This window comes from Macrobrachium rosenbergii, chromosome 13 (genome assembly GCF_040412425.1).
Source record: "Macrobrachium rosenbergii isolate ZJJX-2024 chromosome 13, ASM4041242v1, whole genome shotgun sequence".
Taxonomy (NCBI): domain Eukaryota; kingdom Metazoa; phylum Arthropoda; class Malacostraca; order Decapoda; family Palaemonidae; genus Macrobrachium; species Macrobrachium rosenbergii.
In genome coordinates this window covers 43,395,342-43,467,430 of record NC_089753.1, presented here as the reverse complement: position 1 = coordinate 43,467,430, position 72,089 = coordinate 43,395,342, and the positions used below count along the sequence as shown (strand labels likewise).

Here is a 72,089-nt window from a genome sequence, read left to right as displayed (position 1 = left end):
CATCAAGGTTAAGAGAAAATTAAGGAGTCAGTGACAGGGAGTGATAAATTTTAGGCATGGATAATGGCAGATTGGAAGCCAAAGTCTTCTTTGCCGAAACAGTGTTGTTATTGCAGTGGAATGAAAGTAAACGAGAAAGGTGAAAACTGTTGAGGTGCTTTGTAAGGACGGTCAAAACGATGAAGAACTGAGCGGAATGTTCTGAGGTGGTTTAGTTCAGTGGTGAAATAAGTAAAGAGAGAAAAGAGGAAGATTCTTGCTACTCGGTCTTGCGATGAAAAGGAGAGGCAAAATTCAAGTGTGAGGGTTCCTCATTGACTCGTCATATAATATGTCCATAGCGTTATCTCTGTTATTTTAATGGTCCCATCTGAGAGTAAAATGGTCGACTGAACAATAGCAATAATAATAATTAATAAGACATTTAGTATTTAAAATCATTTTAAAAATACTTATGCAATATCCAACTAAAAAACTGAATCCCCTCAAACCCTTCAGTCCGCAACTTTCCCCTCTGGTAATCTCAGAACAGAGTTCCATCAGCCTCTACGGCAAAGTTACCCATCACTTTCACGAGGCCAGTTCGCCATCTCATTATAAAGAAAATTCCGCCCTCTTTTACTTAACGACTCAGTGAAAGGCATCCGCACCGTTTGCATCACTCAGAGTTTCCTCTTTCCCGGGAACAAAATTCTCCAGGGGACCCATAAAGGCGGCAAAATTGCCCAAAAAGTTTAAACAGTTTTGTGGCGTGGCTTACCTACATCGCGGAAGTCGGCACGTGTAGAAATATACGAGAATTGTTGTGCGCTTCCATACGATTTTTGTTGTGCCAGGGATGCACGATAATTTCAAATCCTGTGCACTGCCATCTGTGAGGATTGTAGCTAGAAGAATGTTCATATTCTTAAATTACTTTTGTTGCAAAGGTTTCTTATACAGAGAAAATAAAGATAACATGCGGAAATCAACCTGAGATAGTTGAAGACGCGCGCCCCGTTACACCATGACAAATAGCACTTGACACTTCTAATCTACCAGAAATACAACAATTGTTTATTATTCTGAGTTACACTAACAGGATATATAATAATTTCCCATCAAATTCAAAAGCACAGTTAACAAATCTACCTTCTGGGTCATAATACGAGAATTATAAATTTAGCTACGGTAGTTATATAAAGGAATGCACGATAAAATAACATCGTGGTAAATAACAATGACAACAAACTTATCTTCCCTGAAACAAGAAACTCCGCCAAAACACGATATCTTAAAAATGTTCTGCTACGACTTAACATATAACCTTGCCAAAAATAAAAATAAAAATAGTCTTGACTCCCTGATTCCACGTATTCCTGAAGCACAATTGTAAAAAGACCCGGCGCATATAAAAACATAAAAGGTATTTTCTTCGTTATATCTGAGCTACATTTGTTAAGAGAGTTTTCGTTTTTTATCTTAAAGGATGGAATTCTTTTCCCCAAAAGAACTGTGGTCTTATCTGCCGAACTTCCCAGAAAACCATTTTGCTATTGTCTATTTTCACTCGAAAAGTATTTCTCAATTTTGCACATTATATATATACAGTATATATATATATATATATATATATATATATATATATATATATATATATATATATATATATATATATATATATAAATTATATAAATTAGATAACTGTACATATAAATATACTGTATAAATGTCAGTGTATGTAGTGCACTGATTGCTGGAAATGGAGCCTACCAAGAATCTTCTGTCTGACACACGACAGGAATTTTGAGTCTGAGGGAATATTTTATAAAACAAATAAATCAAAGAAAAACTTGAATTTTCCTTTTTCTTCCAGTTCAGTCTGTCACCAAGGAAGGTAAATTTACCCTTCAAGAAAGTTTATGCAAAAAAATATCGCACATGGCAAATTGCCCCTCCAAAGTATATTTTCCTTACGCAACCATAAAGAAAAGAATGTGAAACATTTTAAAATCTCTTTATTTCAAACTACTACCTCTTTCATTTTCTTCTTTCTTTTTGACCTGCAGATAAGATAATTGCATAAATTAACATGCAGCCAACTTTGAAATTCTCTATTGTTACTTTTGTTCGTATCAAATACAAATTATTATTATTATTTTTTTTTTACAGTTTAGGTCAACAGGGACCTCTTGGGTTTTAAATGAACGGAACATGGCCCTATCACCAGTGAGGTAAACCTATTAATTAATAATATAATTATCGAAGGAATAATATCTTCCTGAACTCCCAAATTACTGAAGACTGTTCAAGCTGCTTCAGTTGTGATTAATTTTTGGTCAGTCTATAACTAGACCGAAATAACTGAGGGAAGGAACCCCTACAAAAAAGGGGGAAGGGGGTCACACACACACACACACACACATACACACACACACACACGGGCACAAACTAATCAAGACTTAACCAGTTTTAATCTTATGGATATTCAAAGCAGTTGTGAAACTCCTTACAACGCCTTTAAAAAAATTCTGAGAGGTTTAAAGTTAATCTCACAGGAGAAAAAAAAAAAGGCGGCATCAATTCAACCTTTTAAAAAACTTACGATGAGTGAATTTAATCTGAGAGGAATTCTAATGAAAGTCTAGCGAAAGGCGTAGGAAATCAAAGGCTGCGTCCGAAGACGGCGAGTATTTGTTATTTGTTATTCTTTATATTCATAATGCTTCGTCAGCAACGGCGGTGAAAGTTCCCTTCTCTCTCTCTCTCTCTCTCTCTCTCTCTCTCTCTCTCTCTCTCTCTCTCTCTCTCTCCATTTTCCTTTCTCCTCAATGTCAGTTAATTAGTCCAATTATATTCTCAAAAAGATTTTTTTTAAATAATCATCATTATTAATTCTTTAATCATGATAACTATATAATTAGCCTTCAAATCGTTTTTCAGGATTCTCAGGATGTATAAGTTACCATTCTGTTAACGTTATCGTTAATTATAATTTCCGTGAACCTTTTCAGAAATAACAAATTTTAGCTATAATACTTTCACCATTGTTATCCTTAACAATGCTACCAATACTTATTCCTTTCCATTTTCTTTTTTCTTAATTCGTTATCATCATCATTATCACATACCCATTTTTACCATTTCATTTTCTTCATTACTCTTCAAAAACGATAATTACTTTTTGCTTCCATTTCTGGTAATATAATAATTTTCATTGTCATAATTATAATTACTGTTATCATTAATCTTCCCTCCATTTAGTCCTATCTACACTCCACAGTTTTCTTCGTTAGTCTTATAATTATGTTTTTATATGTGCACTGCATTACTTTTTCATAAATAATAATAATAATAATAATAATAATAATAATAATAATAATAATAATAATAATAATAATAACCTCATATTCACATGAGTCACTAAATTGGTGAAAAAATCCACAATGGTATTAGTGTAAATTATATATATATATATATATATATATATATATATATATATATATATATATATATATATATATATATATATATATATATAAATATAATATATATTATATACATACATATATATATATATATATACTGTATATATACATATATATATTATATATGTATATATATATATGTATATATCTCTTCAACAATAATAATAATAACAACAACAACAACAAAAACAAACCATATTACAATGCAATAAAAGGCTACGGCGATTTAAAAAAAAAATAGACGAATGTCATTCGACGCGTATTTCAGAGACCATTCATGCCTACGGTAAGGTTACTAATGGAAGAACCGACGGGTAATAAACTTGTAGGTGGCGCTACAGGAGAAGGACTGGAAAACTGCCTTTGAAGAACGGGGTCGCCAGATTATTATTATTATTATTATTATTATTACTATTATTCAGAAGATGAACCCTATTCATAAGAAACAAGCCCACGGGGGCCATCGACTTGAAAATTCAAACTTCCAAAGAATTTGGTGTTCATCCATGAAGAGACACATTAATACTGAATTCACTTTGCCTTGGATTAACTTACAACGAAAGGGAATTATTCATGAGTGAGTCTACCCAGATCAGGATTCGAACTTACGCCTTTGCGGAGTATTACATAGGTGACAGTGACATTGTCCATTCTGCCATCAAATGGCTTAATGGCATAGGGACAGGTTCGAATCCCGGTCAGGGTGGATGCATTTATTAACAATTCACTTTAGATGCAAGTTAATCCTCCTGTAAAGTGAATTCAATTGTTATGTGATATTTTTGGGTTAATATTTGGAAGTTTGAAAATTTATTTTGTAAAATTGTCATTATATATATATATATATATATATACATATATATATATATGTGTGTGTGTGCGTGTGTGCGTGTGTTACGGCCAAAGCCCGAAATTGGACAAAGTGGGGAGTGGACGAGGTGGTGTGGCCAAGTCCGATTACTTGAAATTAATAGTGTATAATGTGTTTCGCCGTGTTTAGTACTAGCACCTCGGGATCAAATGTCCTTAAGTGCATTTGCTCCCGGGGGCGGGGGGGCTAGTATTAAACACGGCAAAACAAAGTTGATCCCCGAGGGGCTAGTACTAAACACGGCGAAAGTGTAGATGAATCACTGTTTAGCCGTGTTTAGTACTAACCCCTCGGGGATCAAATGTCCCTAAGCAAGGCCTAGACCTTGTTCCTAAGTGAATTGGTGATTTCACGAATTCTCTAAAAATTTCAGGGATTTCGTGAAAGCCCTGGTTTCACAGTCTTACCGTGACATATATACATATATATATATATATATATATATATATATATATATATATATATATATATATATATATATATATATATATACTCATATACATAAATAATTTCGAGTAATAGGACCTTGGCCACACCACCGCGGCCATTTCCTAATTGGCCGGCCACTTCCCACTTTGGCTGATTTCAGGTTTTGGCCGTAACATGTTTATATATATATATATATATATATATATATATATATATATATATATATATATATATATATATATATATATATATATATATATATAGCTACTCATAAATATGCACGCACACACGGAATTGGAAAACCGTGTTTTTCCCAACAAAAGTACACAGACATGTCCACGTAAACGTATTCAGACCCTACGCTGTTTTTCACAAAATATTTGACATAACAACATGTCACATATGCACGAAACAACCTCAAGCAAAAATCGTTCTAAAAGTTGTTCGGCAAAAACAACTTTTGCCTGAATCTCAGGACAGCTCAGGAACCTCCTTTATTTCCTCTCTCGCTCTCCCTCTCTTGTTGACATGTTTGTGATAGCAGGAGTTTTTTTTCTCATTATAGTGAAGTTACCCCTCAAGATCAGGGCTTCAAAAGAAAACGGGATCATATTCTGCAAGATGCAATAATTCTAGCCGTTGATTTCTTCAGAAGAGAGCGAGAGAGAGAGAGAGAGAGAGAGAGAGAGAGAGAGAGAGAGAGAGAGAGAGAGAGAGAGAGAGGTGGCAATCATACATAAAAACATTTATTTATGATATCAAATGTTGCAATTATTGTTAAACTAAGGCTTCTGTAGAATCAAATTATTCTGTTAATATTACCTCCGTAATAATAATAATAATAATAAAAATAATAAAAATAATAATAATAATAATAATAATAATAATAATAATAATAATAATAATAATACATAAAACGCAATGCGTATCCGGCTTCTCCTACCTGTATCCCTGAGCGAATGTACAGATTAAAAGTACGGTACGTACCGCCCCTTGGGACGGGACTTGCCGTCTCGATCCTCAATTATATCACCGTCTTTATGGCAGTATGGGATTACTAATAATAGTAAGGTAGACCAGAACAGCGTTAGTGATAATATAATATATCTGGACACTGTTTTCCATAGCCATGTCAACAGCCTCTGATAATTTTACAGTCTCAGAGGTCAATGAATGCCAGTTTATGGGTTGTGGACCCCTTGGGTGTGGACATAATCACTACAAGATGACAGGAATCGAATTGAATTCAATATTGAACTTAGGTCAAAGGCCAAGCGCTGGGACCTATAAGGTCAATCAGCTGAAACGGAAGTGGACAGTAAAAAGGTTTGAAAGGTGTATCAGGAGTAAAACCTCGCAGTTGCAATATGAATCAACTGTTATGAGAAGGTGGAAAATAAGACAGAAGAAAGAGAATATGAACGGAGGTACAGTCAAAGGAATGAAAGGGGTTGCAGCTAGGGACCGAAGGGGCGCTGCAAAGAACCTTAAGTAATGCCTACAGTGCACCGCATGAGGTGTACCGACGGTACTAACCCCCTACGGGAAACAGGAATCGAGCGAATAGAGTTCTCTTCCCTCTGAGTTAAGTGTAATGTATAAGTGTCAAAGAAGACTTCTGGGAAGTGAATATTTTTTTCCTTAATCATATATTTAAAAATGTCGAAATCGAATCACATAATTTTTTAAATTGTCCAATGAAGAAATTTAAGCCTTGACAATGATTTTCTAGCTGTTTAGCATCTCATAACTGTTCTTACATCATTCGCAAAGGATTTTTTTATAAGCCAATAAACTATAAACGGCATAACTCTCGCCGTCGATGAAGTCATCGAGAGGCCTATAAACGCTCGGGAACTTATATTTATGACGCAATAGCGGATTTGGGGAGAATGAAAACGTCACTTTGGGGATCGTAAAAGTCATTATCTTTCACGTTTTTAGAAAATATAAAGAGCAAGTAAAATCTCTCTCTCTCTCTCTCTCTCTCTCTCTCTCTCTCTCTCCAACAAATTCTTTCAGTTCAAAATCGTTTTCAAAAGTATGTTCTACGTATATAAAAATACATTTGTATTAGTGCATACAAATAAATATTCTATCTGATATAACACACACACACACACATATATATATATACACATCTCTCTCTCTCTCTCTCTCTCTCTCTCTCTCTCTCTCTCTCTCTCTCTCTCTCTCTCTATATATATATATATATATATATATATATATATATATATATATATATATATATATATATATATATATATGTGTGTGTGTGTGTGTGTGTGTGTGTGTGTGTGTGTGTTTGTGTATATATATAAATGCATATATACACTTATAATCTCAACTATTAATGTTAAATGCCTATACCTTTAGTAGAATATTTATTCACAGCTTCCAATATAAACTACATCCCTTCATCGTCGGTTACGTCACCGAGAGGCCTATAAATACAGCGATGGGGGAAACATTATTATATATGACGTACTAGAAGAAAAACGGGAAACCATAATATGATTTATCCCTGCAAGTCACTCTGGAACGACACTGAAAACGCTTACGTAATCCTGTTATAAATTCCGAATATTTTATTAGTTTGTCTGAACTGAACTGAATATAAATTCTAGGCCAAAGGCTAAGCACTGGGACCTATGAGGTCATTCAGCGCTGAAACGGAAATTGAGAGTAAGAGGTCTGAAAGGCGTAACAGGAGGAAAACCTCGCAGTTGCACTATGAATCAATTGTTATGAGATGGTGGAACGTTAGACGGAAGAAAGAGAATATGAAAGGAAGTACAGTGAAAGGAACGAAAGGGGTTGCAGCTAGGGGCCGAAGGCACGCTGCCAAGAACCTTAAGTAATGCCTACAGTGCACCGCATGAGGTGCACTGACGGCACTACACCCCCACGGGATATTCGTTTGTCGAATCAGTGAGAGAGGACTGAACAGGAGACATTTGATTCATCTCACATAAATAAAGACTTTTAACAACTGGCGTCTTTTTAGATGGTCAGAATCGACCATGTGACAAACACATTGTGATAAAAGTCGTGGGAATTTCACTGTGAAATACCTACTAGCATTTAAATTTAAATTTTAAAAAATATATTCATGAACTGAGTGACGTGAAAGACCAAATAAATGTTTAAAATTTTTTGGCCTTGAACAGATATTTCAAGATTAGAAGATAAGAATTTCTATATTAAAAGAAAATATTATCAATACAAAACAAGGCGTATAAAAAATTATTTCACTTAATAAAATTTCATTTAATTTCTAAGACAAGGAACGTACCAAAAACTGCAAGCAAAAATCCAAATAATGAACCAGAAATAAGGTGTACGACCAGACGAATAAACTTCTCTACTTAGAAAAACAAAACCTAAGCCTATGATAACAAAAACTAACCGTATGAATAAATTCAAATATATTTCAACGTATGAAACAAAAGACATCTGAATATAGTCACCCGTCCGTGTTACTGGCAAAGCAATACATGTTCCCTACCAACCCCGAACGTGCAATCTCTGTATCTTCAAATCTGTGCATGATGGTTGTCGGGAGACTGAAATCCCTTAAACGTGGCAGCTATTTCAGTCTAAAGGTCACATGAGGGGTCAGCAATCTTCATGTCATCCCTAGTTCTTCATTGGATGGGTTGGTAGAGCTCTCGGCTAGCACGCTGTTGGCCCAGCGTTCGACTCTCCGACCGGCCAATGAAGAGTTAGAGGAATTTATTTCTGATGATAGAAATTCATTTCTCGTCATAATGTGGTTCGGATTCCACAATCAGCTGTAGGTCCCGTTGCTAGGTAACCAGTTGGTTCTTAGCCACGTAAAATAAATCTAATCCTTCGGGCCAGCCCTAGGAGAGCTGTTAATCAGCTCGGTGGTCTGGTTAAACTAAGATATACTTTTTCATGTCATCCGAAAAGGCTTTCTGTGAGGAGTATGCAAGCAAAATGTCAAGTCTCTCTCTCTATTATAGTTCAAAAGTTAGAGCCATGGCTTCTGTTGTAGTTTGACCGATTCTTCAAAGATTCAGAAGTTGCAGTGTCAAGGTAAAAGTGATAGACAGTGATACACAGACGATCATTCAGTCTGCCTCCGGGGTTGTCAGGGGACATGTGCTGCTTTGCCGGTAACACGGACGAGTGACTATATTCTGATGTCTTTTTGTTTCATACGTTGAAATGTTTTTGAATTGATCATAGGCTTAGGTTCTGTTTTTCTTACGTAGGGAAGTTTATTCGTCTGTTCGGGCAGCTTATTTCTGGTTTATGATGTGGATTTATACTTGCAGTTTTTGGTACGTTCATTGTCTTAAAAATTAACTGATATTTTATTAAGTGAAATGATTTTTTTATACGCATTGTTTTCCGTTGATAATATTTTCTTTTAATATGGAAATTCTTATCTTCTAATCTTGAAATATCTGTTTAAGGCCAAAAGATTTTAAACATTTATTTGGTCTTTCGCGTCAATGAATGTATTTTCTGAAATTTAAGTTCAAATTCTAGTAAGTATTACGCGGTGAAATTCCTACCACTTTTGTCACAATGAGTTTGTGTGTAAAGTTTGATCGAAATCTCTTAAAAAATGAAGGGAGAGTTCAAGTGACAGTGTAAGTACGACAGCCACAGAAATACAGAGACACAGACGATCTTATCCATGCATTTCAATGTCAGTCGGTCTATCCCTGTCCCAACACTGATGAATTCCATTTATGCACATCCACACATGACGGTCAACCTCTGTACCAAGTTTGACTGAAAACCCTTCAACAGTGCAGGAGTTTCGATGACAAGGTAAGCATGACAAACGCATTTACCGACAGACAAACAGACAGACCAACAATCTTTCTGCATTAACAAGGAGTCCTTGCAAGCATACAGAAGTAGGTGCGATGACAAGGCAAGCCTGACAGACACTATGAAGAACAGACAGAAAAACGGACACACTTTATCAACAAACAAAAGGAAAAGTATGAATAAATCTGGATAAATTTACCATATAAGAAACAAAATCTGAAACAGATATAAAAGGAAATTCTACATTCCAAAGGGAAGGGAAGGGAAGGGAAGGGAAGGGGAGGGGAGGGACAAAATTGTCTTTGAATATGGAGTGCAAGATCCCAGGGATGAAAATATCCTACAGGATACGGGCCGACATTCGAGCAAAAGCTACGAGGATAAAAGGACTCCGCTTTGTTTGTTTACAGTTTGCTGTCCTACATAACTCTCGCTTCCTCTCTCTCTCTCTCTCTCTCTCTCTCTCTCTCTCTCTCTCACTCTCTGGATTTCCGATAAGATTCCAATATGTTTCTCGATTTGTATATCTTTTATCTCTCCCTCTTTCTCAAACTGAATGATCAGTAAACCTACACTTCTCTCTCTCTCTCTCTCTCTCTCTCTCTCTCTCTCTCTCTCTCTCTCTCTCTCTCTCTCTCTCTCTCTCTTTCACTTTGTGTCCTTTGTCTGACTTTCTTTAAATTTGATTTTGTAACAAGCTTATACATTCTTTTTGTTTTATAAAGTTTGCCTCACCCTTCCCCTCCCCTCTCTCTCTCTCTCTCTCTCTTCCATGTCCTTCTCTCTCAATCTCCGTAGGATACATATACATACATACACACACACACACACACACATATATATATATATATATATATATATATATATATATATATATATATATATACTGTATATATATATATACAGTATATATATATATATATATATATATATATATATATATATACACACATTTATTCCAACACAGTTACAAACGGAGATAAGGGTCAGCTTGCCGGCGAAAGGGGTTGATTGATTTCCTTTCCAACAAACTGAGAAAGAAGGGCATGGAAGAGAGAGAGAGAGAGAGAGAGAGAGAGAGAGAGAGAGAGAGAGAGAGAGAGAGAGAGAGAGAGAGAGAGAGAGAGAGTGGAGAGGGGGAGAGCGAGGCAAACTTTATAAAACAAAAAGAATGTATAAGCTTATTACAAAATCAAATTACAAGAAAGTTAGACAAAAGACACAAAGTGAGAGAGAGAGAGAGAGAGAGAGAGAGAGAGAGGACTGTAGGTTTACTGATCACTTATATATGTGTGCGTATATATGTATGTACGTGTATATACATATGTATTTTACATATGTATTTTATATATACATATATATATATATATATATATATATATATATAAAACAACCGAATTTATAATAGGAAGGAAATTTCCTTACCTAAGAACAGGATGATTTACATTATCCTTCAGAAGGATATTCTAACGCATGCTAGCGTCCCATTAAGGAATATTAAAGATATAATTAGAATCCTCCAGAGAGTATTAGGAACCGTCTCATTATCAAGTAACATTACATTTGAGACGAGAAGCCTTATCAAGACAGTATTAACCTGGAGAGAGAGAGAGAGAGAGAGAGAGAGAGAGAGAGAGAGAGAGAGAGAGAGAGAGAGAGAGAGTATTATGCTATATGCATACATCTTCATACACACGTGTGTATTCTGTATGAAGCACAGATTAAAACGAAAACGGAGCAAACAGAATAGCATGTTGTAGGTGAGACTAAACTAAATTATTTAAAAATATAACACGCCCATTTTAAAAGGGTGCTTGTTCACCACTTACAAACAGAGCAGGCTATAGAGGCAGTCTGGCAGAGACAGATTTAAATTAGACACACATGCCAGGCTCAGTTCCATCCCCACAAAAAATATATAGGAAGTCTGTCATGGTCTCAACCCTAGGCCTATTGATTCATAATCACTGTTTCCCAACCTGGAAAACCCGGTTTCGTTTAAACCCCATAAAACTACAGTATATACACGAAATCTGCCATCACCTTCATCCCTAGGCCTACTTATTCGCAACCTGTAGAACCCGACTCCTTTCCAGCCCCACAAAAAATAGATAGAAATTATGTCATGATCGTAACCCTATTCCTAATTATTCATAATTCACGTTTCCCAACCTGTAAAACCCGGCTACTTTCCATCCCCACAAAAATACATGGGAGGTCTGTTATGATTCTCATTCCCAGCCCTAATGATTTATATTCACTCTTTCCTAACCTGCAAAACCTGGCTTCGTTCCATCCTCACAAAAATACATAAGAAGCCTGTCACGATCTCATCCCTGGGGCTATTGATTCATGGTTTCCCAACCTGTTACGAAGCCATCCCTAGGCCCAATGATTCACATTCACTGTTTTCTTAACCTGTAAAAACTGGCTCCATTTCATTCCCCTGCCCCCAAAAAGGTCTGTCATGATCCCATCCCTAGGCTTAATGATTCATATTCCTTGTTTCCCAACCTGTAAAACCCGGCTCCGTTCCATCCCCACAAAAAGTATGCAGGTAATTCGTCACGATCTCATCCCTAAGACCACTGATTCGAATTCATTGCAAAACCTGTAAAATCCGGCTCCTTTCCATCCTCACAAAAATATATGAGAGGTTTATGATTCACATCCCTAGGCCTAATGATTCAAATTTATTGTATCCCATCCTGTAAAACCCGGCTCCGTTCCATCCCAACAAAAGTATATATATAATATATATATATATACATATATATATATAATATATATATACATACACACACACATATATATATATATATATATATATATATATATATATATATATATATATATATATATATATATATATATATGAAGTTTGTCACGGTCTCAACCCCAGACCTACTGATTCATAATCACTGTTTCCCAACCTGCCATGATCCCATCCCTAGGCCTGCTGATTCATATTTATTTTTTTTCCCAACCTGTAAAACCTGGCTCCTTTCCTTCACCACAAAATATATGTAGGAAGGCTGTCATGATCTCAACCCTAGGCCTACTGATTCATTTTCAGTTTTCTAACCTGTAAAACCCGCCTCCTTTCCATCCCCACAGAAAAATATGAGAGGTTTGTTATGATTCCCATCCCTAGCTCTTTTTTGTGGGGGTATTTTTTGTATTTTTTATGGGAGTGAAACGGAGCCGGGTTTTACAGGTTTGGAAGCAGTGAATAAGAATCACTGCTTCCAAACCTGTAAAACCCGGCTCCGTTTCACCCCCACAAAAAATACATAGGAAGTACGTCACAATACCACCCGTAGGCCTACTGATTCATATTCAGTTTCCCTATCTGTCATGATCCCATCCTTAGGCCTATTGATTCATATTCGGTTTCCCAATCTGCCATGATCCCACCCTTAGGCCTACTGATTCATATTCACTGTTTCCCAACCTGTAAAACCCGGCTCCATTCCATTCATAGAATATAAATATATACAGCAGGTTTATCACGATCCCATCCCTAAGCCTATTGCTTCTTAATCCTTGTTTCCCAACCCGTAAAAACTGCAAACCTTGCATTCTCGGACAACGATAGCGAGTGACAGCAATTTAACATCGTTATCTTGACAATCCGCCGCGAACTTTCTCAAACTCTCGCACGTTAATGGCTCGTTTAGACAATTATCTGGAGAATTTCTGCAGTGATCTACGAAAATGAGCGAACTGTGACGAACTGTTAATGCAGAGAGAGAGAGAGAGAGGGAGAGAGAGAGAGAGAGAGAGAGAGAGAGAGAGAGAGAGAGATAAATGAAGGAACATAAATTTGATCCTGGTATAAAAATAAGTGCGGGTTATGGGGAAAAGATGAGGCCATTTTAACGAAAGTAATGATATAATATATCTGTTACAGAGAGATTTCATTGCCCCAAATACAAAATAAATTAAAAGAAGAGTTGTTCAGTTCCGGGCAAAACAAATATACGTGCATATAAAAATATATATACGTAAAAACATCAGTATATAAAAAAAGGAAAGAAAACATGCCTAAACGTATCCTAAACAGCACCATGATATCTTCTGCAACAAGACGCAAGAGGCGAACAGCTGCCCACCCGGCTTCGGCAAGTGGCTGCATTGTCATTTAAATGCTTGCCAATCCTGCATCCTGCATCCTAAGAACGTGCTGGTTAAGTAGTCATTTTCGTGATGCAGTATTTGCAAGCATTTAAATGACAATACAGCCATTTCTTTAAGTCAGGATCATGTCAAGGGTAAATACTGTAAGGAGGGACGAATACAAGGTTGTGAAGAAAACAAGATATCACGTGACCCTTGATAGAAGATTAAGGACCTAGGTCTATGGAATACCTTGGCCGAGGGCAACGGTTTGAGTTCGACAAGAAGACAGAGGACCAGATGGCGTGATGGGGAGGGAGGAGGAGGAGGAGGAGGAGGAGGAGGAGGAGGAGGAGGAGGAGGAGGAGGAGGAGGAGGGAGGGGTAAAGGAAGAGGGTTGACAATGTAGGTTGCTGACAAGTAGGGGAAGATGTTCTTCAAGGTGGTTTTAACCCATAAGAAACTAAATGAATAAATAAATAAATTATTAAATAAATAAATAGACACATTAATAAATAAATACATAAATTGAAAGAATTAAACCTGCCTTAGATGTTAAAAAAAATCTAAACTAGTTAGCTGAATAAAACCTGCCTTAGATGTTAAAGAAATCTAAACTAGATAGTTGAAAAAGAGAAAAGTTAAACTCTGCTTTCGTCTACAGAAGGCAGAAAATGCGGTGGAGGAATTGAGTGAGGAATGAGCCAGGAATTACTGGTTGATGGTCGAGGGATTGAGGACTGAGGCTATAAAATTACGTACGAAGATTTAGAAGGATGCTTATCAAGGGCAACAGACCCATAAAATCAGGATAAAGTGCAGGAGAAGTGTGTCAGAAGTATGACTTAGTTTTTACCTTCAGTTTGGACACCAAATGTCTGTCTTCGGGTTGAGAGTGACGATGCTTCTTTGGAGCTATAAATCGATAGTCTCAATAAGAATAGTCCCTGTATAGTTTTAAAACCAGCACCTCCGAAGAACCCATTGAGATACGTCTTAGTTTTCCTGATCTTAAGAAGTAAAACTGAGAGGACGATTCTCTCTCTCTCTCTCTTTCTCTCTCTCTCTCTAGATATATATACATATATATATATATATATATATATATATATATATATATATATATATATATATATTTACATATATAATATATATACATATAAGTGGATATATATATATATATATATATATATATATATATATATATATATATACATATAAGTGGATATATATATATATATATATATATATATATATGTATAGTATATACTGTATATACATATATATGTGTATATATATATAAATATATATATATATATATATATATATATATATATATATATATAGTATTACTGTATATACATATATGTGTATATATATAATATATATATATATATATATATATATATATATATATATATATATATATATATATATATATATATAATGGAAGACGACAGAAAACAAAAGCCGTTTCAAACTCGATCGGAAAAAATACCCTTTGTATTTATTTTTGTTAGCGATTCCCCTCCGTGGCACGACTCCCAAAAATTGATTTAAAAATAGACAGATAGTCCAACTAGGCAAGGTTTATTTAGCCATGAAGGGAAAGCAGTATTTTGTGCTTTCGTATAACTAAAAAAAAAATAAAGCTTAAATGAAAGGGTGTTTTTCTTTCTGGATGAACGCCACAATCCGTTCGCTTCAAACCAGATTCTGAACGTGCACCAAATGAACGCGCGGTTAGGAATTTGGTTGAAAAGAACTTGTCCACCAGTGCGACAGAAAACAACACTCTATAAATTGGCGCAGAAATGCATCGTATTGTTTCAAATGAACTTGATTTTCATTTTCGAACGTTGGGCATTATTTTGAATGCGATGTTCTACAAAGTATAAAATGTATTTTGAAATCAGGCTGTCATGAAACGGAAGATTTGCAATTGCGGTAAGGAATAAAACTGGTAAGATATAACTTGTGAATAATAACATAAAACACAATTACACAATTCACGTACTAAATGCAACTGATCATACACAATAATAGCTTTATATCTACATTTACTATGTGATTTTTATAACTTTTATATTATCATTCACTATTATAGTTACATCCTGCCAATATTATTCCATGCTACATTTGTATAACTTCCGCTTCATAACAGCGTGATTTCAAAATACATTTAAGCATGAAGTTTTTGTACAGACAGACAATAACCGCTTACCTTGAACTGAATTGAACTGAATATAGAATTTAGGTCAAAGGCCAAGCACTGGGACCAATGAGGTCATTCAGCGCTGTAACTGAAATTGACAGTAAAAGTTTGGAAGGTGTAAAAGGAGGAAAACCTCGCAGCTGCACTATGAATCAATTGTTAGGAGAGGGTGGAATGTAGGATGAAAGAGACTATGAAAGGAGGTACAGTAAAATGAACGAAAGTGGTTGCAGTTAGGGGCTGAAGGCACGCTGCAAAGAACCTTCACTAATGCCTACAGTGCACCGCACGAGGTGCACTGACGGCACTACTCCCCTACGGGACCGCTTACCTTGAGCGGCTGTAATTCTAGTCCCATGAAAGGTGTTCCGGAGAAATGAGAGTGAAATTTCAAGAAGGCGAAAAGAGAGAGAGAGAGAGAGAGAGAGAGAGAGAGAGAGAGAGAGAGAGAGAGAGAGAGAGAGAATGTGCACAACATTTCATGCATTTTCTGACGTTATAATGATGAAAAATAGTTACCAATAATACTGGCTACCAAATCCAGTAACATCTGACTAAGAATACCATTCAAAAATTAATACTGAAGGACCTTCCATATATTTCAGCTTCTCTTAATATAAACTGGGATACTGACATCAATATACCTGGACAGTAAGACCTAATAGTACGAAGACCCATTAAAATAAGAAGCACGATGGATAAACCACACAGTAATCATTCTAATAGTCGTCTATACAGCCAGTAATCGTTGATTATCTTAATGATCGCAAGTAATCTTAACAAACAAAAATCACAAAAGCAATCACTGGTAATCCCACTAACCGCTAATCATTCCTTTTATAGCTGGTCATTCCAAAACCCGCTGGCAATGCAAGTTTAATCGCTGGTGATCTCAAGGAGTTAAACCTCCTTGGGTAATCTCAGTTAACGTTGGTGGCAAGGCGGGTCAGAGAAAATTATTATTGCAAGCACGTAACAAAAGTAATTCAGCATTTGTGAAGCGAATTAAATCAAATAACTATAAAAATTAAGACTTACCTTTCTGAACATGAGATCGACTTCTGGGCAGAAGAGGCGTGACGGGGAACCGCCATCTTGAAAGGTGAGATGTTATCTGAAAGAAAATAACAATTATTATGAGATAAACATCATTAATGACAACGTCTGCCTTTATTGCTTTTAACATGTGTTATTACTATGTTTCTGTATTTTATCTTTATTTAGTAGTTGCTAAAAATTAAAATCTGTCGCTGGACGTGTCGGTAGAGCACTCTGCTAGGCCCGAGTTCGAGTCTCCGGCCGGCCAATGAAGAATTAGAGGAATTTATTTCTGGTGATAGAAATTAATTTCTCGCTATAATGTGGTTCGGATTCCACAATAAGCTGTAGGTCCCGTTGCTAGGTAACCAATTGGTTCTTAGCCACGTAAAATAAGTCTAATCCTTCGGGCCAGCCCTAGGAGAGCTGTTAATCAGCTCAGTGGTCTGGTTAAACTAAGGTATACTTAACTTTCTTCAGAGATCGTCCACACTAATTATTTGGAATAGTTCTTGATCCAACAACATTGTAATATAGTACCAGTATGTATTAAAAAACAATAAGAAGAAGGTCAAGCGTAATAATGAAACAAAAAACATTATAATACACTACCAGTATATACTAAAAAATAATAATACACTGTCAAACAAAATAATAAATCATCTATATAAATATGTTGGTAGAAACTAACCCACTATCACTTTGTAAACACACCGGTTCAAAAATATTGTCCCACGAATGTAACACCTCCAGTCTTTGACAATTAAATCACCACGTAATGTTTCATTCTCAAAAATGTCCATGTCACACTGCAACGAAGACGTTGCCTCATTATCGAACTCACAACAACAATGAAGTCAAGGTTGATATAAGGCCCTTGAGTGAAGTCAGCACGAGCAATTTCAGTGAGAATCTGCTTTCAGATTCCGAGTATGTAAACAACAGTTTCATCGTTACTTGGGCAGTTGTTGGGCTCTGGAACAACAAACATTGGTAATGGGCTCCTGTAAATGGTGCTACTTTCATAGTTTCTTCATTTCTCGTTCAAACAACTTAAGCAGTATGCGAGTACCATCATTAACAAACAAGAGAGCTGATTAATTACGAATGATCCGATGTCATAACAACCGGTAGCAGGTCGCTTAGTACTATTATAATATATTCTTCCTCTTGAAAATAATGTTTGAAAGAATATTTTTTATCTAAATAATGTTACTTACGAGGCAGCGAAAACTGCGTAACACGTTTAAAGTTATACTTTGAACACACACACACACACAAACATTCTTCACATATAACGAAAGGGGATCATCATTAATGGAGACCGTTCGAGCCTGCTCAAGATAAATTACCCTACCCTCCTCCCCAGTCCCCACCCCAACCCCCGGCAGCTACTATCCTTCGTCCCAAATCAGTGAAACGTACATTTACAACCTATTTGCAAATGAGGCCTTCACAAGGAGGGCTAGGTAAAACTGAACACCATTACCGCGGCCTGGTTCCTGCCAGTCGCCGACCGGAATATTTACGGTCTTTTGTTTATGATTTTGGTTTTTAATGTCTTATGTTTACATTTACGATATTTAACATCCTTTGTTTATGTTTTTACGTTCATTCGCAAGGAGCTGGTGCTAAACACGGAGCAAAAGTTGCACGTAAACTGGTAGTTAGCGACGAACTAGAGGGCGCGGTAGCAGTCTTCAGTTTTAACGAGAGCTACAAGGCCTCATGCCAAACCGGGAATTTTCCATTTTCCTGAAACCACTCTTATTGTCAACAAATCCAAGACAGCGGCAGTCAAGGACCCATACATTTATCAGGGGTTCCCAGCGGCTGGATGGATGAACGCACGTCTAGCTTTGGGACCTTGGCCAGACGCACGGTCTAGCTATCCAGGATTCTAGACCGTGGGTGGACTCACGGTCTAGCTCAATGTTGCCACATTTCCGCACCACTGACTTCCACGCTTGCCTAAATTTTAAATTCATTCAACCATATATAAAATCTAAAGTATATAAAACAATATATGCTTTCTTTCACAGTCTAAAGATGATTTCTACCTTTCTAACCGTTGGACGGACGCTCGGTCTACCTTTCTAGACCGTAGGCGGACTCACGGTCTAGGTTTCTAAACCGTGGACGGACGAAGCTGTCAGACACAACTCGAGGTGCTAATCTGATTTCCCTAAAAGCATTGCGGATAGGATTTAATATCCGGAGGGTTCTCACAGAGGCTGACCTGAGTTTATCGCCAATTCTGTCAATCTCGGGCTTTCTGGTAAAATCGGTTAGTTGAATTTTCGTTCCAATAAGTCTGATTTACTTGCTTTGTGACTTTCGTTTTCTGCCGCGAATTTTTTTCTGCTCTCTGTTCTGTTTCATGCAGAAAACAAATTTACAATATTCTTTTTATGGATACAATAGGATAGTCGCTGAAGTAATAAATATCATTCAGCTCTCTCTCTCTCTCTCTCTCTCTCTCTCTCTCTCTCTCTCTCTCTCTCTCTCTCTCTCTGATTTTTTTTATTCTATGCAGAGAAAAATTTACTAATATTCCTTTCATGGATAGAATAGGATATTCTCTCTCTGATTTTTATATTTCATGCAAAGTAAAAATTTAAGAATATTCTCTTCATGGATAAGATAGGAAAGTCGTTGAAGGAATATCATATCCTCTCTCTCTCTCTCTCTCTCTCTCTCTCTCTCTCTCTCTCTCTCTCATTTTTGTAGTACAAAGAAAAGTTTACGAGTACTCTTTTCATGGATATAATAGAAAAGTAGCTGAACTAATATCATTTCTCTGTCTCTCTCTCTCTCTCCATTCTTATATATATATATATATATATATATATATATATATATATATATATATATATATATATATATATATATTTATATATATATATATATGTGTGTGTGTGTGTGTGTGTGAATAATAACCTTGGCAAATCTGACAGATACCGTTTTGTAACAGTCATCGCCTGCAAATATCTATGTTTATCGGATGTGGAAAAATTCCGATTATCTTTCAGCCTACGTAAATTCCTGAAGAAATTCAGTGACAAGGAATTTCTGTGAAACTGAAGTCAACAGAAAAGGGGAACGATAATAAATATATAAAAGATTAAAGGGAAAATTCATGAGGGCTGACACGATATCAATAACATTGCTCTCAGCTTGAGGAAGTGTTCAAGCAAGTGAATATTCGGAACAGATTTCATAAAAAGTGATACTGATTTTCCTTTCTCTCTCTCTCTCTCTCTAGCACCCTTTTTGTTCTCTCTACCTATTCTTTTACCATTTCCCTTTTACCGTCTCTGGGATTTTATCTCTCTCTCGATCGGCAATTATGAACTGAACCATAGGACATACTTTACTGATTATGATCACTATTTCACGATAAATAAATATTTCACAGTATATTGTAACGTGTAGAAAACTGACCGGCATCAAATAATCATTTAAAAAATACTGATATTAATAAAATTATTTTTTCTCCAACTACATAATTAATTTCTAGGACAACTTAGATGTCATTACTTCTCGACTTTCGCTACATTTATCCACAAAGATTACCTTTGAATTTCCTTCACAATTTTCGCTAAATTTTCACGTAATTTCAATAACTTCATCAAATTGCTTTACGCCTTGGTGAGGTAGTGCCGTCAGTGCACCTCATGCGATGCACTGTAGGCATTGCTGAAGGTTCTTTGCAGCATGCATTCGGCCCTAGCTGCAACAATTTTCGTTCCTTTTACTGTGTCTCCTTTCATATTCTCTTTCTTCGTCTGACTTTCCAGCCTCTCCTAACAATTGATTCATAGTGCAACTGCCAGGTTTTCCTCCTGTTACACCTTTCTAACCTTTCACTGTTAATTTTCGTTTCAGCGCTGAATGACCTCATAGGTCCCGGTACTTGGCCTTTGGCCTAAATTCTATATTCAATTCAATTCGGTTTAATCAAACTGCTTATTCCTTTACCCGCAAATCTTACCCATCCCTTTATTTTTTTGCTTCTGTGTGTAACAATGATAGTCTATGGGTTTACTTTGACACTCTCTCACCACTGGCGCCTGTGTAACGTTTAGGACTTGATGAATCGACCCTCTCTTATAATACCGTCGTTACTGACAGTATGCGTTCGCTAATGATATCATTACGAGGGAGACGATGCAGGGAAATGCTTTCGGAAAAAACGGTAAAACTTTCTTTGTAAAAGTTAAAAAAAAACTTTATAACAATTTTTGTCTAAAAATCACTTAAGTAGCTTTCTAAAAAGACAGCCATTAAAACAGAACAACCTAAAAAAATAGCTTTAAAAAGTCTGAAAAAAACTATTAAAAAGAAGATAATGATAGAAGGTACTTGAGTTAAAAAGGGTAAAACAGGCTTATTATTCATGAAGAAAAAATATGTCTGAAAGATCCCATTTGCATAGAGTTATCTAAACACCGGCTTCGTCTTTGCCAGCCTAAAAGACCCCACGGCTACTATGCTAGAGAGAGAGAGAGAGAGAGAGAGAGAGAGAGAGAGAGAGAGAGAGAGAGAGAGAGAGAGAGAGAGAGAGAGAGGTGGGGTGGGGTTTAGGTCTTGACCTAACAATGGTAAATGTATTCTATAGTAAATTTTATGACTGTTGTTTGCAAGAACGAAGGATATTTCAGAATTTTCTGAAATAATACGTATACTAAGGTGCACTATATATCAAGTACCGTTGTACCCATATAATTATTACACCCGCCCGTCTCTCTCTCTCTCTCTCTTTTCTCTGCAAAATATAACAATTATTTGTATATCAGGTCCACAATAATATTCAGTGGTGAATTATGTTGATTTTATAAAAATGTTACAAAAGCTTTCGATTCGAACCCTGTCCTGGGTTCATCTTCAGTTTAACTAAAACCTGTCCCAGGTTCATCTTCAGTCTAACTAAAACCTGTCCTGGGTTCATCTTCAGTCTAACTAAAACCTGTCCTGGGTTCATCTTCAGTCTAACTAAAACCTGTCCTGGGTTCATCTTCAGTCTAACTAAAACCTGTCCTGGGTTCATCTTCAGTCTAACTAAAACCTGTCCTGGGTTCATCTTCAGTCTAACTAAAACCTATCCTGGGTTCATCTTCAGTCTAACTAAAACCTATCCTGGGTTCATCTTCAGTCTAACTAAAACCTGTCCAGGGTTCATCTTCAGTCTAACTAAAACCTATCCCGGGTTCATCTTCAGTCTAACTAAACCTTGTCCCGGGTTCATCTTCAGTCTATCTAAAACCTGTCCCGAGTTCATCTTCACTCTAACTAAAACCTGTCCTGGGTTCATCTTCAGTCTAACTAAAATTTTATTTAGACCGAAGATGAACCCAGGACAGGGTTCGAAAGCTTTTGTAACGTTTTTATAAAATGAACATAATTCACCACTGAATATTATTGTGGACCTGATATAGAGCATATCCCGTTCTCGGTCTAGAGAAAGACCTGCAATTATTCCTCTCTGCCTATTCCCACGGAACCTTTACATCACTGAGGCAAGAAGTGAGGCTTGCAATCTTATCCTAGAAGGTTTGCTTTTCCCATCTAAAGGAAAAAGACACTCATCTACCAACCCACTCACGCACACACACACACACTTACGCGCGCACATATACACACTACTCGTGTTAGGCTTCAATAAGACGGGATGACTTAGATTCCAGATTCTTTAATTAAATAATCTGGAAGCTAATCCATTCCTTCTTGTTGAAGCCTAACACGATTAATGATATATGTGTGTGTGTGTATACACATACATACAGTAAATTCGTATGGTTATTTGGTTACACACACACAATATATATATATATATATATATATATATATATATATATATATATATATATATATATATATATATATATATATATATATATATATCACGGTTTTAATTATCATTATTTTTTTTATCGGTACACTATCATCGCTAGGAGTGCATGACAGCTACTGCTGGATTCAGCTTTTAAAACCCGAACTATAAACAATAATTATAAATAGTAACCCACCTGAAAAATCTGCCATCTGAAGACCAACGTTCTTTAAACGGGTTTTAAATAATAATAATAATAATAATAATAATAATAATAATAATAATAATAATATAATAATAATAATAATAATAATAATAATAATAATAATAATAATGGTGTTGGTCATCTTATGCTCCATTTTAATATACTCCTTCCATCCATTACAGAAATGACGCAGTACTTCGGAAAACCACAGAATTAAGACCCCGAGCCTACGCGACGCCCTTTGGCGCAAAGGAGGGGAAGTACTGAAAGGCGTGGGCGTGATTTTGTGTCTATGTGAGTGGGCGTACCAAGAGCCATCGCCATGATGCCATCCGGGACTTATCTGCGTCTCCCTCTCCCTTGTTTATTTTCGGTTCTTCTTCTCTGCTCGTTCTTCCATGAAGGTAAGTTCACTTGGAACTGATATTTGAATACTGTCTAAAATTTAGGCCGAAGGCCAAGCGCTGGGATCTACGAGGTCATTCAGAGATGAAAGGGAAATTGACAGTAAAGATGTTTGAAAGGTGTGACAGGAGGAAAACCTTGTAGCTGCATTGTGAAAAAACTGCTAGGAGAGGTGGAAAGTAAGATGGAAGAAAGAATATGAACTGGGGTACAGTAAAAGGAATGAAAGGGGCTGCAGCTAGGGGCCGATGGGACGCTGAAAAGATTCTCCAGTAATGCTTACAGCGCACCAAGTGAGGTGCACTGAAGGCACTAGCCCCCTAAGGGGATAATTATAATATATACGCATATTACTACAGAACGTAGCAATTTGTTTTCCCGTGTTTTGATTATGAGGAAATGTGTATGTTAAAAAGTAATTATATACATATATATACATTAAACCTAACACACATGTAGGAGTTTTGCTTGCTTTGTAGAAAAGCCCAGCCCAAAGGAAAGTTTAAATATGGTTTAAGTGTCAAAACTAATTTCAAAGAGAGCAACGCGTTGTTGATCTGGCAGAGCTAGGAGCAAGAGAATAATGGAAGACGAAAGCACAGACAGAATTCCAAAGCCTCCCAATGGTTAGGTGGATATCCTTGTAGATTCTGGTGCCAGAGGACCCCAGTTCGATCTTGGAAGCTTGCTTTCACAGTGTGGGACGGAAAGAGAGGGTGTCAGACCCTCGTGTCAAGCACAAACCTGAATAGAAAACCAAAAATGCAACCAACCCTTTCTGAAACTTGCAATAAACATTTGTGTCTGATTTGAATGGCACTGTTTTATAATGAGGCCCAAAGGAGCCAAAGGAGTAAGCGAAAGAGAGAGTGAATTCCGAAGCTCAGTTATAGAAAGGAGAAACAACCATTAAACTAAAATGTTCCAAGACGAACGCCCTCAAAAGAGCAGTGACAGAAATACGAGTAGTCTGACTGAAGTAGAGAAATAAATATTGATTGTATATGCTGCCTTTGAATCAACTTCATCTTTCAGGTAAATTTTCTGAAAAACGGCAATTAACAACCTGAGGGGATATTCAGCTATATGGATAAAGAAAGGGCTTTTCCTTCAAGAAGTCTTGGTATGCAGAGCTTCGATGTGATTTTTGACTGAAAAAACTAATAAACTGAAATGAGAAGCAAAGTACCCGCCACCCCCCTTCCAACCATAACATATTTGATATTAAAAACGATAGAGTGGCACTTTTCTGTCTGTCATCTACACTGTCTCCTCAGTCCCCAATACATTGTTTTCACTTTCTTCACTCATACATTTTCTGATATATTTATACAATATCCTTTTCCTCCCTCCACTGCCATTAGATCATAAATAAAAGTCTCCTTTCCGCCTACATCAGAATCATTCGTATTCCCAAAGTGCTCTGTGGCCACAGACACATCCTATACCTCGTCCCAGATGGCAAACTTTTCCTAAGTTTCCCCTTCCCAACGAGGTCCCATTCTTCTTCTCTCTGGAAACCGATTCTTCGATACTTTATGGTTAGGATTCCGTGTTCAAGGGACGCTGATTTCATCGGAAATTCTATTCACTCTACGTCTCTATCTTCTACACTGGATACCTATTGTAAGCTGATCTCTGTACAGAACAGACAGATATATACACATATTAGCATATATTTTAACCGGTGTTAAACACTTTTCAGTAACAAGGGGTGTCTTCCAAGAAGACGGAAATTCTCGCTCTCTCTGCCATATTGGACACCAACTTTAGCAGATCTCTGTGCAGAAGACACAGACATACAAAAATTCACGTATATTTTTATCAACATCAATTCCTTTTCAATAACAAAGAGTATCTTCCAAGAAAGCATCGGAAATTCTCTCGCTCTCTGCCTCTGTTTCCCATATTGGAAAAATATTGTAAGCTAGGTCTAGAGAGTATTCTCTAGACCTTGTTGTAAGTTGATCTCTGTGCAGGACACACGTGCATATTCAAAAACTTACGTATGGTTTTACGTGTCAAGCTGTTTTCGATAACAAGGGGCGTCTCCCGAAGAAAAATATCAGTGATCACTGCCACATTCATACTAGATGCTCCTTATACTTACCAACAATGTGCCACTCACTTCTATCCTGCACAGACTCCTTCGCTTCGTGGATGTTAAAGGAGCCTTTCCAGTACCTCTTTCACTTAATCTATCCATCCCTTTCTAGGTCTTCATCTCCCCCCCCCCTCCTCCCAACACTTTTGAATTGTTTATTCATTCCATACTCATGAAGCAACATAACTACATATACAGGCAACATAACTACATATACAGGCAACATAACTACATATACAGGCAACATAACTACATATGCACGCAACATAACTACGTACGCAGGTGATAAGTTCTTCAATTTTTAAAGACCCAGAGCTCATATGAAGATGAAAACTTGTACAAAACCTACCACAGAACACAGATTTTAATGGATAGGTCAACATAAAGAAGCATCAGATTCTGAGCTACTCTGACATGATTAAAAACTGGCTACTGAAACATCTTTCACTTTCTCCCCTAGAGAAAATTAATATCATCTTTCATTGTTACAAAAAATGTTCTCCGTAGAAGATGAAAGATGTAGAAAAACAAACTTCAGAGTCCCTTTGAAGAGAGAAAAAGCCTGACGAAAAGGCTGATCAAACATCCGCAAAGAAAACCTTCTCCCCCCTCGATTTAAATTATAAAATTCCATTGCCTCTTTTCTTCCGAGAATCTTGTCTGCCTTATAAAAAAGATTTAGGTCCGTGATCCCTCCTCGGTCTCCTGAGGCTAAGAAAAATGTCCAATGAAAACAAACCATCCGAATTAATCTTCGCTGGGAAAAGCCTCTCAGGAGATTATCGGGCAGAGCCATTCCTCGTCAGACTTAATAGGTTTAAAACACAGCCCTGAGAGAGAGAGAGAGAGAGAGAGAGAGAGAGAGAGAGAGAGAGAGAGAGAGAGAGAGAGAGAGAGAGCAGCTCTGAAAGAGTAAGACAGAGAGCAGCCCTGAAAGAGTAAGACAGAGAGACAGAGAGAGAGAGAGAGAGAGAGAGAGAGAGAGAGAGAGAGAAGAGTAGAGAGAGACAGAGAGCAGCTCTGTAAGAGAGACAGAGAGCAGCTAAAGAGTAAGAGACAGAGCAGCTCAGAGAGAGAGAGAGAGAGAGAGAGAGAGAGAGAGAGAGAGAGAGAGAGAGAGAGAGGTAGGTCATTAGAGGCGACATCAAAAATTCTTTAGCAGCAGAAAGCTATTTTCTTTGCCGTCCTCTGTATTTCATGAATAGTTTAACCTGCCTACCCTCAAGAGGCAGCTCAATTATCACTTACAGAATTTTCTTACGTTTTTGAGGAAGTCTTGTCCTTCTCGGGTCTCTAAAAATAAAAGAAGCAACTCAAATTTGGAGAACAAAGGGAGAGGGACTATCTCGTACGTAAGTGCCAAATTTTAAAAAACCGATTAATCAAAAATGAAAATAGAAAGAATGATGACAAGGAACAGTCAACAAGAAACATTAACTACAGCCAATTATAAAAACGTAGGAACAGAGAGAGAGAGAGAGAGAGAGAGAGAGAGAGAGAGAGAGAGAGAGAGAGAGAGGCCAGGAAGCTTTGTGTCTGCGTTGGTCATATGGTCAAATTGCCATGATGTATGCTTTCTAGAATTAAAGCCCTCAGAGTGGAGGAAGAGGATGTTAAGAATATGTCTTAGGAATGATTATATCTATCTTTCTATTTATCTATCTGTCTATCCAAACTATCCATTCATCTATCTATAATCACTCGCTTTCTTCACCTGACCAGATTTTATCCAATTAGTGCACAGACCCTTGAGTGAGGCAACATCTGAGGCAATTGTCAAGGTTAAACTCGACCTTCAATACAGGAGAGAGAGAGAGAGAGAGAGAGAGAGAGAGAGAGAGAGAGAGAGAGAGAGAGAGAGAGAGAGAGAGAGAGAGAGAGCTATCAGGATTCATGAATTATTGTTCTCAAACTGGATCTGGTGATTCTTTTTATAATGGATGGCGTTATTTTAGTAAACATCTATCAAAATGTCACTTTGAAAAAATTATAATTATAATTTAAAAAATTGAATTTACACAAGACTTGTCAAAAGAAATCCTTATTAAGTACATAAATTTTATTATTAATTCATTTCTGCCTCATTTACCTGTACAGTAACTTCCCACTTTTTTATATTTTTTTCTCATTTTTTTCCCCTCATTAAATACATCTCTACTCAACCAGGAAACCCCAAAGTTCACGAGAGTCAGAGGAAAAACTACCGGGACTGTCTTTTGATATCATTACTTTCTAATTAAAATTCCCCCTCGTTCACCAAAAAAATAGAAAATAAAAAAAACCACAAACCATCCGTCCGCCAAAAAATATGTAATAGGTCCTAATGAATTCGGGGGAGGGGAGAGGGAGCCTTTGATGACGACCGACCAATTTCCGGAAAATAATCAACAACTTTTCCACCGCACAACTTTTGTGTATATTTTTTTTCTTTAGTCTGAAATGACATAAGTAAATGAGGTATTTAGCTTATACATTCCCACTGGTCCTTCTACGTTTCATCATTTTCATTTTAAAGTCTGTATCTAATTGGCATTTCATTTTCAGTTATATTCCTCAACTTCGGCTGTCAAATATTTATCCCTTTCCTGTTCCATTCCAGAGGCATCCGATACAGTATGTTATATGATCGGATTTTCTGTCTCTCTATCTCTGTCTATTTATCTTTGAACGAAGTTCATAAAAAATGGGAAGGGCAATGCATCACTTATTTGATGACAGCTAAGAGCCATCGCTGTTTTAACTCTAGAACCCACTAACTGCAGAGCTGGAAGATGAGTATTGACGCCTTGCGAGAGAGAGAGAGAGAGAGAGAGAGAGAGAGAGAGAGAGAGAGAGAGAGAGAGAGAGAGAGCCTCACAAACGTTCCCTTCACTTTCACGATGACCCACATACGTTTTCATCTTATCCAAACAACTTACCGTTTCCGTCTCAATCAAACCCCTCGATCTCTTCCTTCGCAGGACAGGGCATCTCTTGCATCCAGTGCGAGGCGGACGTGGCCCTGGGAGGCGACGACTCCTGCGTGAAGACCCCGCCGAATCCCGAGCCCTGCGACAAGTCCATGAGCGTCTGCATGACCATAAGGACGTACATGCCTGCGGAACAGGATTCCCGTGAGTCTGATGAGGAATTACTCGGGAGTCGTTTGCACTTAATACATATCTTCTTTCTGTATTTCTTAACATACTCTGTAATTTCTTTCCAATGGACACCCTAACACAATTCTCCCCGTATTTTAATAATTTACTTACATTTTTTCTATTTGCTTATGAATTTGTTAATTTATTTTTTTTTTTTTTAATAAGTGAGCTCTTCTTTTATTTCCTTTTACCTCCTCTTACTATTTTTTTCTAATGGACACCTTATTCTTCGCAAGCTTGAATTTCAAGTCAATGGCCCCTTTGGGCTTGTTTCATGTGAGGGGTTTATCTTCTGGATAATAATAATAATAAGAATAACGACAATAATAATAATAATAATCACATGTGTTGATATATACACACACACGGACCTGTATGTTGGTAATACTTGTACATGTGAGTTTATAATACACACATACATCAGTTGGTAATGAAAATTAACGCAGACATGTCACTTTTTCAAATACGCCTATTGATTATTTCTACCATACATTTGCACTTAAGTATATTCGTTAATATAGATGTATGCCTTTGATGAGGGCAATACTTATATGTATCATGTCTATTGCATGCTGAGATTACATAACGTAATTACATACTCACATACATGATTATATGGAAGAATTGACGTGTACTGTATATACATTAATAACACTTAAACAAGCAAAGATGAAAAATAACTCTAGAATTACATTACATTCGAATTAAATTCAACAATATAATCAAGTAACATCTTTCTGATTACGTCTCCTTTTCACCCCCACTCGTCCCAACAGGCGTGCTGGTGTCCCTCGTCCGAACATGTGGCCCCACGGACATGGGATGGGACTGCGAGAAAGGCAGGAACGACAGGGGACAGGTGGCCGAGGTGTGCCACGATACCTGTGACTGGGACGGCTGCAACCCCGCACCTGTCAATCACCCCAGGTCGCTCTGGGTGACTCTGGGAGTCGTCCTCTTGCTCTGCTTGGTGCTCTGATGGTCATAGGCCAGAGAGGAAGTCCCCTTCTCGATGCCCCTTTGTTCCTTGATTGCAATTATGTGTTGTACTTCACATTCCTGCCTCTAGCGTTACCTTAAGACTCTTGCTTCTTAGTTGTTTTGATAGTTTAGGATGTGTCCACTCTCTGGTAAAAACAAGTCAGCGACTGTAAGTTGACAACGCATCTTTGGCAAATGCTTGATAATTCTGTAGAGCACAGGTTAGGGCAACCAAAATGTCGTCGATTTGTATCAGACCTGTCTGTGAAGTGTATGCCATACGCTGCCAATATGTGTTTTTGACATGTTTTTACTGTAATGGGGACACAGTCTTACAAGACATTGGTGTCGAGCTAATGGACTCAGTCTGGTTCAGTACTCAATGGAGAGTGTAGGGCTTCTGTGTAGCCTCAAACTTGGAGGAGTCATCAGGATTGAGTGCATTCAAAGCATGAGATACAATGAAGGCTTTCGTTCACATTGAAGGAAGTCTGCAAATTCACTTCTGTGCAAGAAATAATGGCAAAACTATATATATACCAGTTGCCCATATTAAAATTTCCAGAACCTGCTTTCCTCTACTCCCTTTTTAAGCTTCCAGCAGACAATTCTAACTTGAATAACACTCTATGAGAACTAATACATAGCAGTATTGTTCAGTTCAACTATTGCATAATTAGTCCTTTCATACTCCCTACTAATGGCTACTATATCTACTATATCAATCTTATATTTATGTGAACATGATTTTTTTATCAGTTTGTGTTTTGCTGGGCTTGTTCTAAAGCTAGCTAGCGTATCATTATACTGTGTACTATATATATATATATATATATATATATATATATATATATATATATATATATATATATATATATATATATATATATATATATATATATATATATATATATATATATATATATATAATATAGACGCCTCTCAGCTTATTATAAACTTTAAGGGCCCGACCCCTGATAAGCAGCAAATTCTGATTGACACGAAACAACGACCCTACAGTATAGGATAAGCTTCAACGTTGAATACAACCCACAGCCAGCAGTAATTCCATGTAACTTCTAGCCTGAACTGACCTCTGTTTCACACTTACTTATCCGCAAAGAACCATAATATCATTCCTGAGAAGTAGCCAAGCCTGGCAAGTTAACCGTTATATTTCATAAGTACACACAACGATTTTAAGAATTGTTTCATTATCTCCACTAATTATGATAAAACAAGAAATTCGCAATTTATCAATTAAAATCACTAGGATGCACGAGTATTCTTACTAAGTCTTCACGATTTGCAGAGCCGAGTCGGGTAAGTTCAGGGGCGGGAACCCGGCTCCCTACGTTAGGTTAGGTTACGAAACATAGGGCTAGGATGCATCACTTTTTTAAAGGATTTTTTGTATTGATTTTCTACTGGAATTTCACGGAAGGCGGGAAGGCGAGTAGCAAACATAGAAACAAGTGGTTTGCAAACAAAAGGGTCTGAATCATTCGAAACACGAATGGAACTACCGCTAAAAATTCTCCCGTGTAAACACATTTTTTTGTGTACTTTCGAAATTCTACCAAGCTGAGGTCTGTTACATTAAGCTGAGGGGTTACTCTATAATTGTACAGTATAATTACTTATTATGTTCTATGGAAGTTTGCTTATCATGTCAATGGCCTCATAACTGTTTCATAAGACTATTAGCACATTGTGAATAATAATAATAATAATAATAATAATAATAATAATAATAATAATAATAATATATATAATAATAATAATTCTGAGTCAATCAGGTAACACTTGCAAACGATGTCAATGTGCCCTGAAGACAGTCACTTTAGTAAAAACTACAATTTTCTTTTGAAATTATTATTGTCTTTTTTCATGGCAATGGTTCCCCATAATGGTTCTTTTTTTATCTGTTGAACATACCTCTATTATAGTGCCATTTAAATTATTATGAATATGATTATTATTGAAAATGATACCTTCAAAGCTCACTGGAACCTTTAAGCATGATTTCTAACTGAGAATATAAATTTATCTTTATAAAGAGATATGGAACAATATGACGGACATTTCTGTTATCAACTGTTACAAATATTCTTAAGTGGCAGTAAAAACACATATTAACTGTGCTATATAATCCTAGTGGCAATAAGTACGATGTGACATGGGTTTGGACTCCTTAACTTTTTGCTTTAATTGTTAAACGTCTGTGGTTCTAAAATACCTCCTATTACTCTCAGAGGGAAATTTTGCAAGCCTTCCTTCTCTTCTCTATTCAGTTTCTTTTTCAATTCATTCCAGGAAGAAATCGTAGTTGCCTATACTTTATAAAATAAACCAAATTCTTCAACAAGAACCAGAACTTGTTTAATTAGGAACCAAACCTTCTTCAAATAGGAGCCAAAACGATTAGTAAGGAACCAAAACTTTTTTTTTTTTTTCTACTCTGAACCCAAGATTCTTATCAGGAACCTAAATAAAATTCCTTTAACCAAAAACCAGACCATTATCTCTTTTAACCATTAACAAAAAATACTTTTTAATATCCAACAGGTATGATTTTTCTGTTTACATAACCAGCAACGATGAAACTTTACGACACCTTCAAAAGGCTTGCATATCTCACGACAACGTATTGTAGTCTATTGGTAATCAACATTAAAACATCCTATTCTTAATGAAAACAAAATTATAACATGCCATTGACAAATATAAAATAGCTCTTTTCTGAAACTATACTAAAGAGTTATTACGTTAGATTTTTTATACGATACATAAAAACAATACAACAAAAATGTCTGACGAGCAGTTTATGAAATATACAGTAGGTACTTGAAACTTCATAACAACTCAAACTCGTAACTCTATTGTTCTCAACTTTTCCTAAGCTTCCGACAATAAACTCTTACTTTATGCTAATGAGTATTCCGTTGTTTATTATAGGATTAGATAACGAGATAATCAAATGAAAGAAAAACAAGGATTTTAGCTACATTTTATACGATTATAGACGGAGAATATTTACCTCCTTTAATGTGCTGTTGCGTGTAATTTAGTATATGATAATGGATACAATAAATGTGAAAAAATTGTTACATTTTTATTTATCATAACCCACCATTAATTACCGTAAAATGTAGTTAGATGTAGCGCAAGTAAGTCAGTTCTGCAACTTATGACTATAATTTTATCAAGATTTACCTCTGAACTGTTTAGTAGGCTAAGACCTGCTTCCTACGGAACAAAAATGTACTGATTCCTGTACAAAAATGTCTGTTTCTGATGTCTTTTTCCTCCAAGACATCAAGCATTCTAAGAGCTTTCGTTTCAGACACTCTTAAAGGATAGGCCTAATGCCACCATTAACATTCCACTGGAAGCGAATCTCACCGTTTACCACTACCGAGAGCTAACATTGACGATCAGTTTAGTGTATAAATGGCTTCCAGATTTGTTTACACTTTGGACTGTAACACAGGTCATTTTCATCATTCGTGAATAAATACAAATTACACATCCGTACCTTGTGTTGGCACGGTCTTGCTCTTCAACAGTTCGTACCACCGTACTAGCTCCAGTCATTGTCAAGCCCAAAGCAAGAATCATTTAGTTCCTCTACGCAAGATCTTGACTTTGTCTCGACACTACCAAATACCAATGATTACTAACAAAAGGCGCGCAGAAACAGCAGAGACACTCGGTTTCAAACGGGTGTTTTCTATCGGTGAAAAGGTAAACTGTCATTCTTGATATTGCTTTACACGGCCTGAGTGAATATTAGCATCTCATGTAATAAAAGCTGTAAAATATATTTATGTATTAACAATTGGAGATGTTTATATATAAGAACTGCTTGAAATAAAATCTTAGCAAAGCACTAACAAACCTGGAGAAACAAATCCACAGTTATGTCTGGGTACAATTGGGGTATCGAACAGATACCCGAAAGCTTTCTGTGAAGACTGATATTTAAATATATGTACCATATTTCTAAATATCTGTACCAAGCATAACTATGGATTTGTTTCTCCATTTAAAGATTCATGAGTTTTTTTTTTTTTTTTTTTTACTGACAAATCTATCAAAGTATCCTCCAGATTGCCAAGTCCTCGGTGATTGAAAATTAATGAGTAAGATCGTGTGATTATTGGGTTTCTGTACAGATGTCAAAAGCTGTGAAGTAGGGTAACATAACAGTGAATTATGTGTTTGTTGGTTAGATGCATGTGGGGGATTTTGAGATCAGGGAATGCAGCTAGCATCCTCATCCTAAGGTACTTGATTAAAATCAGAAGGCTAATGGACATATACGATATATAATATATATATATATATATATATATATATATATATATATATATATATATATATATAATCAATGACTAGTAACAAAATTAAAGATTTATCCACAACTAAAAGTATTATAGTCATGTAATTTATTCTGGTCACTGTAATATACACCATATAGAGATAAGTTGTTAATGCTGAATGTCAAATGCATGAACAGACTACCAGATTTAACAGCATTTCGAAAAATTGTTTCAGTGCTTCCTTACAATATATTGAAATAAAAGCAAAAATAAATCCACAAAACAAAACGCGTACGACAGACACACCATCAAAGATTTCAAATACTGACAGACCTGTCAGCAAACTCGAAGCGTCGATCCTCACTCCGCTAAAAGCATTTCGTGTTCCCACCAAAGGGGAGCTGTTTCTCCCCAAGACACCTAGGCCTATGTGACAAGGTTGGATCGTGTGCAGCCCCATGAGTATGATATGAATGATGTTTGACGGCATATTCAACAATTATGCACGAATGACTTGTGTATAACGGCAAGCATACTTAGCGTTTTTGTTTTTTTACATAAATGTCTTATATAATTATGTGACACGTATAGAAAACGGAAGTGAAGTTTGATAAAAAACGAAAACGTTGCGAAATGTTCAAAGAGAGTCAGACTGATGTGAAATGATGGCATTATGTATTCATGTATTCAGCATGTAAGATGTATGACTATATACCGGGCTTGATACTACAGGCTGACATATAAAAGAAAAGCAGAGGAAAGGATAGCTTTGAGGATAGTTGTATGTAAAGTGTTTTCCGAATTTCTAGTTAGGCTCAGCGAGTAAAAGAGATGGAACATTTATAATAAAACTTTTTTTTTCAGTTTAGTGCACGAATGAGTGTTCACAAGTACGCCATGTATAGCGTATGCACGTCCATTACCAAGCACGTACGTCTATAAACACGAATGAATACTTAATATATACAAGACGCTTTCTGACAGCATCAACAACACGAATTCTCAATTTTCTCTCTCTTCTCATTAATATGCAGACGAAAATAGGCCAAAAAATCTTCTCCAGAAATGGTCTGGCCTCCTTCACTATATCCGCCTCATACATGCTGCATAAATCTAAGTCTATCGACCGTACAAGTTAAAAAAAAAAAAAAAAAGCCTGATTCCCCCTTAACTCGAGATTCCATTAAATCATATCCGTGAACTTCAAGGAATTCACAGCGGTGGAAACTTTGTAAAGAGTGTGAAAAGGAAATGGTTCAATATTTTCAGGAATAATTTGGGAGGTGGAAGGACTGGGGCGACATTCCCTCATTTCAATTATGTTTTGCTTTAACTGGTTATTATGTTTGCACTGATTGGGTTTGTCAAGTGGTAGGTTCAGTTGCCTCACGCCTGGGGATGGGCAATCTTGTAATCAAATGTTGATCAAAGCTTGAGCTGTGACCGCGTAAGTACCATGGTCTTCTAAAAGTTTGGCTTAATTTTTCTTGCTAGAGTGAAGTGTCAAACGAGCACGCACGCGCGCGCACGCGCACAGTGTGTGTGTGTGTGTGTCTTTTGATTGTGGCGTTACATCCGCATATCAAAGGCGAGTATAACTACAATAACATAATTTAAAACTATGCTATATGCAAATATAATTTTACTACCGAAAGTATATAACACTGTATACATTAACATATCTAGTATAACGAATGTAATCATACTGTACACGAATAAAAACATGACGCAGTAAGTACACGGCATGCCATAAAAAAAATACAGAACTTTCATGAGAATGAGGATATACGGTACACCTCGTGTGAATGCTATTTTGACGATCAAAGCACACATAGGCCTAATATGAATGTAATCATAGTGTCACAACCACGAAATACCAGATACAAGATGTTACTAAGATAACGAAAACATTCTCCACATCGCACATGAATATTATCTCGAAGAATATTCATGGTAGAATGGAATGGAATGAAATATAAAATTTAGGCCAAAGGCCAAGCGCTGGGACTGTGAGGTCATTCAACGCTGAAAAGGAAATTAAAAGTAAAAAGTTTTAAAGGTGTAACAGAAGGAAAGCCTCACAGTTGCACTATGAAACACGGAAGCCCCAAATTGTCTCTTTATGTCGCCCACAGACTTAACCGCGCTGTTAACACACACACACACACACACACACACACTCTCTTTTTTCTCTTGAGGGAAATTCTATTGTTAGGAAAGGGTGGAAAGTAAGATGGAAGAGAAATAATATGAATGGAGGTACATGAAAAGGAATGGAAGGGGTTGCAGCTAGGGGCCGAAGGGACGCTGCAAAGAACACAAATGTATTGTCGTTATGGTCCCTTCCGAACCAACGACCATCACGCTGGGGTGTCTGATGCTCACGCCCTATAGACCATGCTCACGCCTTTGCAAGATTTAGGATTTCGGCAGTTGCCAAGGGCCTGTCAGTCTAGGAGGAAGGTCACTGAGCATAATAACGGAGAAAAAAAAAAGGTGAGAGCAGATGTATTTGAATAAAAGAAATGTAAACATTGTTTTACGTATTCATGAAAGCGTATGAAGATCGAGTTTGCATAAGTTTACGTACGAATGTACACCAGCTCGCTGACGCCTAACAAGACAAACTTCGGTGTTTCCTTTTTTTTTTTTTTTGTTGCTTCCTTAAGGTTACCTTATTTGGGAAAGGTTTAAATTGTTTGTTTTCATAATTGACAATATTATTATTGCCAAAATGCTCAGCAGACACATGAATATTTACTGTGCTACGTGGTATCTGCACTGTGGTGTATTACAAATACCTGAATTATAAGCCATCGGGCCTTTCATGCTTTTATCTTCAACCAAACATAAATTATCTCTTTATTCAGACTCTTCAAACATATTAAATTACAAAAGTATAGATTTCGATCCTCCATAATTATCGGCAAGGAATTTACGCTCGTCAGTGCATTAAACTTACGTACAGGTACAGGTATTTATCAGCAAGTTCCCAAGTACTTTTAGAAATCTACTAACTCCATTCTTCCGCCATCCATAATAACATTCCTTTCTCCATCTTCCTGTTTCCGTTTACCCTCAGAACCTTACTCTCGCTCACAATTACTCTCAGAATCCTTCGCTTACAAACGCTTTCAAAGCGTTCACTGCCTTCTGAAATTTCTCTTCACTATCCCCAATCAGCGCTGTATATATCATCTACAAACATCAACCACTCCGCTCTCCATTCAACAAACATTTTATCACACAATTTAGCATCTTAATCAGTTGCTAGCTTAATCCGCTCCTCCATCTTGCCTGCGATCCAACGTGGTCGACCATCTACCAGGTAGATACTTTACGGTTCAATTCAACAGTGGCACAAACAGTTGCCAGGAAACAGCCCTAAATCGTTCCTTCCCCCTGGGATCAAAATCGGAGTTTGTTCATTAGACTAGGCTCGTACAACTTGATGAGTGAAAACATTTTTTTTTATAAAATCATCTAACTACATCAAGTAAACAATGGTAAAAGAAGGCAACAGAGCGTAACAATTAATATTCATTCCTCTCTCTCTCTCTCTCTCTCTCTCAGCATTTGAATCTTAATTTTCAGAGCGAACAGGACCAAAGAAACACCGAGTGCTAATGAGCCCGCCAATATCTTCCAGAAGCCAAGAAAAACTCTGACTTCCATCTCCGTTTTCCAAAACTTTTTTTTTTATTTTCCTCTAATGGAGGACAAATCTCTCCCATTCTTTCGGTGTTTTCAAATATTTCCTCCTCCGAGGCATTCTGCGGCCACGGTCCCGTGGTTGTATCTCTTCCTAGATGTCGAAGGGCGGGAGGTTTATCTGTTGAGAATGACCATTTCGCCGCTCTAGGAAATGAGTCTCCAATACTTTATCTGTTGGGAGTCTGTGCGGAAGAGATTCTGATAACGGCGGAAGTTCTCTCTCTTTCTCTTTCTCGACACACACACACACACACATATATAATATATATATATATATATATATATATATATATATATATATATATATATATATATATATATTGTATATACAGTATATATATATGTATATATACACATATATGTATACATTATATATATCATATTCTTTACCCCCTGTTATTTTTTACCTCCTGTTATCTTTTACCCCTGTTATTTTACCAGTATTATTTTTGACCCCCTGTTATTTTTTACCCCATTATTTTTACCCCCTGTTATTTTTTACCCTTGTTATTTTTTGCGTGTACCCGGAATCGAACCCAGAACCTATTATTTGGTAAAGCAGGGACAATGATCACTAAACTACATATCAAACTCCTTCCCACCCACCCTCTCTCTCTCTTTCTTTTCTCGTAGATTGTGTATTACGTAAAATGAAAGTAAGCAAGCTTTGTCTTCTGCAGTAAGCTATCCAAGTCTGTAACTCCTACAAAATCATTCGGAGCCAGTTCTCATAATTTCATTTTCCCCCACTCAGTAATAATAATAATAATAATAATAATAATAATAATAATAATAATAATAATAATAATAATAATAATAATAACCGAGACAATGAAGCTTACTGAAAACGGTGAAAGCACTTCCAGTTAATTGTTTAAAAATACCAGGAAGCTAAAGTGGTTCCAGTAATTTGTGTCAATTTCTGAGAACACAATACTACGAATTTCGGTGCTTTTATGTCATAAAAAGCGTGGAAGTGAAGAGGTATTTCATTTCCTAATGCAAGGGGGGAACTGAACATATCAAGAACTAAAACCTAAGAAACCAATTATGTGTTAAGGTTCCTTTTATGGCGGCAAAGGGATGGGAGGACTAGGAAAGTTTATCTGAACTTTTTAATGTGTTAGACAACTGTTAATAAAAAAAATCAGTGTTTTGATAAGAAACAAAATGTAAAAATATCCAGTTTATCCATATATATATATATATATATATATTAACTTTATCACATACACAATTGTTCTGTGCATTAGTAGAATTACTAAAAGGACCTCATTCAAACTGGATGGTATCTAATGGAGTATTTATTCAGAAAAAGTTACAAGCTTTCTTGATAATGTGGACTGTTTGTCCAAGAAAGCTTGTAACTTTTTCTGAATAAATACTCCATTAGATACCATCCAGTTTGAATGAGGTCCTTTTAGTAATATATATATATATATATATATAAATATATATATATATATATATATATATATATATATATATATATATATATATATATATATATATATATATATATATATATATATATATATATATATATATATATATATATATATATATATATATATATATATATATATATATATATAACTTCTTTTAGACTTGTATGGCCTAGTGGATAACGCCCTTGCTTTCCACCTGAGAGACCTGGGTTCGATCCTGACGTGAGTCAGAAATTTATTTCTGTTCCACACGTGATTGTGTGTTGATGATTTCTATATATATATATATATATATATATATATATATATATATATATATATATATATATATATATATATATATATATATATATATTATAGTGTATATGTACTGTATATATGTGACAATTGTTCACTCTTAAACATGTTATTCTAGTAACTGAGTGCGGACAACAGAGAGTTTTAATTGATTTAAATTATCTGGCGTCACAACCACCAGGTGCACTGAGGCTGTGCTAGTGTATTTAGGTGGATTCAACGCGTTGCTAAAGAACATTCTGTGTAGGCATAAGAAGTGGCTAACATTATGTACTCTTTTTCTAAACAGCGGGTTCATCCACTATTCCTTGTCTCAGGAAAAGGCTTATAGTATGTTGGAAAACACAGACCTAAGCCTATATACACACACACACACTATATATATACATATATATATATATATATATATATATATATATATATATACATATATATATATATATATATATATATATATATATATATATATATATATATATATATATATATAGTGTGTCTGTAGTTTGCGTTATAAAAGAAATACTGTTCTCAGTTCCTTTACTCCAAGAGAAGGAACTTAAACTTTAACAGCTGAGAGGTTTGTCTTTTTCTCAGTCTGAATTTGGTAATTCTTCACTTCTAATAAGACTTTAGAAATATTCGTTTCAAGTAAATATCTTAATGAATCATCATTATTTTTGTTCAACAATTATTACCAATTGAAAAAATAAATGTGGATATTATGTTCGATCATTAAGATTCATTATACTTCACTCATTAACGTCGTGTTCGCTTTCTATTTCTTTTCCAGTAAACTTTAAATTTTCCTAATTCAGTTTTGCCCCTTTAGCTCGTTTGTCATCAAAACACGGCTTTGACTTTTTTGTGTTTTAATTAAATACCTGCCTTTGTTACAAAAATCCACTTGTAAAAGGTGAAAAAATTCGTTTCGCTATTACGACAGTCGTTTTATTTTTATTAGCCACACAACCCTGGCTTCTCCATTCTCTCTCTAATTAAAACTCCGTCCTGCATCTGCATTCAAAATACTGCCCATCAACTGGAAAAAAAAAACGATAATTGTTCCGACGAAGGAAAACTTTCGGTAAAAATGGATTACAGCTCTGACTATTCTGTCAGAATGAGTCTAATGTTTTCCCTTGTTTCATTCACTATGTTATGTTTCTGACGAGGACAGAACTATAGGAAAGACCTATGCATGAATATTCTGTATGTATGGAGGTTTGTTGTTATCTGCTGAGCTAACCTTCTATAGTGTTATTGTTAGGTTATGGTGACCTTGTTTCGTTGCCACTTGCTTAGGCCCACCTTTTATCGTTAGGCTAAACCGCAGTCTAGACCGTGGTGACAGAACGGTTCGATAGTGTTGGCTTATTTCACAGGTTTTGTTAAATTTGCATGTTAAATCACCCTACTAATTTCAAGTGTTCTCGATACCTAGGCTAGCAAACCATTTACATTAACAGAGAAACTGGACAAATGTTGATTCTGAGCTGTTGAGAGAGAGAGAGAGAGAGAGAGAGAGAGAGAGAGAGAGAGAGAGAGAGAGCCAGCACCGGACACAGACGGCAGATTACCTGAACGACCTATAATCCCGGGTAACAGCCACTCCCGAATTCCAATAGCGATTAGGCCCAGAAGGTCTCAACGCCTCCGGGACCGACTTCGTCACCAACCCGTGACCAACCAAAATGCAGCTGAATAACCGACCTGGCAACTATACACCCACAGCCCACCCCACTTGCTATATATATATATATATATATATATATATATATATATATATATATATATATATATATATATATATAATGTATATATATATATATATATATATATATATATATATATATATATATATATATATATATATATATATATATACCCTCATAACCTGCGTGCCATTTCATTCACGCTTTGAAAATAAATGCCAGAGCGCGTTTGAAACGTCAGAGGAAATAAACCTAAGAAAATAGAAATCTTTATATGTCCTTGGGAAACCTGATTTACCAGCTACAGGCTGATGAAAAAAAGATAATAAGAAGAATAGAGAAGACTCTGTATAAATTAAATGCCGTGAAAACAGCTATAATTTTTAATGCAACTGCCCTCAGAGAAGGTCTCCTCAATAATAATAATAATAATAATAATAATAATAATAATAATAATAATAATAATAATAATAACCCCAATGAGTTATTGCTTTAACCTGGTGTCTACAGAATGGAAGAAGGTTTTTGATATAATTTGCTGGAAACATTTAGACAGCAAAATTTTGTTTTGTAGATATCAGTTTCGATTTATTGTCGAAGATGACGTACACAAATGGTACAAAAGCTACTTAGAAAATAGGAAGGTTACAGTGGTTATATCAAACAATCAAATGTGAAATCAGAAAAGAAAAGTTTCTGGGTCCGCTGCTATTTGGCATTTGCACAATTGAATTATCTAGAATTCTAAATAAGCACAAGGTTAAGTATAAACTGTATGCTGATGATAGCCAGTTCTATTTTTTTGTCGAAACGGTAGAAGACACCATTAGTAAAATTAATGATATAATGAAAGATATAAAAAAATGGATGTCGGCGAAGAAATTAAAACTTAATGAAGACAAAACTGAGTGTATGCTATTTGGATCTGACAGTGCACTACGAAAATATGAACAATTCAAAAGAATAACTATTGGTTCGTCAACAATAAATATTGTAGCATCAGTGAGGAACATAGGAGTATTTATTGATAATAAATTGTCGATGAAGAACCATATATTGCATATTACAAACACCTGTAACTATCATATTAGAAACATTACATTTATTAGAAAATACCTAAACGAAGATACTCTGAAAACAGCAATTTGCAACCAAAAACTTTCGAGGTTTGACTACTACAACGTTATATACTACGGTCTCCCTATCTACCTACTAAGAAAATTGCAAGGAGTGCAAAATAGAGCCGCCAGGTTAATAAAAGAACTACGTTCCCGTGACAGAATAACCCCAGCACTAACTGAGCTACATTGGCTCCCAGTAAAAGCTAGAATAGAATATAAAATACTACTTACAGTCTTTAAAGCACTAAAATATGATGAACCAACATATCTGAGAAACTGCTTAAGCTTCTTTAGACCCGAAATGAATATTGTAGTCAGACACGCAAGTGAAGCATATAGGCTATTTGAACCTAGAACAAATTGTAAGTCAGGCGAGAGAGCAAATTTTGTACTCTGCGCACCAAGACTATACAACAAAATACCGCCTGAAGTGAAGAGCGCACAAGAATACAAAATTGAAAAGGAACTAAAGACTCTCCTATTTTACAGGAGCTACGATACTGACGAGAAAACACTGAAAGATTATTACAAAATATAAGGAGCCCTTATTTTGAAAACGTACAAGGGCCCGCCAGAGAGGGAATTATCCCTGTGGAGGGCTGTACATAAAACCAAAGTGAAACAAAGTGAAAGTGGTTTTTAAGACTGAAAAAAGATTACCATATCTTCACCGACGCTCGCCAAAAAAACTTAGCTTATGTAGAGGGTATCTCACTGAAAGTTTTTATCCTTTATAATCAAAATAAGTGCGTCTCTTTTCACGTAGCCATGCTAATAGACAAAGTAAAGCAAAACATGGCTTACTAGGCGAAGGCATTCCATAGGCATTGGGTGATTGCAATTCTTAATGACAGCATGAATATAACCTCTCTGGTTATCCGTTTCTAATCTAGCAGCGTGGCAGTTTTGGAATTTTATTCCAACGATTTACACCTTGGAAATGAGTCTTCCCAAACAAAGTTTTCAGTTTTTTGTCAACCCGTTCTTGGAGTACCTTATTGTTGTACCTGCAGGTTATCGCCATGAAAACAAACTATGCATATTTGCCGTTCAACATTTATATAAGATGAAAAAAAAACAGTGGTAATGAAAATACTCACGAATCAAAGTATTGGGAACATTGCTTCACTTCCGCCCAAGCATGCCAGTCTCTCTCAACAAAGGAAAAAAATATCCAGCCGCAGAAAATTCTGTCGTCAATACTTCGTCGCCAAAACTGGCGCCATACTGATTACAGGAAAACCCCAAACTGGATAACTCTCACGACACCAATTTTATGCAGAAGTAAGTCTCATACCAACAATGTCCACTTCCAAGGTTATACAGCAAATAAAATGAAGCACAATTGTTACTTTGTAAGGTATTTCAGGAACGCGGAGACCTCCTCATCCGGCAAAATCGCGCCAAATAAAGTTAAGATGGCTACTTTGCTAAGGAAGAATGAATGACTGATTATAAGTAAATTGTATAAAAGATTTTATATTAATACTTTATGTATATATGTAAATTAAGTAACGTACACTTCATCACATGCACATTTAAATTGCCAATACTATGTAATTTTAAATGGTATTTGCTGTACTTTGCTAAGAAAGTATTTTGACTGATTATATTTAAATTACATCAGAGATTTAATAATAACACATTATGTATTTATGTAAACTAAAGAATGCACACTTCATCACATGCAAATGTAAATTGCTCATAATATGGAAGAATTTAAAATTTTAAATTCAGCACCAATTTTGGTTTGTTATTGTGTTGTCAACGCCATCTATTGGACAGTTGTCGAACTCAAGAGCAAAACAACTCTAGCCAGAAGGAAGATTTGACCCTCGTCCAAGGGTGACGGGCGACGTTTATCTGCTTAATATACAGTCGTGCAAATAATGGCCTGTCTTTAATTGTTGGTGAACTACGGTACGTATAATACCGATCATAATTTTAAACATCATATAAGTCATGGTATCTCGAAGTGAAGGTGAATCTTAGTAACTGTTTGAATGAAGTGTATGTAACCTACTTCATTAGGCTTGAGCGTACCGTAGATCAGCCAGATGTAAGGCTTCCTGTTGCGGCATATACGTTTAACAATTCTGGTGACGAGTTTGTGACTGTATTTTCAAAGTGGAAGTATTAGGACAATAGCCATGCCCAAACCTATTCAGGATTCACCACTTGAAACATAGGGCATGCATATCAAAGGCTTGCGGAGGCTGCTGTAGGTCATTCGACCTGGCCGGCTATCCAAAGCGGGTATTATTGCAGTAAGAGGCAACACGCGATAATGACAAAGAAATATGTTTTTCTGACTGATTTTGATATGTTTGGTACGAATTTCACCTTCAACTTCGTCGGAAATGAACGGTTTTGGAGCTAACTCCATGTACATAAGTGGACCAAAAACCATCAATTTCCGACGAAATTCAAGGTGAAATTCGTGCTTAACACATCAAAATCCATCAGAATAACATATTTCCTTATCAGTGAAACCCACACAACCTAACCTAACCTCTCACAGAAGTACCCAGGTCACAGCCCCTAACTTATGCATGACCAAAGAACGAAAAAATAAGGTTCATATCCCGTCCAGCAAGTACAATAACTTGTCAGTGTATGGGTACCCAACCCCCCCCCCCCCGGCCGTACTAAACTCGGCGAAGGGCCATTGCATTTGGCCGACAACAAAGACTTGCACCGCCAATATCAGAATCCCTAAAAGTGTTAAATTGGAGAAAATAGTCCAGGTATTTCTAAGAAACTATCAATTTCCGACAAATTTTAATGTGAAATTTGTGCGAAACACATCAAAATGACCTAGAAAAGTGCCTTTCCTTGCCATTTGGTCATGTTGCCTTTTACTGCAATTTCAGCCCAAAACATATATAATATAGCACATTGAATAAAATTAATTATTACTATTGTGGTAGTTATGTAGCCTATATGTTAAACTTGATACTAGGCCAACGGGTAGGCAAACAATTTATAAAGCCTATTTGTGAAGGAGGATTGGTTGTGCAGTTATTGTTACCACCAAAATGGGTATAACTGAAGACTACTACCGCACCTGTCTGGTTATATAGCTACCAGTTTATGTGCAAAATGGGCACTGTGTTTAGGCTAGCATCATCCACTCTGGGATGAACGTAGAAACATAAAAGACAGTAAGTATTATAAGCATAAACATAGGACAAACATAAGCAAAAGCTTAAATAAAAGGCAGTAAACATTCCAGTTGGTGACTTGCAGGAGCCAGGTTTTGGTAGGCTAGTAGTCATCAGTTTTACCCAATATTTGTTTTTCATAATCCCCAATCTGCACAGTTATAGAGCTTGCACATTTATTAGACAAAACTGAAAGGGTCATTAAATTATCAGGTTAGGTGTAAGTAGCTGGTGCTTCCACCTAATAGGCTAGACTAGAATATTATTTAAAAAGACCAGAATCAGACTATTACAATTGAGGCTGTCAGTCGAGAAACATGCCAAGCGCCATCCTGAGTCAAAGTGTATTTTAATTTAATTTATTATATTTTAAAAATGGCACTTGGCATGTTTCTCGACTGAAAAGCTCAATTGTAAAATGTGTATGTGAACATGAGTATAGTATAGGAGGTTATTATGGCATAGGTGCCCGGTAGGGTTCTGTACCATATGAGTGTATGTTAGTCTAGCCAGGTACAGTACGTCCATGATTCATGCAGTTCTAATTTTTTTCCCTAAACAGGTGCAAAAAATGTTGACAACAGTGATATTAGGAATAATTCTTGTGCAAGTTGCACAAGCATCAAGAGGTGATGCGTCAAATGAATATACAGGCTGTTATCATGTATGCCATTTTAATAATTGTTCCTCAAGTAAGTTTTTTATATCGTACTTTTGTATATTCCTGCACTGCGTGTGATACTGAATATCAGTTTTTATTGATGATAATGAGACAAGAACGTGAATTTGCTAAAATTTGCAAGATTGATGATTACCATAATTACATCGGTTACAGATATTTTATTGTTTCTACAGGTCGGGATGTTGCTGTGTATGAATCGTTGCAGAGTCTAAGTGAAAAAGTCCTCCAGTGGACCTGCGATGATGAATGTAGATATAACTGCATGTGGCAGACAACCAACGTATTTGTTAGTCGAGGTTATGATGTACCTCAATTTTTTGGCAAGGTAGTATTTTTATTTCATTTTTCTTTCTAATATTTCAGTTTCATGGGTAGGATGCTTAATGGAACTGAAATATCTTGTGACATCACTTGCAAATATGAAAGCAAGAAACTTTTGTTTGAAATTTATATTTTTGCTCTATAGTAAATATTGCAGTATTTTTTTTACAGTTTTATTCCCCATTTTGAATTGTTCTGATACATAAAGCATTTAGAGCAATTCTTAGCAGATTCATGGTAGATGAAGTTTCAAAGTGTAATTGTGGTCCCTGTAATGTGTAGTACATTTTTTATTAAAACAATTATTAGTTCTAAATATCACCCACTTTTGGGAGAAATTTTTGTGTAAATTTTGAAGAAGCATGGAAAATAAAATACTTTCAAGTTTTCTTTATACAGTAAACCTCCCGTATTCATGGGGGATGCACACCGCACCCCACCCCCGCAAATAGCTAAAATCCGCAGATACTTAAAACCCCCCTAAAAACACATAGAACTGCCTATTTTGATAGTTTAAACACAGGAAAAATCCTCAAAAAATGCTTATACCTGAGTATTTTAATAGTTTTATCACAAAAAGTGCATTTAGTCATGAAAATATTAAAATACAGTAATTAGTGAATATTTCTCAGTGAAAAATACAGCGAATGGGCGAATTTTCCGCGAATAATGGCTAGATAAGTTCCACAGAGAAATCTGCGAATATGTGAGTCTGCGAGTCGTAAGAACGCGAATATGGGGGTTTACTGTATGTCAGCCTTTCTCTTTGTATTCAGGAGTTGTAATGATGACATATTTCTTAGATAGGTCTGTGACTTAGTGATTTATTAAGTCCCTTCAGCAATGAAAGTACAAAGGAGGTGCAAAGTTGCTGGATCATATGTCATGTATATTGAAGCAAAGTTGCTCTATATAATTTGTGTGATAAAAGCATAGAAAGACGGGTTAACAACAAGTTTTGTAGGTTCCATTTCCAACCCAACACAAATACTGTATTTTGGGGGTGTTAGTGAGGTCCTATAGGCTGTCTAGAGATTTTGTTTTTAATTTCTAAAAAGCCCCATTCACTAAAATGTAGGTCATTTGCTTCTATCTGGGATATGCCTTTTTCTCGTAGTTTGTTTGCTCTTTCAGATCCAAATTTAACAAATTTAGTTATCCACCCCTTTTGAATTTTCAGCAGAAAAAAGTTTAAAAAGTACCATCTATTTAACTTTGTATGATATCACTCACTATTAAGCCTTTTAGAGTAGATTTCAATTATTTTTGAGGAAATATTTAGCCAGGACACTGTAGATTATTATAACAGACATTTGATTTCTTCACTGTGCACGAGTTGCTGTATTACGTAACTGATAAAAACTTTACCTTTCAGTGGCCATTTGTAAGGTTATGGGGTATGCAAGAGCCTGCATCTGTAGTTTTCTCCATTCTCAATTTGCTAGCACATGCTATTGGTCTTCGTAAGTTTCGGCAATCAGTACCTCCCTTTGCTCCTCTCTATAGGTTGTGGCATGTTCATGCTGTGGTAAGTATGTTGTTTTATTGTCTTGTGGGTGGTGGTGCAATCTAGACTTTTGTGACTGATTCTCGTGCATGCACATTGTAAAGTTCAGTGTCTCCTTTACCTTTTTCTGTCTCGTCTCTCGTCCAGTTATTTGATGAATATGAAATCCCCTCTCCCAATTGCATTGACACTGGGTATCAATATTACTTTGCATTTGTATTTCAGATATTATAGTAGATGAAGATGCTAGTTCTGTTTCTGACATATTTGCCTTATAATTAGATGTGTAGGGTATATTTACCAGTTTTAACATCAAAGTTTTATATGTCACCACAGTACAGCAGGATAATTCAAAACATTTGAACTGTGTTGTACAAATAACCACCAGTAATTTTAGCAAAGAAATAATATGGTAGGTTGATATTTCCAGATATGTATTAATGCCTGGACTTGGTCAGTGATCTTCCATGCACGTGACACACCATGGACGGAGCGTATGGATTATTTTTGTGCCTTCTCCATGGTTCTCTTTTCGCTGTTTGGCCTGTTTGTAAGGTAAGGCTAATGCAGCTTCCTTAATGCTTTGTAAATAGTTCAGTGAGATCATCTTGATTCCCATGAAGCTGAAAGTAAGAACAGGATAAAATTTTAGAAGTATGATCACTAGATGGGAACTGATGGCAAGTAAAAGACAGTTTGAAGTAATGCAACTGACATTCAAAGCGATGCTGCCAAGACCCTCAGTGCATTCACATAGCACTTGATAGCATTAGATTTGGTGTTAGAAGTTGATGCCTGTTACAAACAATTTCAGTCAGTGCTATCATGATGTAATGGACTTCAATGCTTCATGTGTGCTTTTTTTAGTCAGTTGTTCCAGTTCTGATTTTTGTAATTAGGGTTCATACAGAGATTTTAGTTCTAGCCGTGGATTTGCTTTGCAAAAGTACTATTTTTCTGTAACTGGAAAGCAAGTTTGTTCCATCACAGCCCCAGCAATCATATCTTGCCCAAATTTGTGGTCTTGTATGTCCCCAGACATGCTGCCTTTCATCACCCAGACAGAAATCAGTGATTGTTTAAGTATGCGCCCTCAGGACCCATTAGTTGGGGCTAGCTATCCTCCCCATAATTCATGTGTTTGTAGCAAGGTGCACACCTCTACTAGAATCTCCCTTGCTATTTTGCTTGTCATTTTGAAACAACATTCAGTTGCATGTTCAATAATTGTCTTCTTCCATTGTTGTCTTTATGTGCTTTTCTTTTTGAAAGAGGGTAAATGTAACACTCAGTACTATTAAGACAGGCTCATTTTATACCATTTTGTTGCTTATGAATTTTGTTCATTGTTTTGTGGGTAATTCAAGTACCATTTCCATTGGGTATTTTAGTCTTGTGTTCATCATTTTAATTTTATTAACATTTTTGTATTGCAAACTGCCATAACAGTGGCCCTCACTGCTATGGCCCTCTTCCTTCATTGGGGATTTACAACCATAAATAGTACCACTCTTGCAGTCAAGAAGGATTGGTGTTGTGGGGTTGACAATCTTGTATTTTGACCATGACTGTTCTATAGTTCATGAGACCCCAGCAGGAATCCTTTGATTGGCATTGTATCTCTTGGGATGATAATGGCGGGAACAGGCAAGTTTCAACATCAGTTAGCAGAAGGTACATGTAAGATCCTAGTTTAACAGTTGAACTTGGAAGTCAATAAAGGATTATGTTCTTCATTGATTCCATGCTGCTTGCTATGCATCATTGACCAAGTAGCAGCAAGTGGTGAGGGACAATGGCCAATTCCCATTTTTCTTACATCGGGACAGGCCTGAACCCACTGTATAGAAATGCTGACACTTTCATCTCTCTATTTCTGCTAGTGGCAACCAGCTATTTGCTAACCCTCTTCTTTTAAAACTCAAAAGTTTTTCCACATGTGGTTGTAATGAAGATTCAAGGTCAGTATCGGGTAAAAAATGTGCTGACATCTTTCTGCCATTTATTTTTTAAGCAACTATTAACACGCTTATAATCTTGAAGTAAGATGCTTTTGTTTCATTGTGTGAATGGAAAAGTACATCATTGTTCCCTTCAGAGGGCACTCGTCTTTGCTTCTTCGATGGTTTTTAATTTTGTCAACGAATCATTTTTGTTTTGCAGAATGAGGTACCTTTTAACTATCACCAGTAAGCTGTGGTGTTTGGTTTTGTTGTGGCTTCTGATGCCAGAAGTCAGGAGCCAATCCAAGCTTTAGTGACTTCTCCAGTAATTTGTGTGCTTACTGTTCTTAAACTTCATCACTGTTGTGATTACTTGGTTTGTACAAGAAAACTTGTTTCACAAAAACAGTGTTATCATTCTTTTTAGATTTATTATTTTCTAAGTACAGTATTTTATGATTACTAATTACCTGTTTACTTAATTGAGATTTAATAACAAACATGATTTTTCAGGTTATCGGGTCCAAGGAGGTGGCGTAGGAAGGAAGTCATCGCTGTTTTATGTGGTCTGTTCTTCACTTATCATGTGTGGTATCTTACTAGAAAGAAATTTGATTATGGTTATAACATGAAAGTTAATGTTTTCGTAGGTGAGTTAAAGCATAATTTTTTCCATGCAATATCAAAAGTTGTCAATGTTATATTTATAGTGATCTTTTTTAGCCTTCCAATTTTTTTTTTTCAAAACATTTCTTGCACTTAATTCATGACAATGACTAAGGCTTATGTATCATTGTAAGTGAGAGTGGTAGAAAGGAATACAGAAAGGAAGGACTTTGGGGAAGTATACAAATGCCCTAATATTTATACTTGAGTTGGGAAGAGATGTTAGAGGAAGGGATAAATAAAGAAGAGAGAACTGAAAACTGGTTTAAGCATATCCAAGAGTGTGGTAATGTTAAAGGAAGTAAGGTAGAAAATGTTTGGAAAAAGTGACAATGTGGATGAGGTGTAGGAGTAAATGTAATACTGTAACATCAAATGTCAAAGATGGTGTTGCGATTGCTACATAACATGAATAAAAAAATTGGCAGACAGATTTTGCATATTTGATGTTTTGAGTTTATTTGTTGGTTAAAGAAGTTATGAAATTTTTTATATTTTTTAGATGTCCTACTCATCAAACTAATTGCTATTTAAAAAAAAAATCTTTATGCAAACATTCAGTTTTCCCAGCTCTTTCATATTGTTTTTACAATTATGGATTAGATGTTTAAAGATATGATACCCAGTCTTGTACATTGGCTTTCAAGTCTGCCTTGGAGGAGTGAAGTGGCAGCTGGTCATATTCTCCCCATCTGTTGGGTGTGAAGCCATTTTCTTAGGTTTTTTATTTTTACTTATAATTGCCACATTCTCTCTCTCTCTCTCTCTCTCTCTCTCTCTCTCTCTCTCTCTCTCTCTCTCTCTCTCTCTCTCTCTCTCTCTCTCTCTCTCTCTACCGTTATCTGTTATTCACAAAATAGTCACTAGAATGGAACATAAGCTTGAGATAAACAAAACAAATATTTTTAGTAATTAAGCTTTCTGTGAATGTGCTTTTAAATGAAACTCTTGTACACCTAAATTGATGATTTAAAAAAAATTGCTTGAATAACTTTAGTGGGAGTATGAGAAGTGCTGTTGCATGAATAAATATAGTATGTATTATTGTTGTGAAGTAGTTTAAGCCAACCACCAAGTCACACTTTACAGACTAAGGGCTGGCCTACAGGATATAGTCTGATATAAGAAATGAAAAATTATAGTTGAGTAGGTAAAAGAGGTGAGGCAGATTGGTGGAAAAGACCAAAAGGAATGGAGGAAAAAATAGAATGAAATCAGTTTTCATTAAAAAGGTCTTTTGTAGATCGTTTTATTATATTATGTGTACACTGTATGTACTGGGTGCATTAGTATTCTTTAATGACACCCAAACCTCCCAGTAGTCTTCAGTTGATTGTTATCACATTATTGGTATATATATCCACTGAAGTATTTGTATCCATTTTTATATTAAAGGCTTGCTTAATGGCTGTGGTTGGATAGCTTGGGCCGTGCCTCGTGTAGAGAAGAGACCGTATGCGCGGTGGTGTATTTTCACAGTTGTGGGAGCTTTATCGTCCATGCTGCTGGAACTTGGAGATTTTCCTCCTATATTTTGGGCTGTGGACGCTCATGCGTTGTGGCATTTAGCAACAGCTCCTCTTCCATTTATTTGGTACAAGTAAGTTGGATGCTTATTTATGTAATTTTACTTAATATTTTGCATATACAGACACAACCCTACGTACAAAAAAAGTTGTGTTCCAGGAAGCCGTTCGTATGCTGAGTTATTTGTAAGTTGGTTACTGTGTTCTTCATGCCTGTTTAAGTACAGTATGCTACAAAGGCAATACAGTACTGTATGTGTTTTCATCCCAAAGTACAGTTCAGTGTACAGTACATACAGTTGTATTTTATAAACAGGTGTGCAGAACAAAGTCTGAACTTACGGGTGGCAAAGGGGAGTGCTCTGAACAGAATTTAATTTGTTTGTATCTCTGGATGTTTATAAGTAGGGTGGTGTTTGTACAATACTGTTAAGTACACCGACAATTTTTGTGACCTGTATAGTCTCTCGGAAATGCAAAATTATTAAAGGAAAATCGTTTAGATTTAGTCAGCTTTGGTAAATTTGTGTTCAAGCTGCCTCCTAATTTTGAGTGGCTGTGCAGAATTCATGGAAAGTTAATTCCAATTTAACAAGGCACTACAGGGAATAATTTATTAGTTAAATTGCATGATGAAATGTATTAACTAAATTGATGATAATCTTCGAAGAGATCATCAACTAAAATAAACATAATTCATAAAATGTAGTGGGGCTATGTTTATGGTGACTAGATAAGATTCAGTTTCAAGACAGAAAAGATTTTGTTGGATGACATAATAGCTTGGTAAAAACTGATTTTGGTTAACCCACCTTGAAGCCAAGAAATTGTGGGGCCAGCCAATGTATGAAAAGAGGAAATATGAAAAAATAGGTTTGACATGTTGCAACAGGAGTGTGAAATATATCAAAATTTGTGTAAGTCTCATAGTTTTGGGAAATTGCCAACAACCAATCAAACAAACTGAATTAAATGTATTCAGTCAGTACAACATGTTTGTTAAATGCCCTTGTGTTGGCGCTTCACAGAATAGATACGTAGAATCTTTTAATAACTCAGCCCTTGCTCAAAAGGCTTCCTTGCTTCTGAACCTTTTCCTTTTCTTTACTTACACTCACTTTGGGATGACTCCTCCTCCCCAGCTTAGATTTTGAAAGGTTAGAACAAAATCAGCAACATATGATGTAAATTTTAGTGCTGTGAATATGGAAAGAGGTAAACTGTTGAATGGAAGAATGACTGTATTGCTTTCAGAACATGAACAAAAGCGAAGTTGAACGGAATTTCTCCTTACCCATAGAATCTGAGTAGCTGACATGGTCACGCAAAGTGAAAGTCTGATGTCAAACTTTGCCTCTAGTATTTGGCCCAATATCAGTGCACACATGACCTTCAAAGCACGGAGAGCATTGTGTATACCTTTGTTTAAGCCCTAGGACACCTGTAAGAGAGGGGTTCTTGTGTCCTGTAGTGTAGCTTTGTGAAAGGCATGGAAAGATGCTTTGATGAAACATAATGAACTTTGTGTAGTGACAAACAGTTTTTTCCTGTAGCTGTTAATGACCAGTGCCTGAAAATGAATGTTGTACTCATTCCCTTTAACAAACTAAAAACTGTACCCATTTAAAACACTAGAGTCATATGGGAAACAAAATGACCAAAGGGAAAATTCAAACGTCATACAACTTTAGACTTGCTCTGCGCAAGTGATTAGTCAAGGTTTTATATAGAAAACTGACTCGAAGATTGCATGTCAGACACTGGAAAATAACTTATTACAGTATCATGATTTCCTTCATAAGATGTCTTCATTGAGTAAAAAGGATAAATGAATGGTTAAAACCCCCACAAACATCCAATTGGGAAAACTAGATGGCAATTACCAAAGCTGACTATATAAATGTAAAGGTTGCTTGGCAGGATTCTGTGAATAATTGACAAAGAACGGTACTACCAAAAGGACGAAGACCTAATTAACAATACAGTATACTCATGTTGGCCTCTAAAATAGATATAATAATATTGAACTCAAATTTATGACCTATTAAGCAAAAGTAAAATTCAGTTGGCAAATCCTCCCCAAAAATTAAAATATGATAGCATAGTCAAGACATTGGACCTCATGTTTCAAACCCCTCCAGTTTAAAAACTGCTTGGTTTAGGAAGCATAGGCTATTAAGTAATCCATATTGCCAGATGGGATTTGAAAGAGACTTAATGGTTGCTTTCTGTTTGTAATGTAGTAGTAGTAATCCTTGTTGTGGTGGTTGTTCTTCGTTTCTTCTTCCAAGTTTGGAATGTGTGGAATTTCACTCAGATGCAGAAAAGGCTAAAGCAATGGGTTTTAAGTGAAAAATAAATTTTAATCAGACTAAATATTTAGCTGTCTTGTATGTCTACACTAACAGGTTCTAATTGGTGGACTCAGTCTTTGAAAGTTAGATCATCCAAACTGAAATAGCATTTGGAAATTGGGAATTAAAACGAGAAGTCAGTCTAAATTTGAATTCTTATCAACATGCTTTTGTGATGGAATTAAAGTTTATAACATTGTTTGAAAGCCAGGATTATCATGTCATGCTTTATCTTGTAAAAATATTGCTGTTAAAATTCACTGTATGTTACTCATTTTTCCTAATCTCTTTCAGGTTTCTTGAAAATGATTGTCTATACCTGGCACAGAGAGGATCTGGGCATGATTATAAGAAACAAATATAATTAATACTACTTTAGCTTTTTCAAATTATGCTCAATCTTTTTATAATAATGTTTGGTGTGAAGAAAGCGTGATGATTATTTGTTAAATTGTTATCCTCAAGTTAACCGACCTTTTCTATTTAATTGTTAATGTGGTAGGTTTACGTGCTGGAGAAGTTTTGATATTTAATGAAAAACAAATTTATAAAATATAGGCATATTGTAAGGTGAAATTTTTAATTACCAGTGATATTTTAAGGTTACAACAATTTAAATGGATGAGGTGACTTTAATTTTTATAAATGCACTTGAATTTCATGTGCAGATCTGCATTAACTAAGAATTTTACACTATAGTATTTCAAATAATGCCAAAGTTTATCACTTAAGAAATTTAGATATTTTGACGAGACAACATTTTTCAAGGTTGTTCTAGATTTCTATCAGAAAACTGCAAATGATTGATTATTGCTGAGGAATGAAAGTACAATACTGTACCTCTTTGCTTGAAGTTAGAGGAAACTTATATGTGTGTAGTGCTGCATTTTCACCATTTGGTGTTACTGTTATGTAATTCATCTCCGTCAAGCAGTTGGTACTTTCCTGTGACCTATATTTAAATTTTGTTGGATTACATTTTTCAGAATTCATTTGCCAGATCTTTGTAGTTCTACATTGTAGGTTTTCATCTGGGTAAACTCAGATGCTCAATCCTATAAATTTTTAAGTTAGTATTCTTATTGTTTTGTGACCCAGACCAAATTCATCATTGAAGGTAACTAACTAGAGTACAATGTTGTTCAAAATTTGTTCTAAAGATTGGCTGGTTACATGCCAAAGTTTTTATATCTTTCTGAGGCTGGAGAGTTCATAGTTATTTGCTACTCAACCTCACTTAACAGTGACTAAGCCCAATAGATTTATCAGTTAGTTACATTACATAACAAGCATAGTTTTCAGATGCATGAGGTGACAATAGGGTAGTTGTTAAGTAATTGTGTTGGAACTCTTTGTATGGTTGTTGAGATTTTGAATTTCGAAATACAGCTGCTCTCATAATTATGTTTTGAGGAAAATGCTCAACATGTGTTTATATTAAGCCATGTTATCTTGTTCTCATAGAATACCCCTTGGATGGGGTAAACTGTATTCAATATTGTTTCACTCTTATGATCTCATACACTGTTTAACAATCTTGTGATCTCATGTACTGTTTAACAATCTTCTTGATAACTAAAATACTTAAAAGAAATAAACTAGAGCTGCATTAGTCTTTTTTTAAATTACAAATCTTAGGACACCACAATGAAAACTTGTTTTTAAATGTGTGCAGTGGTTTTGGCTTCAAGGAATTTATTACAGCACTTTTGAGCTGAGAATAAAATTTGGTTATTAAAATTTTAACTGGGTAAAGGGAGATTGTTTTGCTGGTTTTGACAGTAAAATGTAGTAAGCATTCAAAAGAAGTAAATTTAGTCCTCGGGCAGTTGTATCAAGAAAGTTTCACAGTACATACCGAGCATTTACATTAAGAAGTTTCATGATGCTCTAGTAATAAGAGAATTTGATACAAGTAGATATTTCATGGTTTGTGTGTATACCAATGTCAACACATCATGAAACATTTACTGACCATTTCTCTGGTGGTTTACTGTGCAGAGTCAACATAAGTTCTTTGCTAATGTGGTGTTTCATATGTGCATCATAGTATTATCACCACTGAAACAACTATCAGTTTGAGTATTTTAGATCCACTATTTTTGCCTATCTGATGTTTTAGAGATGATTTTGACTGCTTGATTCCATTGTCATTTTGACAGTGTATTGTGATCAAGTATCGTAACTGTTGTGGCGTGTTAGAATTGTCATTCTGGCTGTGGATATTGGAATTAAAGAGAGTTACTGTACTTCAAAACATTTCCTTATTTACTGTATGAATTTAGTGGTTCGTTGTTGTTAGAAAAGTTACTTTTAACCCAGTCAGTGCCTAAGTTATGTATGATGAAATCTTGATATTTTGCAGGAGCATTGTAAAGTACTATTTCATATCAAAGAGTTCCTTTGTTTTGTGTATAGGCCTTAAATTGTTTATGTGCTGTAATATTTAACTGAATATAAGTGCAGATACCCATATACAATATATGTAATTTTTAGTAAATGAAATGAAGGTACTTTATAACTGTAGCTGTTATTTATGATGTAGTAAGTCAATATCATGTGCTAACTTATTCAAAACCAGTGCTTTTAATACAATAGAATAGTTTAACAGGTCCTCTGGCTATTACATGGAACCTTGTAAATACAGTATTGGGTATAGTAGTCTAAAGGTTTTGTATACAGGGAGTGCTTTATTATTTTTTGTTGTACTATATAGTGTACTATGTTATATAGATGTTGTGTGATGTTATGTACAGTTCTTGTGCAAGTATGGATGTTACAAACTATGATATGCCTGTTGTATGTATATTGTTATGTAATTATGTTATATTGTTTAAAAGTTTATATTCGGTGTAGTAGGGTCACATTCCACTGGAAAAGCTGGGTTCATGGTTTTATAGTTCCAGATTATGCTGTTTTTGTTCTGCATGTTTGCAAAATAATACCAATGGTTGACTTTAGAGTTCTGTGAAATTTCATTGTAGTTTTGAGGAACAGCATTTTAGCTTTCATGAAGCAATTGGTCTTTTTAAACTTGTTTTACCCCACAGGGAGGGCCTGTGTACAGTACCTTGTTTGGCACGCTGTTGATGGTAGTGAAGGCTCCTTGCATTGTCCCTCAGCCCCAGTTGCATTGTTTTCTATTTTGTACTTTTCATTGATTCCCTTTTGTATCTTCACGCTAAGCTGTCTAAATTCCTCAACTGTACATTGGTCCATTTGAATTATTTAAAGGTAAATCCTTTGAACAGCCATATGAGAGTCTAGCAGTGCGACTAAGTGGTCTGTTTTTCAAGTTACTTTATAATGATGATGATAAACTTTTTTCTGATGACCGCTTCTTGTAAATTCATGTACAAGTAATATATATTACTGATTTTGGTATGATGGAGTGATATTGACTACTGATCATTTAGTATATCTACATCATGAATTATCAGAGTTGAATCCCAGTTGCTATGTCCCATACCTGTGTCTCGCTGTGGGTTCTTTTATATCTGACCATGTCAAGGGTAAATGGTACCTGTCTTGTCTGTCTCTACCAGAAAATACTTAAAATAAGAGCAAATTGGATCACATAACTATGGTATTACAGAAATATAAAGTTCAGTACTATTCATTTGTAGAGAACTCTAACATTTATGGATGAGAGATGTTCTTAAATTTTTAGTGACATGGCTTCTTCTGTACTTGCTAAACTTTCAGTATACAGCAAAAAGTATTATTCTCTTACACTGGAGATTCTTTAAACTTTGGTGGGTGAGAGGTCAGTTTCTTTAATATCAAACGTATCCTACCCCCTCAGGAATAACCCACACAGTATGCCTTTAGTGCTTCCGTGTTAATAGCAAAAAAGGATTTCTTGTGTCTTTTCAGCCTTGAGCCATCTTGTTCCTGCATTTGACTCTTCATTCATTCTCTTCGTTCTTTCTATTTAGTTGTCCAGCCTCTGTAACTCTAGTTTTTCCTTCTCATTCAAAGGCAAATCTCTCGGGCAAGATCATTCATATTCAAGGAGTTGCACTACTTTGATATAATAAAAATGATTAATCTGTTCTGTTAACATCTTTCTTTGATGCAGGTAATTTTTGTCAACATTTTGAATTTTGTTAACATGTTCATCCAAATATTGGGACACAAGCCATTTTTACCATGCAGAATATAGTACAGTATTAGTTAATCTAATAAAATATTTGTTGAAGCATATAAAAGTTGCAAACAACAGAGAGCTTGAGGTAGATTTTACAGAAGGTAACAGACAAATTGTGTGAATATAAACTGAACTGAAATAAGACAATTATGATAAAAAAAAGTCTTTGATTTAGTTCTTTGGTTTTGACTTGGAAAAAAATATTCCAACAAGAATAGAAGTTTGTTGGAACTTGAACTACTAAAGTTACATTTATGCTGATAGGCAGTTAGAATAACTGGTGTTACATTGTTTGGAAATAAAAAAAACCCCACTTAATTGAAATTGTTATATCGCACCTGGGATGAATTGAAATCTCACTGTTATTAGAGTTTGTTAGACAGGGCATTTGTTCACTTTCAAAGGGTAGCCTTTCCTTGATTGCTGAGCAAGGTTTCATTCACAAGGAAAAGAAAAAAATATTGGACAGAAGTCGTATAGATATCTGATATAAAGTTTTAAAGATGAAGGCCATTGTAGAAACTGTGATTCATTATATTTAAGAATTAATCCTTTTGTGGCTTTATGATCCATTTCAATTAATAAGATGACTTCGCATTCTTATTGTAGCTCATTTTAGCCATGACACACTATTAAGGTGTCAGTATAGTATAGAGAAACCTTTTGGACTGACTGTAAGAGTTAATAACTCGAACTCAGTGGTTTAGCTTTACTACTTAATACAGGTAGACCCATATTTCAAAGCATTATACTCATTACAAGAAAGCTTAAGCAATGTTACAGTGAACATTTTTCATTTCACTGAACTATCTTACACTGTACTATATATTTCTCATATAGCTTTGGATTATGAATAACGCTTATACAATCTAGGGACAGAATCCTCTTGGCTGCTCTATATCTTAGAATTAATTCCACATGAAGTGTAAACTGTATCTTCATATATCAGCAAAAAAGGAAAATTTTTATATGATAAATGAATTTTTAACATGACTTTTTAGGTATATTTGCTTTGAGTAGATTTTCAATTTTAATGGTGGTTGATATTCAGTACAAGTGCATATCTGTGCACTGTTTGTACTTTCCAGCATGTATGTTTAAAAGAATGTTACAGTATATCAAAAAAGATTTTTCCAATGTGTTATTCTAGCTCCTGACATTAACATATTTGAGTATAGTTTAAAATCATCAGTTTAGGCTATATTAAATAAAAAATCATTATACCAAAAAGGTGCTCTAAACTGGCCTCAAGTCTTATAATTTATTTGTAAAATGGAATTCCTGTAATAATTTTCTTTTATGCTGAGGAGAGTATTGATGTATTTCCAGAATCCCGTCCCTGTTTAAACTTATCAAGAGGACATTTGTGTTTGAGATACACTTGTGAGTATATAACTAAATTTCAGTATTTATAAAATTTTAAATCATTGCACAATACTGAGTGAATGAAAAGGTGCTTCAAATTGCCCTCGGTTAATTATCATACCTCGGATGTTCATGAAACAGGATTCCATCTTTGGGTTCCTTGGATCATATTGTCTTGCAGCCAGCCCCATAACCATTAAGAATGCTGGCTCAGTGGTCTGATGAAGCTGTCTAATGATTATAACTGAAAGAATTGTGTAAGTAGTAGTTGCAGGGATGCTTAGATTTTTATTGTTTTTAAGGTATACTACATTTCAGGGCTTCATTTTAATAACATAATTATTACCATTGTTAATGTTGGCGGTGTTGTAGAGGTCGTTTGAATACTTTTTACAGCATTTTTGATATTCCTATATCTGTGTCTAGATACTGTTCCCTTTTGTGATGTATGTATCTTTCCCATGTGATTTTATTTTTTATGCTCATGTATGTAAGCTAGCATTACAATGTTATCCAGGTTCTAAAATCTATAAATTCTACGATATCCTGTTATTAAAGATATTAACATATTGTTTTCTTTTATTTCTATCTTGTACAGAAGCAAAATATATATATATAAGAATCCACAATATGTCATATTACATGAGATAAAAGGAAGTGAAAAATGTCCTTGGGAAATATAGCTCCACCAGAAGATTAAAACAAAATTGTGTGACTTTTCATTAATTTTTGGGGGTGTTAGACCCCCCTTTTTTCATGTATCATTTGTCCCTTTGCATAAAAAAATTTATTTGAGAATGGAAATCCACCAGTCAGATTGGAAATAAGTCCAAACAAAAAGAGGTACGATAGAATTATGCAAAACAAGCAATGCACACAGTCCCTGGTGATAAATGGTAAACGAGAATACAGTACAGTATTGTTTTATCAAAATGTGATGATAACACTGTGGTACAGGAAAGTGACTGCATACAATTTTTTTTATAATACTGTATGTTAATCTGGAAAAGACTCGTATTATTGTAGGGTCATCACTGGCTTATTACCTATACCTTGTAAAAAACAAGGAAAAACTTCTGAGTCTTAAAGGTTTAAGCAACAAACAATATGTCTCTGTAAAAATCTTAGTGAATTGGGTACTGTATAAGTCAAGGTCTAGGAATGTGTTTTGGTAAGCTAGCTTTGTGGGTAATTTTTTTTTTTTTTTTAGCATTCAAGTACAAATGAAAATACATAATGTACTACATTGGTCTTCAAGTAATAAAAGTACTGTACTGTATGCTGTAATATTCAAGTAAGGTAATAGGTGTTAAACATATGGTAAATTTTTTTAGATGGCAATTTTTGTAGAGAACAGGTGTGAAAATGACAGAAATTGACATGGGTCCCAGGGTCATGGCAACAAAGCTGGTAGTGGGTGTGGCCCAGGGTAAACTAGTAGGTATCAGGGCGTCCACCCAACATTTGAAGAGCTACGCAACTAGTGTTGCTGAAAGTTTAAGTGGGGAAAATTCCAAGACATATTGTTGGACGAGAAGCCGAGGAGGTTGTCTCAAATGCTGTTATCTGTTGCTTGACACATGTACATTCCATGGATTTTTAAGAAGAAAGCAAATGGGAAGAGCGCACATGATTAAGAAGTAGACTATCAACAGGGTAGCAGGAATTACAGACAAAATCAATAGCAATACGTTGGCAGCTCAGAATTAACCACCTAAAAAAAGTGAAATGGAAGTACACTGGAATGTAGATTTGTTAAATGAATGTAAAGGATTTGTTAAAGTGAAAGAGCGACGTAATCTTTAAAAAAAATCCTAGAACACTGCATCTGTTTTGGAATTTCATTAATATTTGACAAAAGGAAAATTTGAAGGGCGAGTGTTGACAATGCTTAGATTACCTGAATGAACGATCATTATTTAGATGGGATTTGACAAAGTGTCACGGTTGTAATGTAAATATATAAGTTAAGAAAATTATATAAAAAGGTAAGACCTAAACAAAAGGAAAATTCCAAACCACGCTCGTAAATCTAACACGAAAGAAATTACTACGTGCTTTCACGATCTGCCAGGTCTAGATAAGAGTCCAGGAATTCCTTTGATGGTATGACGGAAGAAGAGCAAAGATAATTCCGAAGTTTCCGGCTTACGCTACTGACTTTTCACTCCTTGTGAAAGTAAAGTAGATATGGATAGACATATTCCCAAAAAGAATATCCTAGCATAAAGATATTTAATATGTAATAAATGTTGCATTGGGGATGCAAAGAAACCCTAGGAAATCAAAATGTACATTACATGGCTGATCTAGGCCTACAGCTAACCGGTTTCAGTAAATCCTACATATCCTGTAGCGCCACAGTCAAAACTACTCGTAGAAACACCGTAAATTATAAGGCAAATCAAGATAAAGCTGAGAAAAAAATGACCTGAAGGGTTTTAAATGTAGCCTAGCAGCAGATGAAGGCACAAGAAATGGTGAGTTATAGGCCTATCCTAGGCTATGTGTCTTTGATATACTGAGCCAGAACCCAGTGGCTTCATTTGCTTCAAGCACCGTTATACCAGACATATGCCTACCCCTATTTCTAACTTAAGCCTGGGCCTATGTATCCACCAGCACAAACTTAGGGTAAAATTTCGTAAGTATGGGCTAAGCAATTTTTCCCATAGAAAGATTAATTACTACAGGCTAATTTCCTTGGTAGCCTTTACGAATTATTCTGGACACAGGAGCAAATGCAGAGTAAGGGGTCAGGGCTACTGTGGGGTAGTAGGTATTTCTGTAGTAGGTTTTTCACATGGACTATGACACAACCAGGTATACCTTCGCCTAACTTAACTTAGGACGCCCTGTCCCAACCTGGCCAGGGGCTTTGCTACTCCCCTCGATCCCCCAATTAATTCTTGACCGCTTAAATTAATGTCAGTGGTTTACTACTCCCCATTGTCACCACCCAAAGTAGCCCTTTGTTGGCCGACTCGGTTGAGCTTCAGACTGTCACTTGATGGGCCGGAGTTCAATTCCCGCGGCCGGCTGATGAAGAGTTAGAGGAGTTTATTTCTGGTGATAGAAATTCATTTCTCGCTATAATGTGGTTCGGATTCCACAATAAGCTGTAGGTCCTGTTGCTAGCCTAAGTAACCAATTGGTTCTTAGCCACGTAAAATAAAGTCTAATCCTTCGGGCCAGCCCTAGGAGAGCTGTTAATCAGCTCAGTGGTCTGGTAAAACTAAGGTATACTTTTTTTTAACCACCCAAAGTTCCGAAAACTTGGTCTCTGGGTTTAAAGCAAAATGCATAAACAGAACATGAAATTACAACAAAAAACCCATATTTCAGCAGTTACACATCCTCACCTATTTTAGGACACCAGGTCCTTACCTTATTTGGGTACAAAGACCCCAATCTAACCAGACATTGAGTGCTGAAAGTCATACAGATAAGCAAGAATGACTGACTGATTTTAATTCATAAATCTCGAATATCCAGCTTGGTAATAATTTGTGATGACACAAGTAAAACCCGCCTAAATTTCCTGTGAATAAGGTAATTGTTTAATTACTAATTAATCACGAATTTGTTTTTGAGTGCTAATGAAAAGGAAAATGACTTGTTCGCAGAGTGTCCCCTGGCTCCTTGATCTGTGCTTGGCCAATGGAGAGTGTTTGTGTGTTCCTCTGGTGTGTGTTTGGAGAAGCTGGACTCTAGAGTTGGGCAAATGTAAACTGACTGTTTTGTATCAACAAAATAATAACATTAAACATGCTGAACTTTTAGCAAGAAAATTATTTGATTTGGAGATTTCCTTGTAGGATATTTAGTAATCATGAAGTTTAATAATACCATTGGCATATGAAAATGAGTTTGTACTCATTCGCTATATGTATATGATATGTATAGCCAAAGGGCTCATTCCTATCTTCCAAATACAGTGCTGTATGTGTAATATTTACACAAATTCTTCAGACTCCTGTGCCTCTGTCCCTTACTGTGTTACTGGGAGTATATAACCTCTCAACTCTGACATAATCTTTTTATTACTCCTTAGAAGGCTTTAAAGTCCACATCATTGATGAAAAATTAAGCAAGAATGGTGTACAATATAAGCCTCTTTGATACCCAGTGAGAATAAATTATGAGAAAGTTCACATGATTACTAACTATGACGATATGCGGGGTATATGAAAATATATTAAGTTTTACGTTTTTATGAGGAAACTCACTTACACTCTGCATGCATGTTCAAAACCCAATAACTCTATAGTTCTGAAAGGACATACTGTAAGTAGGAATAAAACAGCAATAATTAGATTACATTTGTTTATTATTTGAATATAGTATTATGAATTTTATATACCCTCTATAACTGTCTATATGCAAAGTATAGTAGTACATATACTGTACAGTATTTTGTATGTATTACATCTTGTCAAGAGAGTAAATGACAAATTTGTATGAAAAACCCTTACCTGTATTCAGCAACAGAATGATAAAATTACATAAATGCAGTGTGCATATAAAATGTTCAAGTATGAATATGCTGTCTGGACACATATGGTGACTAATTTTCCAGTAAATTATGACTGGCTACCCATTTTGTACTTGCAATGTCATGCCAGACTGAATACCACTTCCCTTGACAATCTTTGGCTGAACTGTATGTAGTGCAGTAGCTTACAAGTAGAATAGTTTTGTCTATTGAGTATCCATTCCCATCTTCCGCTTTTACAGACAACAGCTTGACTGCTTTTTCTTTTTGAAATGAGATGATAAAGTTCCAGAAAGAGGACCTTCAAGTCTGAAACAGTGATTATTTTATGTTTTATTAGTCAACCTCTGGGTGTTTTCTGTCATGCCTACCCTTAAGGTTGCATTTTAGTGTATCTTCCAAGTTTTTCTTAAAGAACATGTCAGTTCTTCCATTTATAATGAGTTCAACTATTAGGTCAGTCATCAAGTTAAATAAGAGTAAAAACAATATCCAGTTACATTGCAAGTGCTTATGGAGCTGGCAGTTACCGCAAGGTTGGTAATGAGGGTTCCAGGCCTGTGGAACTGATGCTAACCCTTGGTTTATGGTATTATCTGTAAACAGAAATTAAACTCCAGGTACATTTCTGGATATCATTATTCTCTCCTATGAGTCTGATTAGTACTGAACTTTAATAATCTAGTTTCAGCATTCTATCGCTAAATACATTCTGCTGTATATGTACACATGAGAGTGAGATTTCGAAAATAAAATGTATTTGTTAGTTTACATCTACTCAATCCTGTGGCCAGCAGCTCCCTGGACACACCGAAAAGAACCCTCATCTGGCCAGGTACCCCTCCACTAGTAGCTTTGTATGTAATATTGGTGTGCCTTTTTTATGTAAACTAGTGGGTTTGTAATGAATTAGATTTAGTTTTAACGATCATATTTGTTTAATCCAGTCCCATCAGTTTTTATATGTCTTAGTACTAGTTTAGGATGGCAAGCTTCCTTGCTTAAGAAAACTTAAACTTGAACACTGAGGTAGGCACCCCTTCTGAGTAAGAGGAAGTCAGAAGATCTTTGTACTAACAAGGGGTTGAGAGGTGAACCAAAACCCTGTACAGTAGTAGGATTGTTAATATCACAGGAAAAGGTGGCCAAACTGAATGAGTTCATAAAGAACCCATCAGCAAGTATGGCTCAGCTATGGTCCCACACCTGTTTTCAAGGAAAATAGGTGCAGTTACAAAGGTAAATGTACTAGTAATGAGGCAGTTACTGCAATGCTTCAAGAAGTTTGGAAGAATTATGAACAAAGCTTTACCTGAAACAATGATGAAATCTCAAGAAAAAAGTTTATTTACCACTATCATCACCAGAGGTGTTACCCAGAGGGATACCTGGCCAGGTGAGGGTTCTTCTGGGAGCTGCTGACCACAGGAATTAGCCGATGTAAGCTGATGGAATTGAGTTAAAGAAGTATCCATGTGTACATTTTTACAGTGAGTTTATGCACATGTAGCTGTATTTATGTAAAGGTGTATTACAGTATTCTGATTCCACTTATAAGAGTACAGAAATTCATATTCTGTGAGTTGTTTGCTGGACTGAAGCCAATATTTTTTTTTAATGATGTAATCCTTGGTAAAATGTATTGATCCATGAGTCATACACTTTAATCATTAATGGGCTACTTGCTGTCAAAAGGTTTAAAGTGGAAAATTACAACCTCTGCAACCATCGCCAGGGTACTTACAAACAGTCCTGTTATAAACAGAAAAAATCATGTTAACTTTAGTTTTCAATGATAATATGGCTTACTGTATACATTATGAAGGAATTGTTGGTACATTATTAACATCCATTGTATCCAACTGACAAAGTACCTCATAAGTTGAGAAAAAATGTTATTGGGGTTGAGTTAGTACAATGTAAATTTCTTATGGTCAAAGTAATTTATACCTTAGTAGATAGGATGCAGAGAACAAAAGAACGAGTACTTGGGGATAAGATTGCTATCACAGCAAGAATGTTCCCTTATCATTTGAAAAGAAAAAGAAAATTTCATGCTATCATTTGGACTGTATAAACAGTATACTGTATTAATAATTTACCTCCAATCCAAAGTAAAAACATTCCAGCTAAATCCATGAACCCAAGTATGGGGCTGGCTTGTTCCCTCCTTTTGAGACTGCTCATACAACTTGTAGCATTGGATGTTGACTCCTGGACACTTTTTAAGACTATTCCTGACTCAACCATGATGTCTAACCTGTTTGGTAAAGAAAATTCCTTGTATGTTTTTAGAATATTTTCAGTAAGGTTAAATAAATGCTAGGATACAATGCTTTTTGGTTTGTTGAGATAATTTTTTGAGGAGCTTTTGTGACTATGTAAAAAATTAGGATAACTACATAAAAGTGTAAAGAGTTGTTAGGATTGCCACAGTAATACACTGTATGTTAAGAGTTAATTATTCAGACGCTAGTTGGATGAGGGATGTGAGGTATACAAATTTCATTTTGTAGTGATCTCTTATATTTATAAGTCTCATTGTATTATTATTATTATTATTATTATTATTATTATTATTATTATTATTATTATTATTATTATCATTATTATTATTATTATTATTATTATTATGGAACAATCCAAAAAGTTTCAAACCTATAATGCAAGCTTCTGCAAAATACATGATATATTTTGTACTGTTTCTTCAATGCATTTGTATTCATCGTAGCTCGTCATTGTGTGCCATTTGTCAGGTCTCATGAACACTATATTTTTTTTTTATTTCCCTGTTACAAACTCCTAACTTTTTTGCAGCCTATTAATGGATCTACACAAATTCCTAAATATTCCTTTCAAGGTAGAAGAAAATCTTCCGCTCAGTCTGTAATTTGAGCAAGCTGCTATAGAACAAAGGGGTTTCTAGTTGGACATGTTATTGAATAGTAATGGCTTTACAATGAAAAAATCAAGTCTTGTTCTAATGAAACAGTATATCTGTTTCTATCCATGACTTTTACATTGAGTAACAATTTGGGTGGGTGCTGAGCTGAGCTGTTGATGTCCAAGGACATAAAGAGACCTTATGGAACCAGCGCTAACCTCTGGGGTAAAAAAGCATATGGAATCCGTAGCACTAAGGCCCAATAAGAGATCATGGTTTAGAAAATCTTGAATGTAGGAAAATGCTACTGTATACTGTAATTTTTATCACTGCATTAATGACCACTTCTGAGAAGAGATTAACATTACATTGCACAAATGTAGATGAACTTTGTGCCCCAAAAATGTGTTATTAAATACACAAAAGTACTTGGCACTGTCATTTCTTTTTAAATGTTTCCTGTGGCTTCAGCCAACAATCATATCACTTGTATATTTATTTTTTTTTTAGTATAAATGAGCTCGTTAAAAGTAAAGCAAACGAAAATCCAGTAGGGTATACAAAATACATTGTTCTGCTTGGCTTCTTGGCACCCTCAATAGTCCTCCTAGCTGTCAGTTCTTACCATTTATCAAACTCCTTTGTAAGTTTGCTTCTCTTTGGAAATACATAGGCAATGGACACTGCAAATATAGGCCTCCTAGCAATGTGAAAATTGCACTGTCCAGTGGCTGTGAAATCATCATGTATTGCCTGTAAAATATGAGTTTTATTATTAGTGAAGAAAATTTCTTTGTATAAAGATGCAAGAAAAGGTATTATGAATATAAAAACTTCATCGGATTCAAAGGAACATTTGTGGCACCCCTAAGGACATGAAATGAATGAAGGAATTTGTGTAGACTATGAATTAGATGAATAGTTCCTGTGTAAAAATATAATCACATGCCAGAAACAGAGAAATAGAGATAATGTAGAAGGTTAAAAATATATTACTTCTTGATCAAGCAATGCTTGTAAAAATGAACATAGAGAAAAAGTATCAGCAAATAAAATTTTTTTTACAAAAGTGGAAGCACAAACTTTTGAAAGGAGGCATGCAAAGACCAGAAGAAATGTAGGATATAACACTTTGAAAGGAGAGGGGGAGAAAGACACATGGGGGAATTGAGACGTGCAAAGGACAACTGATAAGGATGAGAAAGCCTCCAAGCCTTGCTAGAGGATATCCTGGCAAGAGAACAGAAGAAGAGGGAAGCTGGTAGGGTGGTGGCAAAGGAGAAAAAGGTTGAGGAAGAATGGAATCAAAATATCAACACAGGAGAAGGATGAGAGATGGAAAAAGGATGATAGTCCAGATGCAAAAAAGGCATGGATTGGGGTCAGTATTTGGAAAATCTACAGAATGAAGAAAATTCAGGAGAACTGGAGAATGTTGGCACGATAGAGGGAAAAATATGGGATGTGGCTGCTTAGGAAGATAAATAGTGAAAAATTCCGGTATCATAAGGAATAATAAGTAATTTAGGAAGAGATGGAACCAGCAGAGGGTGGGCGGGAAGAATATTTAAAGACAATGGAATGTTCTATGAGAAAAATATAGAGGAATAGCACTTCTGCGGATCTTGAGAGGGTATATGATGAAACACCAAAAATTAATCTGACAGGTATTATGAAAGCTAAAATGAAGACAGTGACAGGTATATCAGAAGAATTTAAATAAGGATTAATTTTTTTCTCTGATTATTGCTAAGTCTCTTATTGTTTGTCACAGGAATGGAGGAAGCTACTAAGGATGCAGAGGGAGGTCCTTGCAAGGTGTGGTATGCAGATGACCCAGGGTTTACATCAGAATCATAGGAATAGCCTGTAGAAGCTTTAAGACCGAAGAGTTTAAAAGGTAAGCACATAATTTTTATAAAGTGAATATTTAACTATATTAAATGAAAATAGATATGATAAAAAGGAATTAAATGAAAAAATTATTTGACTAGATCGTCTTACTTCGAACTGGAAATAAAGACGCCAAAAATGTTTCTGACCCCGTCTGCTGGAAATGAACTTTGCAGTGCATCCAGGAATGAATGACATCACTCCATGATACTAAAGACAGCCAAAGTATGTTAACACTACTGCATCCCTTAAAAATGCGCCAAATTGTGACATTAAGAGTGCCTTTCATGGTGCTTTAAACTTAACATACCACAGCCTCACCCCTACTTACTACCATCCTTACCCACAAACAAAAAAATAAAAAAATATACACATATATATTAAGTAAAAAAAGAAACGTATTACAACCAGACCACCTTTTGTGTAGGTACTGTATATCAGTATGCAGTAATAAAGTTTGGGTTTTTATCAATCAATCAATCAATCATTTCCTGTGGCACCCATGGGGATGCATAGGGCCTCGATGAACTCACACCACCACATTTGAAATCATACCTCCTTGAAAATAAATTACAATAAGACCAATTAAACGAGAATTTATTTATAACAAGTGGCTTGCTTTTCTCCTGATTTTTAGTCTTGACCGGCGTTTTTTGCTTGGTTTTTATCGTGCTGTGTTTTGTTATGGGTCTCACTAATCTATTACCTTGTAACTGGAATAGTACTTACGTACTCAGATTTTTACGATCTTGAGACCTTGTTAGATGTACTTTTTAAAGAAGGAAGAGCAGTATGTAGTTGTTGTGCTGAGGAGCCTTTAGATCTGACAATTTGTCGATGATTAAATGATTTTGTACTTTTACTATTGTATGTTGTATTGATGTATCCTTTGAGAGAAATGTAGAATAACCATTGTAAAATGGAAATAAAGTTTTGATTTTTTATTTGATTTTTGACATTCTGTTCTGGGCTAACTCCTCAAGATCTCCCCAACATTCATCTCCTGCTTCCTGCCTCATTATCCTCAACCAAGTCTCCTTTGGCCTACCTCTACCTCCTCTACCAAGGGCAACCCACCCTGGTGTATCTCGTACTATTCCCTGTCTTCTATACACATGGCCTAGCCACTTTCAGCTTGAGAACCTAACATACTCATCGACCGGCTGCACCCGTTACTTCTCTAATTCTGTTATTTGGTATCCTGTCCCTCCAATTAATTCCTAATATTCTTCTGAGCACCTTATTTTCAAATGCTAAGAATTTGTTATCGTAAGTCACTCTACTGTGCCATGACTCTTGCCCATAAATCAAAATACTCCTAACTATTACCTTATAAATTTTGATTTTTGTATGCACAGAAAAATTGCTATTTTTCCAAATACTTTTAAGCATTCCCATTGCCTGATGAGCCTTTTTTAATCTTTCCATAAATTCCGTGCCCTGAGAGTCATCCTTATCTAATAAGTACCTAAATATTTAAACTTATCCACTTGCTTTACAACCAAGCCTTCAATTAGACAATCCTGTGCAATTTTAATATTCACTATTAATAACCAAACCAACCTTTCGACCTTCACTCACTAGGCACTCCAACACTCTCTGCTTCTTTTCTGATCTCTCTGGGTTTGTATAGTTAGGAAAAATCCAAATTATCCTAAATTTATAGTTATCTGTGGAAATTTGCATATTATTGTAAACAGTAGAAGTGACATAGTCGACCCCTGGTATTCGTGGGGGATGCGTACCACAACCTCCTGCAAATAGTTAAAATCTACGAATGCTTGACACCCCCCCCAAAAAAATGCATATAACTGACTATTTTGATAGTTCAAATACCAAAAAAAAACTTTTAAAAATGCTTATATCTGTGTATTTTAATAGTTTTATAAAAAAAATGCATTTAGTCATGAAAATATTAAAATACAGTAATCAGTGAATATTTCTTATGAAAAATACCGTTAACAGGCGAATATTCCGCGAATAATGTGTATATATGTTCCACAGAAAAATCTGTGAATAGGTGAAGCAGCGAATCCAGAACCGCGTATAGGCAGGGGTCCACTATATATCCATTGTAGGAAAAACTTTAACCTGTACTAAATACATTTACGGACTGATCTCGTCACTTATTCTTTCAAGAATATTCATTGTTATTACTTGCTGGTATCCAGCCACTTTCACACCTGTCAGGCTCTTACCTTTCTCATGGTGAGAATGTCGCAGAGTACTGCAATGCGCTCAGTCTTAATTCGTTCTTTCGTTTCATAGCATCCATACACCATTTCACTTTTCCCGTCAAATACTTGTTTATATATTCCTGCTGTAGCTTGCTGTGGTTTAAGGATATTGGTTGATTATTGAAATTTAGCAACAGAATTAAGATGCAGAAAATGAAAACAAATTATACTCGACTGTATTCTAAAAGTTATAGAACCAAAATATTTTTAGTTGTTGGCACACTCGCGGAGAGGTAAAAAAATTGTAAAGACTAGTTTCTACTGTAATTTGATGTTAAAAGTAGGTCAGTCCTAAGTGCTCAAAGAAAACAAGTCCTTTGTGGCAAAAAGAAAAAAGGAAACATACCAGCAACAACTGATGAAGAGCTGTCCCTCTCTCCAAGGCCCAAGGGATCTTTCTATAGGATACCAAATCTTCCAAGGAGTCCACAGGAATAGTCACCTTAGGCACAGCTAGTATGGAGGTCAAGACACACAAATAGGCTGAGTCTAAAATGAAGGCAGCAATCAACCATGTCCCTAAGAATACTCGTCCTGTTTCCGTTGTCGGAAGAACTGATGAAGCTTGAAATGGAAAGTATTCAGAGTAAATTTAACTTATACTTCATTAGGCATCCTTAAAGTAGTGTCAACAAAATTAAATGCACTTGTGAGGGACTGAGTGGA

At 35.7% G+C, this 72,089-nt stretch overlaps 4 protein-coding genes across 13 annotated transcripts in view; 2 read left to right on the top strand and 2 right to left on the bottom strand.

The window, feature by feature from the left end:
* The window catches only part of LOC136845247 (uncharacterized protein C2orf42-like), a 132,558-nt gene extending 114,672 nt beyond the window's left edge, over window positions 1–17,886 (bottom strand). The window contains exons 1-2 of one of the 4 annotated variants that reach the window (XM_067115342.1): window positions 17,643–17,886; window positions 16,952–17,027 (exon numbers count right to left, since the gene is read on the bottom strand). Coding sequence is in view for 2 of the 4 variants with exons in the window: in XM_067115338.1 (XP_066971439.1) it covers window positions 16,952–16,963 (12 nt within the window). In the remaining 2 variants the exon portion in view is untranslated. Of the gene's footprint in view, window positions 1–16,951; window positions 17,028–17,642 lie in introns of those variants that run through there. The other 3 variants (XM_067115338.1, XM_067115340.1, XM_067115344.1) reach the window with 3 other exon arrangements.
* Window positions 1–32,725, top strand: part of LOC136845248 (U-scoloptoxin(05)-Er1a-like) — a 102,265-nt gene extending 69,540 nt beyond the window's left edge. For all 7 annotated transcript variants that reach the window (XM_067115345.1, XM_067115346.1, XM_067115348.1 and 4 more), the window contains 3 exons: window positions 23,172–23,393; window positions 28,459–28,611; window positions 29,415–32,725. In XM_067115345.1, the coding sequence (XP_066971446.1) occupies window positions 23,312–23,393; window positions 28,459–28,611; window positions 29,415–29,617 (438 nt within the window). In that variant the 5' untranslated portion in view covers window positions 23,172–23,311 and the 3' untranslated portion in view covers window positions 29,618–32,725. The remainder of the gene's footprint in view (window positions 1–23,171; window positions 23,394–28,458; window positions 28,612–29,414) is intronic.
* An 11,298-nt stretch (window positions 32,726–44,023) lies between these two features.
* On the top strand, window positions 44,024–60,484 carry PGAP3 (Per1-like protein PGAP3). Its single transcript, XM_067115337.1, has 8 exons — window positions 44,024–44,156; window positions 45,963–46,092; window positions 46,256–46,407; window positions 47,779–47,931; window positions 48,341–48,465; window positions 50,367–50,503; window positions 51,915–52,119; window positions 54,694–60,484. Exons 2-8 carry the CDS (start codon window positions 45,972–45,974, stop codon window positions 54,761–54,763), a joined length of 963 nt encoding a protein of 320 aa, XP_066971438.1. The 5' UTR covers window positions 44,024–44,156; window positions 45,963–45,971; the 3' UTR covers window positions 54,764–60,484.
* A 5,322-nt stretch (window positions 60,485–65,806) lies between these two features.
* Window positions 65,807–71,507, bottom strand: LOC136845245 (uncharacterized). Its single transcript, XM_067115336.1, has 4 exons — window positions 71,385–71,507; window positions 67,919–68,046; window positions 66,512–66,669; window positions 65,807–66,161 (listed from the first exon to the last, which is right to left on the bottom strand). Exons 1-4 carry the CDS (start codon window positions 71,466–71,468, stop codon window positions 66,088–66,090), a joined length of 444 nt encoding a protein of 147 aa, XP_066971437.1. The 5' UTR covers window positions 71,469–71,507; the 3' UTR covers window positions 65,807–66,087.
* Window positions 71,508–72,089: the final 582 nt, after the last annotated feature.

Coding starts and splice junctions, on each gene's coding strand:
- PGAP3 (XM_067115337.1), top strand. CDS start 45,972: ATGTTGACAACAGTGATATTAGGAATAATTCTTGTGCAAGTTGCACAA. Junction 47,932..48,340: donor TGTGGCATGTTCATGCTGTG/GTAAGTATGTTG, acceptor TGATATTTCCAG/ATATGTATTAATGCCTGGAC. Junction 50,504..51,914: donor GAAAGTTAATGTTTTCGTAG/GTGAGTTAAAGC, acceptor TTTATATTAAAG/GCTTGCTTAATGGCTGTGGT.
- LOC136845245 (XM_067115336.1), bottom strand. CDS start 71,468: ATGGTGTATGGATGCTATGAAACGAAAGAACGAATTAAGACTGAGCGC. Junction 68,047..71,384: donor ACATTCTCACCATGAGAAAG/GTAAGAGCCTGA, acceptor CATATTTTACAG/GCAATACATGATGATTTCAC. Junction 66,162..66,511: donor GTTTTTACTTTGGATTGGAG/GTAAATTATTAA, acceptor TGTTTATAACAG/GACTGTTTGTAAGTACCCTG.